The 72,089-nt window shown below is 34.3% G+C and overlaps 3 protein-coding genes and 2 pseudogenes across 4 annotated transcripts; 1 reads left to right on the forward strand and 4 right to left on the reverse strand.

Moving 5' to 3' along the window:
• Positions 1–2,380: 2,380 nt before the first annotated feature.
• LOC120184610 lies at positions 2,381–4,434 on the reverse strand (annotated as a pseudogene).
• Positions 4,435–16,930: 12,496 nt separating this feature from the next.
• On the reverse strand, positions 16,931–22,435 carry LOC120184656 (BTB/POZ domain-containing protein At2g13690-like). The gene is made up of 2 exons (XM_039189071.1): positions 21,555–22,435; positions 16,931–18,012 (listed from the first exon to the last, which is right to left on the reverse strand). The coding sequence occupies exons 1-2, from the start codon at positions 22,269–22,271 to the stop codon at positions 17,077–17,079; spliced, it is 1,653 nt and encodes a 550-aa protein (XP_039045002.1). The 5' UTR covers positions 22,272–22,435; the 3' UTR covers positions 16,931–17,076.
• A 16,766-nt stretch (positions 22,436–39,201) lies between these two features.
• On the forward strand, positions 39,202–40,543 carry LOC120184630. Of its 2 annotated transcripts, none has more exons than XM_039189044.1 (3): positions 39,202–39,294; positions 39,369–39,431; positions 40,341–40,543. In XM_039189044.1, the coding sequence occupies exons 1-3, from the start codon at positions 39,214–39,216 to the stop codon at positions 40,530–40,532; spliced, it is 336 nt and encodes a 111-aa protein (XP_039044975.1). In that variant the 5' UTR covers positions 39,202–39,213; the 3' UTR covers positions 40,533–40,543. The 2 variants fall into 2 exon arrangements, with proteins under 2 accessions (XP_039044975.1, XP_039044976.1); XM_039189045.1 differs by having other exon boundaries at positions 40,407–40,543.
• Positions 40,544–40,881: 338 nt separating this feature from the next.
• On the reverse strand, positions 40,882–52,883 carry LOC120184647 (WD repeat-containing protein 55-like). The gene is made up of 14 exons (XM_039189060.1): positions 52,752–52,883; positions 52,628–52,663; positions 52,416–52,480; positions 52,097–52,335; positions 51,910–52,013; positions 51,451–51,493; positions 51,295–51,351; positions 49,705–49,781; positions 49,502–49,550; positions 49,371–49,417; positions 49,203–49,276; positions 41,680–41,735; positions 41,296–41,416; positions 40,882–41,042 (listed from the first exon to the last, which is right to left on the reverse strand). Exons 1-14 carry the CDS (start codon positions 52,844–52,846, stop codon positions 40,972–40,974), a joined length of 1,134 nt encoding a protein of 377 aa, XP_039044991.1. The 5' UTR covers positions 52,847–52,883; the 3' UTR covers positions 40,882–40,971.
• A 15,801-nt stretch (positions 52,884–68,684) lies between these two features.
• Positions 68,685–71,634, reverse strand: LOC120184633 (annotated as a pseudogene).
• Positions 71,635–72,089: the final 455 nt, after the last annotated feature.

Here is a 72,089-nt window from a genome sequence, read left to right on the forward strand (position 1 = left end):
GAAAGGTATTGTTCACGAAGTGGTCATCGGAATAGAAAGCAGTCATAAAATGGACAAGAGTTTTCATAACAAGGAAATAAAGAATGTAGAAGTGAGGTCATGGTCTAAAGAAATTCAGAGGAATAAGAAGGATAGTCTAACTGAAGACTACATATCGGTGCTACAAGAGATCACTCCAGTCAGTCTAAAGCAAAATGATCTTCAAGGGCTACGTGAAATCTGGAAGTGCTAGAAATCTGATACGAGGAAGGCATTTTGGCAAAAGTATGGTGACATAGCTCTTTTGTTGTATGTGAAAGTAAATGATCCCTTGATCAAAACTCTGATCCAGTTTTGGAATCCAACATATAGTTGTTTTATTTTCAACAAGGAGGACATGACTCCCACGTTGGAAGAGTACCTCTCTGTTTCATTTCGAAATGATACACTTGGATAGAATCTACTCAAACGCAACAAGAGTGCATCCTTTCAAAAGCAAGCTCGCAAAGATTACCGAAATGAGGGAGAAATGGGTAGCTGATCGAATCCAAAAGAAATGAGAGTCTGACAGTTTTCCTTAGCCGTGCATTAAGGAACTGATTTTCAAACACAGTGATATTGAGAAGAGTATGGAAATATTTTCTTTGGGAATTACGGATTAGTGATTTTCCCAAAAGTTCTTTTCCATATAGAATCTGTTGTGGTTGATTTATTTAAGCGTGTGGAAAGAAAAATGAATCATGTTACTGCAGTCTTAGCAGAAACATTCAGGTCGCTTAACAATTGTAAAAGAGCAGAGGGTAGCAGCTTCATTTGGTGCGTTCAGTTGCTTACTGTGTGGATCCGTAGCCACTTTTGGAAGAATGATCGGGAATACAGTCGTCGATTCTCAAGTGCCTATTCACCCTTGAAGTATTTCCTCACCAAAAGTTAAAATTTGTAATCGAAGAGAGGTTGGTATTTCTTAATGCTGAAGAAAACATCATTGCTTCTGTCTCCACCACTGCTCCATATGTTGAAGTGAACGAGAAAACTATTGAATGCTCTTTTAGATCATTGGAGTTTGTTAATGCCACATTTGTGGTCGAAGGTGAAAAAATACCCAAGCTCAGACTTTCAAATTGCACTAAAATGGAGCTCAAACTAACCCTGGGGAGAGGAGCAAATGTCGAAAGAGAGTTAGGAAGTCACTTACAAGGACCGGTTAATCCAATTTTCCCCATCACTAAGAGAGATCGCTTTGGTTTGGGATATTAGCCGACTATAAGGGAGAAACTTAGAGGCATTGGGAAGAACCAAGAAAAGAGGAAAACAAGGTTAACTGGAGAAGACCTCAGCTGGGAGCCAATGACTTTCCCGCTGTTACATAACACTTTCATATATTATTTTATACGAGGAATTTAAAGAAATGCCCCTCAACTAACAAGGAGTGTGTTTCTAAAAATTGTTCGAATAAAATAATATTTTTTATATTTTAAATGAATTTATTTTTATCTATATTTATATATTTATTGTATCTAAAATTTAGGGTAATACTATTTTATACGAGGAATCCATAAAAATACACCCTTAATTGACTATGAAAGTATTTTTGAGGATTGTTAGTACAAAATAATATATTTTTACTTTTCTAAAAGGGGTAATAATTTAAATGTTATTTGAATTTGTCAATTTTAATATTTTGATGACGTATGATTGCTTAGATACCGATTTCGGGCAATGTGGGATATTAATCATTCCCCACACGTAGAGATGCACATAGCCGGATTTAAATTCGATCCGGATCGGATAAAAACCGATCCGGTTTTTTCACTAAGCCAAAAAACTGGTTTATAAAAAAACAAGCTCGGATCATAACCGGTTTGGAGAGCCGGATGATGTAACCGGTGTAACCGATTTCGGTTTGAAAAAAACCGATTTTTTTTAAAAAAAACCGGTTTTTAATCCGGTAAAAAATCCGATCATCCAATTTTTTAAACCCCAGACCGGATTTTTTTCGGGATAAAAAACCAGTTTTTTATCCGATTTTTTTCAAACCGGTTTTTAATCCGGTAAAAAATCCGATCGTCCAATTTTTTCCCAAACCAATTATACTATCCAGTTTTAAAATATCCGATCCGGTTTAAAAAAACCGATTTTTCCCAAATCCGGTTTCGAATATTTTTTGCGCAAAATCGAATATTCGGATTTTTTGTGCACCTCTACCCACACGTAATCGACTCTCGAACCCTTTTCAAAACAAATTTCTGGTTAAACGCATATCAATTTTTTATCTTTTAAAATTATTTTTCTCAAAATTATTTTAAAAGATATTTTCAAGTATTCGACCTAAGGTCGATGACGACTCCAAATTTTTTTATCCCAACCTTTTCCCAAAATTAAGTTGGAATCGATTCCCGCCAAAGCCCTAAAAAGCTTAAGGACTGTTCCGACATCACATCCACGTTATAACTACCAACTCTCCAAGACACAACAAAAACTTTCACCTTATAAGCTATGTTTTAGTTTTGCTCGGCTGTTGGTTGTAGTTCCCAAATTTTCCCGATACGGCGATCTCAGATAATGTATCCCAAACCTGCATGATGGTATTGTAATATTCATCACCCCTGCATTTAATGATTACAAAATTTCAATAATAGTAAAGCATGATATTGTACTATTCTCCACTCACTCCTAATTTTCCCTTTGAGCCTCCAATAGCCAGCAAAAAAGGATTATCTTGTGAAAAGGAAATGGAGAAGACGGCTCCCTAATAACATTCACAACAAACTTTGACAATGAGTACATATTGTAGTTAAAACACACGTAGATTCTCAAATGCTTGGATGTAACACACGAAGGTTGATTGTTTGACAAATCCCAAAGTTTTACCTATGCAAATGAAGATCAACCGATGAAACCAACTAAACTATATTCATTATAGTATATGAAACCGCTAAAAGAAAACCTTCATCTACCGTTTTATCCATGGATCCAGTCGCAAGAAGCTGTTAGAAAAATGAAAAAATGTCGTGCACTTTAAAAATATAACCTGACCATGGAATTGAGAGAAACATAGGTTTGTACATTTGGTGCCACAAGATTATATGAAATGGTGCAAGCAGCTTTGTCATGAGCATGGAGAGTAAAACTTGGTTTTGACTCGGAAGATTGATCAGACTTCGCTGTTCGAATGTCATAACCTCTTATTGTACCATCTTCAAGACTCACCTGATCAAAACTTAAATATTTTAATATGCACCCGAGTAACAAACAAAACCTTCTCTGCTTCTAAATAGAACAAAGAAATAAATGCAGCATCACTGAGAAATTAGCAACAAGGCTGAAGCACGAACCACAAATGAGTACTCAGTGTGGGGATCCCATGCCAAACATTCAACCTCAGCAGAGAGACCATTTAAAACCAGAATGAGTCAGTACTCTTCCATCTTTCTGCAATGTATAACAATAGTAACAGTGCAAGTCTGAACACCTTCAAAGTTGAAGCAATTAAAGGAGAAAAAAACCAAATACAATTTGCTTCAGACAGAACACCAGAAATTAAATACAAGTTGCTTCGGTAGAAGCTGAAAATATGAACAAATTCTAGGCAACAGTTTAATTACCATGACAACTGAACGATCAAATGATCCACTAAGAAGAACTTGTAGCGCATGATGATTCCAAGCAACAGTTTGAAACTACATGGTACACAAATGAGAATATTTAATTTAAAGCAACAGTTAATAACAAAATTCATTATCAATTAAGCAGTTGAAGGTTACAACTGAGATTGCTAAAGAAGTCAAAATTACAGTAGTGTTTTTCATATTTATTTGTCATCAAATATAACATTCTAAACTACAAAGAACAAATAATGAACACAAAAACAGAGAAATAAGCAAACTTTACCAATATCCACTCGATAAGTTCCAAGCATCTTTTGTTTAATATCTCTATTAATGCTTTAGAATGAAGATGAAATCAGCAAGTGCCACATATGAGAATTGCTTCATATCAGTGTTTCTCCAACAAATGAGAAGTTGGTGATAAGGAAAGACAGACAACTCGATTAAACGGAACCCAGAATTAGCTTGACCCAACTTTGTTTGAAGATAATATTCATTCAATTGTTTTATATCCTTAAATTTTCATCTAACAGCTGGCATCCGCAATACCTATGCAGCATGCCACTAAAATGAGTTATGGAGATGAAACCAATATTGAAACAATGTGTGGCATTGGCATAAATGCATTCTTTCTATCCATAATCAGAATATTTGGAAGACAATTTCTATGGTTTTAGAAAAGCCCAGTTCTTACCTCGCCTTCATGATGTTCCATTGTTATGTTGCATTTTCCAGCAGCAACGTCCCAAATCTTAACTTGTTTGTCAGCACTTGCACTAGCAAGGATGTTTCTGAAAAAGGAAAAACATGAAGTGTAAAAATAAGTAATTCCATAATAAATTCTCATTAAAGCAAGAACAGGCAAAACATGGAAGATCAAAATTACATGTATTCCTTGTTCCAGGCAAAACATATGTATGCAACAATATCAATCCCAAAACTCAATTGAGTCCTCAGTATTTCAAGGTTCTCTAAAATAAATCCTAATGGGCAATTTTGAAAACTATGTTTGAAAACAATGTTTGAAAAACAATATGTAGTTTTCAAAAACAACATAATTAATCAAAAACAACAATTTTAAAATCAAAACATTTTTTTAATTTCAAATTTTTGAAAAATTTGATAAAATCTTGTTTTTTTTACAAAATTGTTTGTAAAATCTAGTTTAGAAACATAATGTAAGTAATGCCCGATATATAATTCAACCTGGAACTAATCAGAACTAGTCCTAAGTTCAAAAATAATAAAATAGGGGTTTTAAAAATTTTACCTTGAAAATTCGGATTTGAGAGAGATTAGAAGTTGTTTGCACGATTTAATGATAGTAACAGGATTGGGAGTTGAGAAGCAAGCAATTTTCGACTTGAATCGATGATTTTGATCGAAAATGAGAGTTGGGTTTGAGAGAGGGACGAACGATGGCTCTTTTAGAGTGTTTAGGGGTTTGGCAAAAATATAAATTTTAGGGATTATAAGCCTAAAACCTGACAAGTGTATCGATGCACTGTACAGTGTATCGATGCACATTCAAGGAATGTATCGGTGCACCTTCATAGTGTATCGATGCACATTTACGGGATGCATCGGTACACTTTCATAGTGTATCGATGCATAGTGCACAAAAATGTTAAAATCCGTTTTAAACACTTAAAAATACTAAATTAATTAGCTCTAGTGGTATTGGCAACTCAAAGATTAAAAATTAACAATGTTCAATCAAATAAAATCTATCCTTAAATTTTATTCAAACATATAATTAATCTTCACTAAGAATCATAAACTCCCCCTAACTATTAGCAAAGAATGCAATCAAAAAAATTATTTTTATAAGCATTTTTCAAAACTAATTAAAAGTGCTAAGTATCATTTTAAACACCAGTTAAACCTAATTCTCTCCTAAGTGTCCAAAATCTTTCTTTATCTAAAGGTTTTGTAAAAATATCTGCTAATTGATGCAAAGTATCAACATATTCTAGAACTATATCTTCTTTAGTGACATGATCTCTAATGAAATTATATTTAATTTCAATATGCTTAGTTCTAGAGTGTTGGATGGGATTTTTAGTGAGACAAATAACACTAGTATTGTCACACTTGATAGGTATGGTACTAACTTCAATTCCATAATCTAAAAGTTGTTGTTTCATCCATAAAACTTATGCACAACAACTACTGGCTGAAATGTATTCCGCTTCAGTGGTAGATAATGCAACACAATTTTGTTTCTTTGAAAACCATGAAATCAACATATTTCCTAGGAATTGACAAGTATTGGAGGTGCTTTTCCTATCTATTTTGCATCCTCCATAATCCGCATCAGAGAATGCATGCAAACTAAAACTAGAGTCTCTAGGATACCAAAGTACTAAACTAGGAGTGTTTTAAGGTATCTAAAGATTCTCTTAACGGCTAGTATATGTGATTCTTTAGGGCATGATTGAAACCTAGCACATAAGCAAACACTAAACATAATGTCCAGTCTACTTGCGGTTAGATAAAGCAAAGAGTCAATTATTGACCTATACAATTTAACATCCACACATTTACCTCCTTCATCTTTGTAAAGCTTTGTTGATGAGCTCATTGGAGTGACATGAGGTTTCCCATTTTTTAATCCAAATTTCTTGAGTATATCCTTGACGTATTTTGCTTGGTTGATGAATATGTCATCTTTTCTTTGCTTGATTTGGAGTCCCAAGAAAAATGAGAGCTCCCCCATTATGCTCATCTCAAATTCACTCTGCATTAGCTTAGAAAATTCTTGGCAAAGAGCATCATTAGTAGAACCAAATATTATATCATCAACATAAATTTGAACTACTAATAAATATTTACCTTTATGCTTTAAAAACAATGTAGTGTCAACCTTCCCTTTTGAAAAACCTTTTTCAATTAAAAAATTTGACAATCTTTCATACCAAACTCTAGGAGCTTGTTTTAAACCATAAAGCGCTTTTGTTAATTTAAAAACATGATTTGGAAATTTTGAATCTTCAAAACCATGAGGTTGTTCCACATACACTTCTTCTTTTATAAAGCCATTTAAAAATGCACTTTTAACATCCATTTGATATAATTTAAATTCATTGAAACATGCAAATGCTAATAAAATTCTTATTGCTTCTATCCTAGCTACGGGAGTGTATGTTTTATCATAGTTTATGCCCTCTTCTTGAGTAAAGCCTTGAACAACAAGTCTAGCCTTTTTACTCTCTATGTTACCACTTTCATCAAGCTTATTCCTAAATACCTATCTAGTACCTACAGTAGATTTATTACTAGGCTTTTCAACTAATGTCCATACTTTACTTCTCTCAAATTGATTTAACTCTTCTTGTATAGCCATAATCCAATGTTCATCATTTAATACTTTTTTAATATTCTTAGGCTCTATGCATGAGATAAATGCAATATAATTACATATATTTCTAAGAGAAGATCGAGTTGTTACCCCTTTGGATGGATCACCTATTATCTCACTATCCTTGACATAGTTGTATTCTCTTGGGTAAGAGACTTCCCTTTCTTCAATAGTTGGATTCTCGAGAACATAATGAGTTTCCTCATCTTTTGTTTCTTCCTTTGATGATAGTTCTCCAACGTCATGTCTAACGTCATTTGCTTTTACAATACCTACGTCGTCATCAACACAAGAATCCTTCCTTGGAAGGGGATTATCATCGAAAACAACATGTATAGACTCTTCTACTACAAAAGTTATTTTATTAAATACTCGATAAGTTTTAGAATTTAAGGAATAACCCAGAAAAAATCCTTCATCACTTTTAGCATCAAATTTGCCAATATTTTCTTTACCGTTGTTTAAAACAAAACATTTACATCCAAAAGGAATAAAATAACTAATGTTATGATTTTATTTTTGAAAAGTCCATATGGAGTTTTCTTTAAAATTTGCCTAATCATTACTCAATTTATAACATAACAAGCGGTATTTGTGGCTTCCGCCCAAAAATATTTTGGCAAATTGTTTTCACAAAGCATGGTTCTAATCATTTCTTCTAAAGTTCTATTTTTCCTCTAAAAAACTCCATTTTGTTGAGGGGTTCTTGGTGTCAAAAAATTATGACTAATACCATTAAAATTACAAAAATCAGTAAATTCAAGATTTTTAAATTTAGTACCATGATCACTCCTAACGCTAGTTATGGAGTAACCTTTTTCATTTTGGATTACTTTTAAAAACGTGATGAATTTTTCTAATACTTCATCTTTAGTACTTAAGAATAAAACCCAAGTATATCTAGAATAGTCATCTACCAATACAAAGAATTATTGTTTTCCACCCAAGCTAATAGTTCTAATTGGCCCGAAAAGATCTATATGAATCAATTGTAATACTATACTAGTTGATGCATCATTAATGGACTTAAAGGAAGCTCTTTGATGTTTTCCTTTAGCACAAGCATCATAGATTTTATCTTTATCAAATTTTAGCTTTGGCAACCCTCTTACTAAATCTCCTTGAATTAGTCTTTGTAAAACACTCATACTAGTATGTCCTAGTCTCCTATGCCATAACCGACTATCATGTTCATCCTTAGAAACTAGACGTAAATTAGTCATATTAATAGAATCTAAATGCACCGTGTAAATGTTTCCTATTCTATGACCAACAAGCATAATCCTATTAGATGCAATGCCAATGAATTTACAACCATTTGTTTCAAATAAGACATTGTATCCTTTATCACAAAATTGACTAATACTCAATAGATTATGCTTTAACCCATTCACATATAAAACATCTTTAATTTGTATGGAAGAGGTATTACCTATAGTACCTATACCTTTAATGTGACCTTTTGAATTATCACTAAAAGTCACATCTCCTCCATTTTTATCGTTAAGCTCGATGAACCGGCTCTTGTCTCTGGTCATGTGTCTTGAGTATCCACTATCAAGGTACCATGAGTTTGAACTTGTTTCTCGTGCCTTGTAGTAATGCTCCTTTCCCTACAAACATAGATTAATTTTTTATTTTTGGTACTCAATTTCTTTTGGGTCCATATTCATTAGTTTCTAAAATTCTAGTCCCCTTGGGTATCCATTTGTGTAGGATATCCTTATCTTTAGTAGTAATAAGTTCTTTAGGAACCCATATACTTTTAACAATTTTCCATTAGAGGTTCTTCGGGAACCTCTATGATTGTAGTTTTTAAAACTTTTTCTAAGAAGATTGGATTTTGAACTTTCTCCATTTTCAAAACGTTTTGTTCCAATTTTGTCAAAAGAAGCTTTAAGATCATCATTTTTCTTTTGACGATCATCATTCACTCTTAAAAGTAGGTTATGCAAATTAGTATTTCTCTTTTCAAATTCATCTAATTTGATTTGCAATTCCTTGACCTTACTTTCAAGATCAATGTTAGTTTTGGATATGAGATTATTTTTCGTTTTTCAATTTTGAAATATCATTTTTGTATTTTAAAAATAATTTCTCATAATCCGAAGCCAACCCAGTATATTCCTCTAATAGCTCATCAAAAGAATAATCTTCGAAATTAAATGAGCTAGATGTTACCTGAGAATCCTCCCCGAAAGCCATCAAGCACAAGTTTTCTATTTCTTATTCTTCTTCATCAGAAGCTTCATCATCGCTCCATGTAGCCACGTGTGCCTTATGCTTCTTCTTGGATTGACCATTTTTCTTTAATTGTGGCCAATCGTATTTGGCATGCCACAGCTTTTTGCATTCGTAGAAAATGATCGGGTCTTTCTCTTTTGGTTCATTTTTGAAGCCTTCATTATGTTTGAATTTTCATCCTCTGTTGGGCTTCATCAGTTTTCTGAACCGTTTGGCAAATAATGTCATTTCCTTGTCATCGTCATCTTCATCCAAATAACTCTCATCTTTCGTGGATTTGAGAGCAATTCCAAAATTTTTCTTCTTCTCCATCTCTTTCTTTGGCTCATCTCTTTTCTCGAGGTCTACCTCATCTTGAAGCATCATTTCATATGTAAGGAGAGAACCGATAAGCTCATCGAGGGTCAAGGATTTTAAGTTTTTAGCCTCGATGATCACCGTCTTCTTTGATTGCCAAGATTTTGGAAGAGAGTAAACTAACTTTCTCGCAATCTTCTCATTTGGAATGATCTCTCCATATGATTTAAGACCATTGACAATCGTGGAAAATATATCCATCATAGCTTTGATATCTTCATCCGGTTTCATCCTGAAATTTTCATAGCTACGAGTTAGAAGACTAATTTTATATTCTTTTACCTCGTTTGTGCCTTCATGAGTGACTTGTAGTTTATCCCATATCTCCTTGATGGTTGTACAAGATGAAACTCTCTCGTATTCATCTGGTCCAAAAGAACAAAATATGATATGAATAACCTTTGAGTTGAGCTGGAACATTCTTGTCTCTCATTCACTCCACAATCTTGAATGAGTGAAAGATATAATGTAACTGTCTTATATGATATTTCATGTTCCCATGTCACTTGCTTGAATGAAGTACCTCATTCTATTCTTCTAATAAACATAATTAGCTCCATTGAAGAAATGATGCTTGTTGACGGGTATTAAATAAAGACCAGAGTTGAAGTTTGAAGTAGAGGCCATTGATAACTTGAATATAGATATAACTCTTCCCGAATCGACTCAAGAGGCGATTAAACCTTCAAATGAGTGAGGCTCTGATACCAATTGTTGAGTTAATCGATCGACGAAATAGCCAAGAGGGGGTGAATTGACAATAAAAATTTTGGTGGAAGCTTTTGCAGAAAATAAAAAATAATTGCACAGCGATTTAGAGTGGTTCGACTTTCTCAACCAAAGTCTACATCCACTACCTTAGCTATCCACACTAAGGATTTTCTACAAATTCACTAATTTGTCTTTCTTTTGAGGACAAAGAGTACCCTTACAAATCCCTCAAGAATTATACCCCAAATTCTTGAGAACACTCTCTCCCAAAGAGAATAATACAAATTTCACAAACTTACGGAAAAACCTCACAAGGCAAGATGTTTGCACAATTCTAGAATAAAGAAATAACACTAAAAAATAATACAATTGAGTACAAAGGGTGTTCTTGAAAGCAAAATGAATATTGAATAGAAAATAGGCTTGAATTGCTCAAACTTGATGTTTAAAGTTTTCTCTTTGTTTTTCTCATAATTGTTGTTGATCAATGGCTCCTAAGCTTGTTTAAATATGACTTGAATCAATTCTGAACGTTGGGGATCATTGGTGAAGTCAATAGAGCCGTTATTGTGTAATTATCATTTAAAAATCTGGTTGGGAGCGTGTGTGCATCGGTACACTATGTGTAAAATTCAAATATTTCGACCGTTATAAGACTTAGTGCATCGGTACACTTGGGGTGCATCGGTACACTAATTACATTCGATGTTTCAAAAGAGCCAATAGTGCATCTATGCATGGTTGTGCATCGGTACACAAAATGCATTTGAAATAGGGTGTGCATCGATACATCAATGAGTGCATCGATACATCCCTTTGAAAATTAAATTTTTTGGCTCGATTTTGATTCAAAATACTTTGTAGAAATTGTTTCAAAAATATTTTAAGTTAAAAACACAATTTTACACTTTAATAAGGATTGAAATTGACCTTAGAAAAAACGTGGAGTAATATTTTGATATTCGAATAACTTATTCGAATATACTTTAAAAATGATTATAAAATCTTAAAATTCAATAACACTTAAATTGTTATATCGAAACATCAAAATGTTTTCAACAATATGGCTCTAAAATGAGAGCTTGATAATGAAGACTCGATAATAATAACATAATGATAATGTTATTGTAACATCCAAAATCAGAGTTAGTGACTAAAAAGTAATTTTTGGAAACTTTGTGCTTAATTTTGAAACAAGTTAAAAGTTCAAGGACTTAAATAGAAAATTTTAGTGTTATACTAAATGGTAATTGTGAAAATTTTTAAGGGTATAATAGTAATTTCATAAGAAAGATTTTTATTTCTCCTTTATATAGGAGATGGCAGGTGGAAAGGGATGAAAGAAAATAGAAAAGTCTGGAGACTTTGGTTCAACCTTCTTCTTTTTCTCTTCCCGTAAGCTCCATAGCAAAGGTAAGTTTAATTTCAACAGGTTAATTCCTGAGTTTTAAGCTTAGTTTTGATTCTTGGGGTGATAAGAAAGATTATTTATAGATTAAAGCATGTTGAAACTTCAAAATGGATGAGTTGTGAAGGATTAAATATGAAGAGTTTTTAAGTGAATTATTGAAATAGAGGGAGTCAGTATATTTTGAAGTTGAATTTGACTTGTCAATGATTGAATTAGGAGATATGAGGTGTTAGAAATGGATTTAAAACATGTTGAAAAATTGAGTTTAATTTTTCAATCCCAGAGGTAGATAGGATTTTGAGGTTTAAGATGTGATAAATGGGTATTAGTTGGTTTAAGTAAGACCATGTAAGTTAAGGATATGAAATGGGTTGAATTATGGCACTATTAAGCTAAGTTGAGTGATATTCGTGCATAAATTGGAATTCTGGACCAGTGTGCATCGGTACACATTCAACATGTACCGATGCATCAAGGGTAAATTTCTAGAAATTGTTCAGTGTGTATCGATGCACAGGAAGTGCATCGATGCACCCCTTAAAATGGAAACATCAAATGCAATTAGTACATCGATGCATAAGGAGTGCATCGATACACTCCCTTAAGATTGAAACATCGAAGGTGATTTGTGTACCGATCCATAGGTAGTGCATCGATGCACATGTTAAGGGATGCATCGATACACTGTAGAATGTATCGATGCACTTCAAGGGAAAATAGAATTAGACCTTTCTTTTGGTCTAAGAAATGATAGATTAGAATATATCAATTGGATACTGATATGTATCAATGTATATTTATGTAGATATCGAGCACGAACAAGTTCCAGAACGATTATCAAGTTAAGATTTGATCAAAGAGAGGAAATCATAAAAGTGGATAGGAACTTGGTGAGACCAAGGTGAGTGCATATTAGTTAGTTTATGGTGCTAAATGGAAACAAGACTTGCGACAAGTCTATTTCCTATGTTAGAATGCATGAATATATAATTATATGTATATGGATGACATGAATTGTATGTATACATGATTATGTGTGTTAACATGCTTTTGTATGTAATGATATAAGAAGTATGTGCTATGTGATGTATATATATATGAACATATGTGATATGTGAACATGAGAAAACAAAGTATAAGATATGAGCTATGTGATCCTATGAGAATATGAAAAGAAGCTATATGACTACATGTATATGTGAAAGAAGCTATGAGCTTATATGACATGTGATATGAAAGTGTATATGTGAAATGATATAAGTGAAAATGCCCATGTTATATGATACGAGAGCTATAGGTATAGTTGGCATGCCAAGAGTCGAGGGTCTATGCGGTCATTCGGGACATATATGTATTCTTTGGATCATATATGAGGTCTTTTGAGACACATATTTGGTCCTTGGCATATGTATATGATTCTTAAGGAATTTTTCTACGTGGTCCTTCCGACATCTTATATAGCACTACGGTGCAATTCTACGCGGCACTTCGGTGTAATTCTATGTGGCACTTCGGTGCATTTATACGAGTTGTGGTGACAGCATAATGCACAACCTCAATAGACTCACATGTCTTTAGTTCTCCAAAGTGTACATGGGCCAGTAAAGATATAATATAAATAAAAAGTAATATGATTGTTATATAATTATGTAATTGGAAGTGAGTGTATTGGTTGAATGTATTGCATATGTTACATGTTTAATGCTATAATTTATGATTGTTTGATATGTTGGATTATAAGCAAATAAAATAAGCTTATATGATAAGTTATGAGTAATTACTTGAGAAATGTTGTGAACTCCATAAGTATAAGTATATGTAATGGGGGAGTGAATTATAGGAGTATATGAATAGAATAATTAAGATTGTAGTGTGAAATATACTTTGTGAGTGGAATAGTATAATGGAAGTTATATTAGAATAGAGATGAAGTAAATAATATATCCAATAGAAAATATATATATGTAGGAATAAGAATAAGAATATATGAGAAAAGTTGTATAGGAAGACTATATATTTTAATGAAAATATTATAGGAGCTAATTTACGATAAGTTACTAAAATATATATGTTTATGTGATAACTTATACAAAAAATGAATTAATAGAATATAAGGAGTTGTTATACAAGAATATGATATAGAACATGTCACCAAAACCTATGGGTATATGATAGATAAAACTTATGGAATAAGGGATAAGATATGTGAATTTGGGATATGAATTTATAATTAAGAATTATATAGAAGAAATGATTAAGTGATAATAGAAAAAATGTGATAAGCTGAATGAGATAAATACACAGGACTTTATGGACATGAAACAATATATAAGCATAGATGATATGATGATGTATATGTATGTATATATTCATTATGTGGAAGTGTGTATGAGGTTTTTTGATATGATAGTAGAAAACCTGCATTCATTGTTAGGAGTCATGGTTATGTTATATTTTATATGCCTCACTAAGTCATCGACTTAGCGTGTGAGTGTTTCACACGTAGGTTCCGGAAAGCGAGAAGATACGTTAAGAGGAGCAAGATAGATCAGCATTTTCCTTACAATATTTCAGATCAGAAAAGAAATGTTTTATATGTATTTGATTCTTTTAGATATAGTTGGCGTGTAATATAAATTATTTGAATAGTATATGCTCTGATAAGTTTGTAAACTTTTATGATGAAATAATATGAAGTTTTCTTTAACAAGAAATTTTCATTATTTTGAGTAAGTAAAGGTTTTAAAAGTTGATGTGACACCTCGGACTCGGATCCGGGTCGGATACGGTTTGGGGGTGTTACAGTTATATTTTCGATAACTATAAAACCTTATGAGTTAGGATTTCATAAGACTTATGTCTTTGTTTGACACTCTAGAAACGACGATGAAAACTAAGTTACTTGTGTATGACGATCGTATATTGTGTTTGATAATTTTTTTGATGAGTTATTTGGATATCCTAAGATTCGTGACTAGGCAATAAAAGTATGTTAGTCGGATGTTGCTCTAATGGTCTTGTGAGCTAGACTCATCCTTTACTCTAAAGGAGTAGGTAGGGTTGTTCATTCGGTTAATTCGGTGGCCGAACCGACTAAACTACCATTAACTGAATTAATCGAATTTTTTTTCTTTAACGGTTAACGGAACGAACAATTTTCGGTTAATTTTCGAATTAACTGAAATTTTTTAAAATTTTCTAATTTATATAAAAATTAAATATTTATAATTAAAAAAATAGTTTATAATTAATTTAAATAATATATAATTATAAAATAAAAATTTTGTATACATTTTTTAATTAATTAATATTGATTTAGGTTTAAAAGTTATTGGATCTTAAATTATTAATTGGATTTTAAATAGTTTGGGCTTAGCCCATATGTTATATAAAATATATTTAATATTTTTTAATTCAGAAAACCAGTTTACAATTCATTTAAATAATATATAATTATAAAATAAAAATTTTATATAAAATTTTTAATTAATTAATATTGATTTAGGTTTAAAAGTTATTGGATCTTAAATTATTAATTGTGTTTTAAATGGTTTGGGTTGAACCCATAGGTTTAAAATTTTTAATTATAAATTATTATTGGATCTTAAAGTTATTGATTTCGAACCGAATTAACCGTTAATCGAATATCCAAAAAAACCTTAACCGTTCCCCGACCGAACTAATTCGGTGGCCGACCGAATTAGTTCGGTTCGGTCGGTTAATTCGGTTAAAACTAAATTTTGAACACCCTTAGGAGTAGGCTAGTTAAGTTTACATTCTTGATGCAAATGTGACCTAGGTCTCACCCAAGGTACTGACCATAAGGGGCCACTGGATGTACGTTTCTTATACGAATGCGATCTAGATTTCATCTAAAGTGTCTAGTTTGTAAGCTAGAGGGGTGTGAATCCTATGACAAGCGTGTGACCCTAGACTATACCATAATGTCTGCTTTAGTGTTGTAGATGAGTGTTTGAGCTCCGCGACTCGAGCCTCATCCTTGGTATTGTATTGTGTTTTATATGAGTGTTTGAGCTCGGGTCACCTTGATGTTGTATTGTGATTAGGATAGTGATCACGGACATACTTTGAATAGATGGCTTGATAGCATTGATGACACTGGTAGCATTGTTTCTTTAATTATACTTGTTGGTAAACTTATGTTATGAATGTGTGTAGTCTAGTAGTGTTATTGTGTGACACTGACCTTGTTAACTTAACGTTCTTAATGTGTTTCGATTCATAGGTTACAAGCTACTTGAAGCGTGATAGGATAAATATCCTTTAACCAGGCACTCACCGACCTGGTACCTAATTTCTTACATATTTTATATTAGATTTTTTATTCCTAATTCCCAAATTATTTCACCTTAGCATTCTAAATTCCTAATTTCTTAAATTGTTTCACCGTAATTCTAAATTTTTTAATTTTTAAAATTATTTTACCCTAATATTCTAAATTATTTCTTTTAGCTTCAAAATATTTTTAATTTAGTTATATTTCTTTAATTTTATTTTTAATAAGTTTTATTTTTCAATTATATAATTTAAATTTTTAAATTTTAGGGGTGGATTATGTATTATAAACCTTTAAATTTTAATTTTTTCTATGTATTTTTTTTAAAATAATATAATTTAATCAAAATATATATGAATCATGTATTGTGACCCGAAAATGTGAGTACCTGAATTTTATTGATACCCGACTTACGAGTACTCAGACTTAACATATTGAGATATAAGCCGACATTTTGATACTCGAAAATTCCAGATACCTAATATTTTGGGTACTCAAACATAACAGATCAAGATATGAGCCGATATTTTGGTACCTGAAAATTTCAGATACCTAATATTTTAGGTACTCAATTTTGTACACCCCTACCATTTAGTTTGGGTACTCAATTTTGTACACCCCTACCCTTTAGTTTGTATTCTAGCTCCGTCCCTAGTGATAACATCTTGGCGAGCATGTAGAGATTATGGTTTGAAAAATGGGTCAAGTTATAGTATTATAACATTTATTTATTTATGTATTGAATGTTTAAATTGAAATTCTTTCGTAAATTATCATGTTTTCATACTTGGTATAAATGTTATAAAATGAGTATGATTTCAACAAAAAAATGGTTAATATTCATGGATTAGTGTTTTAAGTAGCATGCTATTCTGCAGCGTTTGGATTAGTGTTTTCAGTAGCATGATACTGAATTTCCTACTATGGCATCCTTGTGAGCATAAAGACTGATAGGCAGAATATAGGATACAAGTTTCCTCTTACAACAATTTCACATAGATTCTACATTATTATCCATTCCCTTGCAGATGTTTATCAATCTTTCATGCTACACCATGCTAATATCACACACAAATGGGAAACAAAAGATTAAAAGAATATTACTCGGTTACCTAGATTCAACACCATGTGTTTCGGAGCCCCTAAGGAAAGATCGGCGCCACCATATCTGGAAGGCCTTGCTCAGATTAGGGCATTCAGTGCCATTCTTGGAGAAACATCTGAACCACTCCATAAACAGAACATACTGTTGCTTCAGAGGAAGTGTAAGAAGGGTTTGACCCATAGCTTCCTCTAGTGCCTTCATGTCAAGTCCCTTTCTGCATCTTTGCAGCCAACCAAAATCCAATAGCATTGGCCCAAACCATGCTTGGAGAAGCCCTGACCTCGCCTCCCAGCAGCAGTGCAGCTTTCTTGTACCCATTGCAATGAACAAAGTCGCTGAAACACGGCTTAGCTCATACCTTACCATGGGAGATGCTCGTTCATGCAATTTTAGCAAGTTTCCTTGATGGGCCCACTGATCCACAAACTCCTCGGCCATTTGTCGATCAAGCAAGATTTCCAGCAGCCAGTTAATATTATCCACCTGTCTGGTGATGCGTGCAATTAGAGGTTTACCCATCTCCTTTTTGCCCATTTTTTCATGGGGTATAGCATCAGAAGCCTCCTCAAACAGGTTGACTAGCACACGTAAACAGGATTGGCAAACATCATAGAAATCCTCCTTGTTGATGTCAGGTTGCTCCTCATAGACTGAGCTTTTGCTAAGGAGATCCTTCACCAGTGACTTCAGCTCGTTTCTTGCATTGGCATCAGAACAGGTGGTGATGGATGAAACAAGATGTCTGGCTAAATTTTGGGGGGTACCTGTTGATTGCTGAGAATATAATCTAGCCAAGATATCTCTACTTGTTGCATCATCAAACTTGAACCTTGTAAACAGGCTCCTTAATTTCTCTTCTTCTTCCTCAGTCCACGGAACAGCTTCTAGGTACTTTAAACAAGACAAAACACCTCTGTGAAACATAATGCCAGCTGCTACCTGATACCAGTTTCAAATGATGTCAGTATTTTGAGGAATTTTAGGGGAACATAGTAATACCTAAAAAGGAGGCTGAAAATTCACATTGCAGTGGTCAAGAAAAGAGCTTGAAATTATCTTACACAGTTACACCGGACCATCTATTTCTCTTGCAAGATTTAGAGGCAACTTTTTCTTCCACAATATTGTATAATGGAAGAAAAAGAACGCTAAAGCCAACATATTTCAAATTTTCATATGCAAATCATCACCCCATATATATGTGCAGTAAAGTTGTCTGCACAGAGCATTTATAATTGCCGAAAAGAAAACACACACATGAATGAGCAATCTAGTAATGGAAAAGAACCTTCTAGATCGATATAGTATCTTATAGGACACTAAATCAAATCTAGCAGCATGCCCAACTCTGGTACCACGCAAATGAACCAAGAATAGCTCTCAACAAACCTAAAAAACTATAAACCACAGTAGATTGCATTACATCTGAGAACAGAACAGTTTAGAAGGTTAGTAGAGAGACAGAGACAGAAAAGATAAACAAGGGGAAAGCTCTTCCTGCCATGGCGGAGAAGCTATCCTATTACAGGCTCTGGCATAACTTGATATCTCTTCAGCATATATCTTTTATGAAGTAATAGAAAGGTCTCTTGCAACATATTTCTCATAGATCTACATGGGAAATTGATACCTTTGTTAACACCAAGTAGTTGACAGCACCTTGCTGATTTATTTAAACTTAGGACCTACAGGCTATAGCTACCAACAGCCCAATTATTTACCACCAAATTAAGAAAACTAAAGGAGAAAAGGGATTGCTTGATGATAATTGTTGATAAGAACAATAGACCGGCAACCATTTCAAAACTAAGTTAAATGCAGGCCATGACCATTGCTTACTGATGAGGGAACTGGAAAGATTACATAGAAAACCACCAAATCATAACAGGATTAATCTATTTAGCATTATAAAGGGCATAAAGTGTAATCGAGTCACTACAACCCTTATATTGCTTGAAGCGCAATAAAGCACTTGATTGATTGATAAGGCAAGATGTGATAGTGTCTGTGCATATAATATATAAAATAAGCTTATGATATATAATTCAGCTAATAATTCTAAAGACCAATGTTGTTAAGGGTGCAAGGTACATTCTAAATGCAAGAACCCAATAAAGTTGCAAGAGGTGGCACAAAAAAGAAAAACACTTGCTTAAGTGAAGCAAGGTTCAATATGTATATGTGAGTAATTGTGTATGTGTCTGTAAAACTAAGCATAGTATATATAATTATGTTAATAACCCTAAAGACTGGTCTAGTATATGCTAAAAAACATGCAAAATTTTCTTTTCTTCTCTGACCAAAATGCATGATTTTTTTATGGTCTCATGTCTATTGTCAAATACTCAAATACTGAGAAGTAGAGAATTTTATTTCATCCCCCTTTTTTATTGGTAAAGGTTAAGTTATTTGAATTTTTAACAAAATTAAAGAGAACATCAATCAAGCAGGTGTTTTTGTGCCATTGCCTTACAGAAAAAGTGTCTAGCGCACCAGGCAAGTGCCCAATCAAATTTGTCTTGCCTAAAAAGGTACGAAGCCTATTGTTGTCCAACACTAATAATGTGTAGGTGCACACCTTAACAACAGTGCTGAAGACCGGATTAGTTTTATCCTTATTGTCCTAAATTTAGTTAGATATTGTCCCCCTCGTTTACTATTAAAGGTAAAATTAAAAATAGAACAAAAGAAAGAGAACTTTAATTAGATTACTATTTTGCACCTACTGTCTTGCCTATAAAAAGGGGCCTAGATGCATCAAGTGTGATCCGATCAAATGCACCTTGCTCAATATGGGCTGAGGTGTTTCTGTTTTCAGGAGCTATGCCTTAGCATGCACCTCAACAACACTGACCGTCTTTAGATAATAAATTCAATTAAGCTGCAAAATCTCCTATCATCATGCATTGAATTCACAAGTAGTGAACAAAATCTGTTGACTTCTCATGAAAGAGTAGTCATCAAACAAGACACATTGAAAATATTAATTTGTTCTTCAAAATTAATGTAACGTAGACATAAAATTATTAGGAACATGCAGTTTGGAAAAGAGTAAAATGCAACACAAATGTAACAGGGGACCCGGAAATCAGACAACAAATAAACTACCCACCCCACCACCACCACCAAAAAAATGTGTGGGAATTTTCTAGGTAAAATATACAAGAGGAAAACTCAAGGGTCAAAACATTTTAGTATGAACTTATCTATTTGCTGCTACATATGACAAAAAAAAAAGGAATAATAGGGTGGCTTAAATTGCCTAAGCGAGTACTCTAGAGGGGCTAAGGTTAAAAAAGAAAGGTTTTGGTCTAATAGTTATGCAACAAAAGGGATCAAGTTTTTTACATGACATAAAGCTTGAGTTGGGGGCAATGATAGTTATAGAGACAAATGGCTTCAAGAGCTAAGAAGCAACATTGTTGGACTCAATAACAGCAATAAATTCAACAGCTTTTAAGGATTGTGTAGAGAAACTGAATTTTCTAGAATGATAATCAGCTTTTAAGAATTTAATAGAAAACGATAAAACACAAAAAATATAGTAAAAATAGCGGAGAGGAAACTAGCGGATAATAAGGCAAGGAGTTGTAAATAAGAAACCCAACTGATAAAATAAAGCTCTTAATTCGCTTAAATAGAATTACATAACTAAGAGGTAGGAGGAAAAAGTTTCTTTTCCTCTTGCCCCCTAAAGGCAATAGCAAACCTTTGCTGGAGTCATTGCTGAAAACCTTCACAAGAAGACTCCATATTTTCCACAAGATTACATTTAATAAATAGGAATAATTCCTTGTTAGCATACATTTCAATTTTCGGGGTGCGTAATTACTAGCAATGCTATCAAAGTTTTACCATATTCAAAAACTTCTCCTATTTTCTGCAGTGTGTAATCCTATTGTCAGTTATAAGAAGAAGAAAAAAGTATAGCATATTGAGCATTAGAGTCCAATTTCTAACCAAAAAAAAAAAAGGAAAAGAATAAACTTGACAATAGTAACATGTTCTCCAAAATGACCTTCACAGTCTTAAAAATTTTAAGAAGGATCAGAGAACAACAGACAACAACTTTTTATTGGCTTTTTGTTTAAAACTCCTTGCTTTGTTAAATAAGAGTATAGAACAATGCTCGCTTCTAATAAAACTAAGAACTTCCTAATCATTAGGTTCCGGCAGAAAATATCATATACAATAATTTTCTACATGATGAAAGAATTGCATTTTCAAATAAATCCATCCCCTTAACTCGATCAATCTTTAAAGTTCAAATGAAAAGGAAAACTTTAGATTTAACAACTAATGGTTTTTGAAGGGAAGATTACTTGTATGTGTGTGTGGTCTATTTAAGGAAATGCCCCAAAGTTTCTTAGTTTATTAAAACAATTTATCTTCTTTTTTAACATATTTTTCTCTAAACGACATCAACACATACTATACATTCCAATACAAAAAGATAACAATCAAATAAAAAGAAGGCTCACCTCGAGAATGTCAATGGCTCTGTTAACCCCGATTTTGACAAGCCTCTTGGCTATATCTTCTTCGAACATAAGCTCGATGGTTTCTTTAAAAACCCCTAAATTTTCCACCTCAGGAACTTCTATTCTACACATTTTCCTCCCCGAAGAACCTGCAATCAGACCCGCAAAAACTTCAGAATTCGAAGCTAAAACCGCCGAATTCAGCTCCAGCACCATAACCCCGCCATTTTTCCTTTTCAAATTCAGCCTGACATCGTACGCTCCTCCTCCCCCTTCTTCGACCCCTCTAGGATCCAAACTCGAATTTGTATCCGGGCTCTCCATTTTGGCCCGAAAACTCTGCGATCGCGATCTGGGTATGGAATCAACCGCAGCGGCAGATGGGGCTGCGTGTGAAGAGTGGAGATCTCCTTCTAAGGAATCGGCGTGGTCTATAGGTGAAACCCGTCCGGGTGAAAGGATACGACGCGGGTCCATCCGACCCACGATACTCAACTCGGATTTGGAACTCTGGGGTGAGTTGGGAACAGAGATGGAAGTTGTGAGTTTCGAGAGCGAATCAGCCTTTTGTGGACCGAGTTTGGTTTTGCAGTTGCTATTATTGCTATGATAACGCTGAGACAAATGTGGGTTTTCAGGACTCGGCGGAGGTGCATTGAACGTACAACACCAGGATCGGTGGCGGGAGCCGTGTCTCCGACGAGCTTGACCATCCATGATGAAGAGACTCGAGTTACTAACAGAGTCGAAGAAAGCCGAGTCAGTAGGCGAGTTGCGATTGAAGAAAGCGGCAGAACGAAAACATTTTCTCTGTTTGATGGTGGACAAAGCAGAAACTGGTTTTGGTCTTATATAAAACTTTGATTCGTTTATTTTCTCGGGAATGATGTTTTCTTTTGTTTATTTTTTTAGCCATTTCGGTTATAAACTTTGTTTATCTAATACAAATTGATTTATCCACTTCCACAATGATCCAATTACCAACTAAAATTTATTTCAATTTTGTTTGAACCCAATGAGGTTTTGACTAAGCATCTTTTTTTTAATTATGAAATGGTTTTATTTTTTTTCATTTTTTCGTGAAAAAAGTGAAAAAAAAATTATAAAACAATGACATGAGAGATACAAGATTATTTTAATAGATGATAATAAGATATAAGGTAAAGTACACAAATGGTCCCCCAACAATAAGATGTTTTGTTGAGTCCTCCGACTATTGAAAGTTATAAAATGATTACCCGACTATTCATATGTTCCAAACTTGTCTTTTTCTTTAAAAAAATTGATGACAGTCCAAGTTAGACGTTAATATGTTAACTGAGATGTAATAGTCGTTTGAGATTTCGAGATCAAATTCTATAATCTCACAATCAGCACGTCAACGTCCAGATTAGATTATCATCAATTTTTTAACAGAAAAAAACGAGTATGGAATATATCAATTTTTTAACTTTTAATAGTCAGGTGGCTCAATAAAACAATGTCTTATACTCAAAGGATTATTTCATGTTTTTTAATAGTCAGGGGACTCAACAAAACATCCTCTATAGTCAAGGGAGCATTTTGTGTGTACTTTACCTTATAAAATAATATACGTATGTTTAATTTATTATAATATAATATTATTTTTTTAATTTTTAATATTAAAACTTATTAATTTCTTTTGAAGAAACTATTATTTAAGTTTTCAATTGTGGGGAAAATAAATAATTACCATTGTAATAAATTTGGTTTATCGGAGTGTTGGTTTTATACTTGATCTTCATCAATTACTCACGTTACGATGTGAAATTATTTAAAATGGAATAAAAAATAATAGTTTAGGTATTAAACGAGTAGTTTAATCTTAAATTAATTATGCATGAAATAAAAATATTAAAAATTTATTGTGGTTTTGGGGATGGTAGGGTCAGGTGGGCTGTTCCATTACTTTTGGTTTTACTTTGCTTTGAGGCAATGTAGTGGTGAGAGGAAGGTATCATCGATCATTTATAAAAACATGGAAAAGGGTTTCTTGCCACCTTAGTTTTGAATTTAACAGCCTTTTCGGAAGAATATTCAGAGAACTAAAGCATTTGAAAATAAAATTATGACAACCAACAACCCCAGTTTCATGCCTTACTCTGATACTTATTTTGCCCACTTGCCTTCATCCAATTTCTTTAGTTTTAGGCACCTAACAAGGCCAAAGGCCGGCCATTACATTTACAAATATCAACTAATCAAACTAAATATCATCTACAACTTTGATAAAATAATACTTACAGCTCCTATATCTATAAATAGTTGACCCTGTTTGTTAGATAATTTAACCTTTGTTAAGAGTGGGCTATGGGGCCATTGTAACCCCAAATATTACGTTTTTTATTTTCATTTTTTATAGATAAAATGTATGTATTAAATTAATACAACTAAGATAATAAAAGAATTCAGACTTGAACCCCCCCCACTCTAAAAACAACAGTGGGTGAAGGCTCGTCTTTAAAATATCATTGCTAAAAAACTCTCACCTGTACATTCTCCCTGATAGAACTAAGAATCTCATCATTACTCTTGGTTAAGCTCTTAAAAACTCTCCTTCGTTCTTCCCAAATAAGGTATATACAAACATTCCACACAACTCTCAAAAGCAAAGTAGAAGGTTTTTTACCTCTCCCATGACTCAAGGCCTTGCTCAACTCCCAATGCCAGTCTCGCACCACGCGCTGAATACCACACCAAGTCAAGATCGTCGTCCATATGTCTCGCGAAAAACAGATGGTCCCTTGACTCCACTTCAACTCCACACAACACACAATTAGCATCCATTGTTAGAATGTTATTAATTTATTATTAGTTTGTTATGGTTTGTTATTAGTTTGTTATGGTTTGTTGGTTACTTGAGCTATGTAAGTGATACTTGTATTAGGTTGTATGTAGAGTATTTCTTCAATGTTCAATAAAAGCTTCATCTCTTAGCCTCCATGACAGCATTTTCACATGGTATCATTCGTTAAAAGATCTGACGTCGTTTTCTCTTCCGCCGTTGCGCACGATTAAGTTCATTTACTGTTATTTCCGATCTCCCATCAAAATTCATTTTCAAAGTTCAAATAATTCCCTTCCGCTCAACATCTGAAATCATGAGCTCTGCCGCAGCAACTACCAAAGGAGGCCGAGGCAAGCCGAAGTCGACGGTCGTTTCTCGACCCAGTAAAGTCGGACTCCAGTTCCCGTCAGCCATGTGGCTCGTTTCCTTAAAAAAAATGATATGCCGAGTGTGTCAGATCTGGTTTTCCCATTTATCTCTCCATCGTACTCGAATATCTCGTCGCCGAGGTTCTGGAATTTGCTGGAAACGCGGCAAGAGACAACAAGAAGAACAGAATAATTCTGAGGCATGTTCAGTTGGCGGTGATGAACGATGAAGAATATTTCGTAGTCTCCTTTCTTTGTTTAGTTAGTTCTCGTGTTTCTGTAGTTTAGTATGCTTGACTTCTGCTGACTTGCTGCTCTTGAAAGTTGGTGTTCTGTTATGGTATGGTTCTATCTGCTTGGATTTCTTATTGAATTTTGAATACTATGCTGGTTGGTTCTTTGTGTGGTGAGGATATTGCAATTTTGTGTTATATGCGCCTCCAATGTGTTTGGCTAAATGCTTCAATGGTATTATTGTTCTGTTATGTGTTATACTGCTGGTTGGAAACAAATGTTGACTGGTTCAAAGTCGATAAAGCCACAGATAAAATTGCACTGCATCCAAAGTCTCAAGTTCAGTCTGAAGCAGGGAAACAAACTTCCATTTGTCCTTGTGATTAATCTTGAGATTCCTGCAAAACCGAATTATAGTTTGTTCCTCTACTATGCTGCTGACCGGCCTGTGAATAACGATTCTTTGCTGGAAAAGTTTTTAGATGGAACGGATGCATTTTGTGATTCAAGATTTAAACTGATACCAAGCATTGTTGAGGGGTATTGGATGGTCAAACATGCAGTTGGAACAAAAGCCTGCCTACTTGGGAAAGCTGTTTCGTGCAAATATTTCAGGCAAGACAATTTCCTGGAGATTGACGTGGACATTGGATCATCATCAGTACCAAGAAGTGTTATTGGCCTTGTCCTTGGATATGTCACAAGCTTAGTAGTAGATCTTGCAATACTAATAGAGGCAAATGAAGAGGCAGAACTTCCAGAGTACATTCTAGGCAGTGTTCAACTGAATCGTGTGAAGACAAATTCTTTGTAAGTTGATGTTGAATGATGGACATTGATACAACATTGCTTTGTTCAGCTATTGACATTTTGGTTTCTACATTCACTGGTATTTCTTCTCCAAAGTTTGACATGGAACTTTGAGGCTTAACAGCCAAGTTACCATAGAAGAAAATATCTGGGGAGGGTTAAGAGTTTAACAGCCTTGCCTTCCTTAACCAAACAAAATATGATGTTTTCTTACGCAAGAGAGGCTTCAGATTGCATCCGAGAGCTCGTAGCTTAACCGCCTTGCTTCCAACAAAAAGAAAGTCCCAATAAGTGAAGAGGAAGAACAATGAAGATGAAAAATAACTCTTGAAAAGAAGAAGAAGAAGAAAATTCGAGGTGTAACCCCCTAGACCCGGCTATGCGTTTCGACTAAGTCTAGTGGATCACATTATGATTCTTTAAGACATTTTTCCGAAACCGTTATTCAATCAATGTAAAATCACATTATAAATGACAAGAAATTATAATAAATCATACTATCAAAACCTAACTTGTAAATATAATACCAATAAGTAATAAATTAATTTAAAACATATCTTAAAAATCAAATCACGATAAACCGAATAGTAATAGCAAAAATGTCATCATATTAAAATCTCATACTTTAAAATAAGGTCCATGTTAACAAAATAAAGTCAACTTGCAAAGTAAAAACATTACAATCAGATATACTTCAAGAGATATGTTGATCCTCCAAGTGCTCAATCCAGGGTATCTAACCAACAGTATCTGAAAGGTGGAAAACATTTTCGAAAAGTGAGCTAGGCTCAGTGTGTCCCAACATTACCATAAAATTACAATAGGTACACTAAACAAATCATAGTCCATTAAGTCCCATAAAATTATACTGCAGTAAATCTCTTTAAAAAGCGTTACCTTAAGGGAACATCTTAGGGCCTGAGAGCCTACCCAAGATAGATTTCGGGGCCGTGGGGCCTACCTAAGAACACATCTTAGGGCTGTAGGGCCTACCCGAGAATGATCTCAGGGCCGCAGAGCCTACCTAAGAGTCACATTAGGTCCATAAAATTTTCCATCTTGATCAGAGCTGTACTTTATAAATTCGTATTCCAAAAATTCAATTGCACCGTGTTATAAATTCCATAAATCCATAAACATGGTAATCATATACCATTTCAAAACAAATATCAGATAACATTCATAATCCATAAATAATCACATTAAATCGGTGCATCAACAATACGGTAACCAAAGAATTCAGTGTACCACATATTAAAACAAATAAAACAGTTCAGTAATAAATAGGGAACACACCTCGATAATAGTTTCAAATAGTAGATCTACTAATTGCTGGTTTCACCACGCTCTGCTATAGTTTTCGAACCTATTTTGTAGTAACACTATATTACTTATGGGTAACATAAATAAATCTCTAAAATCATAAAATTTACGGGTCTTACGGGTGAATACTGGCATACATGGTTTAACTGATCTAGAAGAGCTGGGTCGAGCTGTTGAACGATCCGGAGAGTCTCGTGTACCTTCAAATAATAATAATTTATCAGCCCCAAATCTTACTTAATTGTTCAAAGCTAAAATTCTTAAGTATATAAGCATTTTCTGGGTTTGACTATCAATTTGGAGGATTTAGAGCCTGAATTTGGCCAAACGGATTGCGGAATCAGAATCAGGACGTCGAAAAACATAAAGTATGACTTTTCAAAAATTCAAATTATTGGTCAAAGTCAAAGTCAACCACTTTGACCATCAATTTAGAGACCTTCGGGTTCGAATTTGGTGAAACGGACTGCGGAAATGGATTAGGCACGTCGAAAACTATCAGGATAGGTATACTCGGAAAAGATTTACGGTCGTTTAAGGGTCGGTCAAAGCCATTTTAAGTTTTGGTCAAAGAAAGTCAACGGTCCAGTCAACGGTCGGGTCGGGTCAACAGTCGGGTCGGGTCAACAGTCGGGTCGGGTCAACCCGGTTCAGACCGGTCAAACCGGTTCAAAACTGGTCAAACCGGTTTTCCAATAGCTCACTCTCCCTACGGCGGCGCGTGCGGCGCGTGAACAGTGCTACGGTGTCGGAAAATTCCCGGAAAAATTCCTAAAAATTATTTTGAGCGATTTCGAGATACTTACAACAATCGGTTCAAATTTTTGAATGGCGGAGAGCTCGATTTCAACTCGGCCGAAACTTTGACTGCTCCACCTCCTCACGCGCCGCCGTCGACGGCGAACAAGGTTGACACCGGTGAACTCGAAACAGCACAAGGAACACGATGGTGTAGGAGGTGTCGTAAACAGAGCAACGATCGGCGGTGAATTTGAGATTTTCTCGGCGATGGAGCTAAAAATAACGTCGATACTTTGACTGGAAATTCCCAACGTTTGGCAGCGTTTCGCTTCAATTAAATTGAAGGGTTTGTTCCTCGCTTGAAGATGAACACAACGGTGATTTTAAAACGACGATCGGAATTCGGACGGCGCCGGAATCGAGGTCGAAAACCGACGTAGGGAAAGGGAATTTGGGCGTGGTTTTCTGTTTGAAACAGAAAACCACGATACCACATATATACCCAAACTTACCTAATTATTTTGGGTAAATTCAGGGTTTGATCCCTAAATTTTTTTTAACTCTAAAACAAGCTCCAAATTTTAAAATCTTTCAATTTAGTCCCCAATTTTTGCCAATTTTCACAATTAACCTCCAATTCCAATTAAATATTATTTTTGTAAATATTCGGGTTGTTACAATTCTCCCCCTCTACAAGAAATTTTGTCCTCGAAATTTACCTTATGAGAATAGTTGAGGAAACTGAGCCTCCATTGACTCCAATGTCTCCCAAGTAGCTTCTGAGGGGCCTCGATTACTCCATTGAACTTTGACCATTGGAATGCGCCTATTCCGAAGAACTCTCTCATCTCTTTCTAAGATATGAATGGGCTCTTCCTCATATGACAAATCAGGTCTCAGCTCTACTTCCTCAACCTGAATGATGTGACTTGGATCTGGACGGTATCGCCTTAACATAGACACATGAAAAACATCATGAATACGACTAAGATGGGAAGGCAACTCGAGCTGATTAGCAACAGGTCCTACCCTCTTCAAGATACGAAATGGTCCAATAAATCTTGGACTCAATTTACCCTTACGCCCGAATCTCAATACTTTCTTCCAGGGTGAAACCTTCAAAAAGACCTGATCTCCAACCTCAAACTGTATATCCTTCTCCTTTGATCTGCATAAGATTTCTGCCTATCAAATGCCTCTTTCATACGGTCACGGATTAATCTGACTGTGTCCTCCGTCTCACGCACTAAATCAGGTTCCAACGTTTTCCTATCACGCAACTCAGTCCAACAGATCGGAGTGCGACATTTACGCCCATAGAGTGCTTCATAGGGTGCCATACGAATGCTGGTCTGATAATTGTTATTGTAAGCAAATTCAGCCAAAGGCAAAAAGTTCTCCCAACTACCATGAAAATCGATTACACAACCCCGCAACATATCCTCCAGAATCTGAATTACTCTCTCAGATTGACCATCAGTTTGTGGATGAAAGGATGTACTATAATCCAATCTTGTTCCCAAAGTTGTATGTAACGCCTTCCAAAATCTCAAAGTAAATCTCGGATCTCGATCAGAAATAATAGACAATGGAACACCATGCAATCTGACAATCTCTGAAATATACAATCTTGCCAGCTTGTCCAAAGTATAATTTACTCGCACAGGAATAAAGTGAGCTGCCTTTGTAAGTCTGTCAACAATCACCCAAACTGAATCTTTTTTCGAAGGAGTCATAGGCAAGCCAGTAACAAAATCCATAGTAATACGCTCCCATTTCCATTCAGGAATCTTGATAGGCTGTAACAAACCTGATGGATGTTGATGTTCCGCCTTAACTTGTTGACAAGTCAAACACCTAGCCACAAAATCAGATATGTCTTTCTTCATCTCAATCCAATGATACCTCTCTCTCAAATTCCGGTACATCTTATCTCCTCCGGGGTGCATAGCATATGGACTACTATGAGCCTCAGTAAGGATAGTCTACCTCAACTCAGCATCATCAGGCACACAATATCTACCTTTAAAGCATAAAACTTCATCCTGATCAATTGCGTAATCTGAGTTTGTCCCCTGCTCTACTTGCTCAAAGATGGAAATCAAGAAGCTATCAAGGGGCTGCTTAGCCTTGATCTCTTCAACCAAGGTCGGCTTAACTTGCAGTTCAGCTAACAAAGTGCCATCGTCATATAAATTCATCCTGGCCATTAAAGATCTCAACTCTGATACCGCCTTTCGACTCAAAGCATCCGCTACAATGTTAGCTTTACCAGGGTGATAATCAATCACACAATCATAATCCTTTAGAAGTTCTAGCCAGCGACGCTGTCTCAAATTAAGCTCCTTCTGGGTCAAAAGATACTTTAAACTCTTATGATCCGTGAAAATGTAACACTTCTCTCCATAAAGATAGTGTCTCCAAATCTTCAAGGCAAAAATCACTGCTGCTAACTCCAAATCGTGAGTAGGATAATTACACTCATGCGGTCGTAGCTGACGGGATGCATAAGCCACCACCTTACTTTCCTGCATTAAAACACAACCAAGTCCTGAATGTGAAGCATCACTATAAACTGTAAAATCCTTCCCGGACTGTGGTTGAATCAACACCGATGCTTGAGTCAAAACCGCCTTTAATTTCTCAAAGCTCTCCTGTTGTGCCTCGCCCCAGTCAAACGACACATTCTTCCTTAACAACTTTGTCAAAGGAGAAGCAATGATCGAAAAGCACTCGACAAAACGTCGATAATAACCAGCCAAGCCCAAGAAACTGTGAATCTCAGAGATGTTCTTGGGTCGTTTCCAATTCACAATAGCCTCGATCTTGCCTGGATCAACCTGAACACCTCGCGCCGAAATAATATGCCCCAGAAACGACACTTCTTGAAGCCAAAACTCACACTTGCTTAGTTTGGCATATAGACGATGCTCTCTCAAAGTTCGCATAACGATCTTCAAATGCTCGTCATGCTCTGCCTCAGTACGAGAATAGATCAGAATATCGTCAATGAAGACCACCACAAATTGATCCAAATATGGTCGGAACACCCGATTCATCAAATCCATGAAAGCTGCAGGAGCGTTCGTCAAACCAAAAGGCATCACTAAAAATTCATAATGACCATATCTAGTGCGAATGGCCGATTTTGCAACATCAGATCCTTTAACTTTCAATTGATAATACCCCGAACGAAGATCAATCTTAGAGAATACAGTAGCTCCTCGCAATTGATCAAATAAGTCATCAATCTTGGGTAGTGGGTATTTATTCTTGACCGTCATCTTGTTCAATTTCCGATAGTCAATACATAATCTTAGCGACCCATCCTTCTTTTTCACGAACAGAACTGGAGCTCCCCATAGTGAAGTACTATGTCGGATAAATCATCGATCGAATAATTCTTGCAATTGGACTTTCAACTCCTTAAGTTCCTTTGGAGCCATACGATAAGGTGCCATAGAAATAGGTGAAGATCCCGGATAAGTCTCAATCTCGAACTCTACCTCTCTATCAGGAGGTAACCCAGGCAACTCCTCAGGAAAAACATCAGGAAACTCGCTAACTGTACGAATCTCCTCGATTGTGGACAATGCACCTTTAGTGTTCAAAATACAGGCAATGAAAGTCTCATATCCCTTTCGGATCATACGATCAATTTCCATCGCTGAAACTATATTGGAGAGATAGCCACGCCGTTCACCAATTAACACAACAGTCGACCATCTGAAGTCTTCAAGGTAGCCCGCTTGTACTCGCAATCCATATTTACCTTGTGTTTATTCAACCAATTCATCCCAAGAATTAGATCAAACTCCTCTAGAGGAAGCTTCATAAGATCAGCGAGAAAAATTTCTCCCTGCACCTCCAAAGGACAACGCCGAAATACTTTATTCACTAATACCGCTTGTCCTACTGGACTTGTAACTGTAACAGTATTTTCAGTGTTCTCGATCGAAATCTGAAGGTTTCGAGATACTGAGCTCGATACATAGGAGTGGGTGGAGCCATTGTCCAATAGTACAAAGTATGGAATGGAATAAATAGTAAATGTACCTGCAATAACCTCAGGCTCATCTCTGTCATCACGATGTCTAGTGGCATAAACCAAGGCTGGTTGTCTAGCCTCAGAAACTGTTGGCCCTCTATTTTGCTGGGGTCGGGCTCTACTGTCTGTCCTGGACGCTGAACCACGAGCCTTTACTTGGCTACGATCTCTATTTGGAGTCTGTACTGTAGTCTGAGAACGCACAGGAGTCTGGGTAGCGGTCCGCTCAGACGAAGCTAGCTGAGGACAATCCCTCCGAAAATGTCCACTAGATCCACAATGAAAACATGCTCCGGTCTTCCTATAACACTCTCATCTGTGTCGTTTCCCACAAAAGTCACACTGAGGCACTAGAACCGGAACCGAAGACCACCTCTACTAACAGCTGAAGGTGATGATGCTGTAGGCCTGAAGCGTGTATTGCTCCTCTGAGGGGCTGAAGTACGAGTCCTCTTACCGGACTGTGCGGACGATTCAGTAGGGCCAAAAGATTTCCTAGATCGCTCCTGATCAACACGCTCTCTACCAGAAGCTAACGCCTCCATCTCCTCAGCATTCTTGGCTCTCCTTACCAGCACATCAAAATTCTCATCTTGAAGGGCTACCACCTGTCTACGTAGCTCGTATCTGAGTCTGAGGGCAAATTTATAGCATCGATCTCTCTCGGTAGGCACCAGACTGATTCCATACTTTAACAATTTCAAGAACTCTATCTCATACTCTGAAACAGTCATGTCACCCTGAACCAAGTCCTGAAACTGCTGTCGTCTCTGGACTAAGTAGCGCTCACCCAAGAATCAGCTCCAAAAGCGCTCCTTGAAGAAATCCCATGTCAAACGATCGGTAGGAACACTACCGGTCACTGACTCCCACCATGTGTGGGCATTGCCATCTAACATCGCTACTGCCACCAAATATCTCTTAGTTGAGTCCAAACCCAACTGATCCATGCGTCTTTCTGTATCCTGTAGCCAATCTTCTACTTCAGTAGGAATTCCTCCAAGCTGTCCTCCAAAAGTCCTGACCCCATTAGCAATTAGAGTCTGCGAAATAGGAACCTCAGATACAACACCAGCAGCTCTGACTGCTCCCTGTATCAACTGCAGAAACTGTCTACTAAAAGTCTCATCCAAAGTAACTCCGGTAGATTCTGGCTCAATATCGGTCGCTCCTATGATCGGTGTAGTCATGCCAATACCATCGGTAGGAGGCAGATTCGTTGGGGTCGAAGGAGCAGGATCACCTATCGGAGGTGGAGGAACTACTTGTATCTCATCGATCGGATCTGCAAATCTAGCCACTCGACCTCGTCCACGGCTAGTTCGACGACCACGTCTAGCACTCATTTTTTGTGGATCTCAAGTTTACTATAGAAGATAAAACTTATGGTTAGACAAGCACTTGGAGTCTCTAAACATAATTAAAATCTTAATAACTTTGTGACATGGCCTTAGGAACTTGTTTTGTAAATATTTCAAAATCGTATTTTCAATGTGGACTCATACACAGTCCGAGGTTTAAAAACCAAAAGCTCTGATACCAATAAATGTAACCCCCTAGACCCGGCCTATGCGTTTCGACTAAGTCTAGTGGATCACATTATGATTCTTTAAGACATTTTTCCGAAACCGTTATTCAATCAATGTAAAATCACATTATAAATGACATGAAATTATAATAAATCATACTATCAAAACCTAACTTGTAAATATAATACCAATAAGTAATAAATTAATTTAAAACATATCTTAAAAATCAAATCACGATAAACCGAATAGTAATAGCAAAAATGTCATCATATTAAAATCCCATACTTTAAAATAAGGTCCCTGTTAACAAAATAAAGTCAACTTGCAAAGTAAAAACATTACAATCAATATACTTCAAGAGATATGTTGATCCTCCAAGTGCTCAATCCAGGGTATCTAACCAACAGTATCTGAAAGGGGGAAAACATTTTCGAAAAGTGAGCTAGGCTCAGTGTGTCCCAACATTACCATAAAATTACAATAGGTACACTAAACAAATCATAGTCCATTAAGTCCCATAAAATTATACTGCAATAAATCTCTTTAAAAAGCGTTACCCTAAGGGAACATCTTAGGGCCTGAGAGCCTACCCAAGATAGATTTCGGGGCCGTGGGGCCTACCTAAGAACACATCTTAGGGCCGCAGGGTCTACCCGAGAATGATCTCAGGGCCGCAGAGCCTACCTAAGAGTCACATTAGGTCCGTAAAATTTTCCAGCTTGATCAGAGCTGTACTTTATAAATTCGTATTCCAAAAATTCAATTGCACCGTGTTATAAATTCCATAAATCCATAAACATGGTAATCATATACCATTTCAAAACAAATATCAGATAACAGTCATAATCCATAAATAATCACATTAAATCGGTGCATCAACAATACGGTAACCAAAGAATTCAGTGTACCACATATTAAAACAAATAAAACAGTTCAGTAATAAATAGGGAACACACCTCGATAATAGTTTCAAATAGTAGATCTACTGATTGCTGGTTTCACCACGCTCTGCTATAGTTTTCGAACCTATTTTGTAGTAACACTATATTACTTATGGGTAACATAAATAAATCTCTAAAATCATAAAATTTACGGGTCTTACGGGTGAATACTGGCATACGTGATTTAACTGATCTAGAAGAGTTGGGTCGAGCTGTTGAACGATCCGGAGAGTCTCGTGTACCTTCAAATAATAATAATTTATCAACCCCAAATCTTACTTAATTGTTCAAAGCTAAAATTCTTAAGTATATAAGCATTTTCTGGGTTTGACTATCAATTTGGAGGATTTAGAGCCTGAATTTGGCCAAACGGATTGCGGAATCAGAATCAGGACATCGAAAAACATAAAGTATGACTTTTCGAAAATTCAAATTCTTGGTCAAAGTCAAAGTCAACCACTTTGACAGTCAATTTAGAGACCTTCGGGTTCGAATTTGGTGAAACGGACTGCAGAAATGGATTAGGCACGTCGAAAACTATCAGGATAGGTATACTCGGAAAAGATTTACGGTTATTTAAGGGTCGGTCAAAGCCACTTTAAGTTTTGGTCAAAGAAAGTCAACGGTCAACGGTCCAGTCAACGGTCGGGTCGGGTCAACAGTCGGGTCAGGTCAACAGTCGGGTCGGGTTAACAGTCGGGTCGAGTCAACCCGGTTCAGACCGGTCAAACCGGTTCAAAACTGGTCAAACCGGTTTTCCAGCAGCTCACTCTCCCTGCGGCGGCGCGTGCGGCGCGTGAACAGTACTACGGTGTCGGAAAATTCCCGAAAAAATTCCTAAAAATTATTTTGAGCGATTTCGAGATACTTACAACAATCGGTTCAAATTTTTGAACGGCGGAGAGCTCGATTTCAACTCGGCCGAAACTTTGACTGCTCCACCTCCTCACGCGCCGCCGTAGACGGCGAACAAGGTTGACACCGGTGAACTCGAAACAGCACAAGGAACACGATGGTGCAGGAGGTGTCGTAAACGGAGCAACGATCGGCGGTGAATTTGAGATTTTCTCGGCGATGGAGCTTAAAATAACGTCGATACTTTGACTAGAAATTCCCGACGTTTGGCAGCGTTTCGCTTCAATTAAATTGAAGGGTTTGTTCCTCGCTTGAAGATGAACACAACGGTGGTTTTAAAACGACGATCGGAATTCGGACGACGCCGGAATCGAGGTCGGAAACCGACGTAGGGAAAGGGAATTTGGGCGTGGTTTTCTGTTTGAAACAGAAAACCACGATACCACATATATACCCAAACTTACCTAATTATTTTGGGTAAATTCAGGGTTTGATCCATGAATTTTTTTTAACTCTAAAACAAGCTCCAAATTTTAAAATCTTTCAATTTAGTCCCCAATTTTTGCCAATTTTCACAATTAACCTCCAATTCCAATTAAATATTATTTTTGTAAATATTCGGGTTGTTACACGAGGAAAGTTGAAGAAAGAAGATGTTTTTAGGTGAAAGAGAATTGTCCGATAAATTGTTCATCAAGACGGCAAGACAGTTGAATTCCAACTTATTAAATTTGCATTCTTTGTTTGATCAACTCTCTAATAGCAAGTTCATTTTGAAGAAAATTAGAAGGTTGAAAAGTAGAGTGAATGTTAGAGTGTTATTAGTTTGTTATGGTTTGTTATTAGCTTGTTATTAGTTTGTTATGGTTTGTTGGTTACTTGAGCTATATAAGCCATACTTGTATTAGGTTGTATGCAGAGTATTTCTTCAATGCTCAATAAAAGCTTCATTCTGTCATGTCTGCATCTTTAAGTTTTCATCACTCTCAGCCTCCATGGCAGGATTCTCACATCCGCAACAATCTCTATCCTCATCAATCTATCCTTTGTAGCCAACCGTTCCATAATGGCCAACCTCGATACAATCCCATGTTGAGGATCATGGAGTGGAAAACCACAACAACTTGTGACAAGAAACCTTCTCCCTCCTAACTCTCGTCTCATACCAAATCTTGCTGGTACGGAATTGGCTCAAATTAGCAGGCGTGGTAAACAAACGCCTCACTTCCATCCTCATCGAGAAGATCTTTCTCAAACTCCAACTAATACCCCCTCTCATTTTCATTTTTACTATTAAAATTCGAATCCATTGTTTAGATCTCTAATTTTAAGTTATTTTTGGATTATTAAAATCTAAAATTTTATTTTTCAAATCAAAATCAGGACGGCCTCATTGGCATCCCTACATGTATGATCAAGTTTAGACCTCATGACGTAGCTTAGGCCAACTTTTGGCCCTTCCTGATGAAAGCACAGCCGGCTTTGATTTGTTCACTTTTGTAGGGATATACTATAAATGTATATTGATTTCAGTTGTGTTTGCATTTTTAAATAACACAAATTGACTAAGATGTTCCTAGTTTATTCGTGAATAAGATTAAGAACAAATTTAAACACAGAATTATAAATAAATAAAATTCATTACTCAGTTTTATCTTTGTGTGTGGCATCAAATGGTGGCAGTCAATTTAAGTTGATTTATAAACATAAATATCTTACTATGAGGCCAATAAATAATTGGCAAGTCTTTCATATTAGATTTAGATGATCTCTTTTTTTTCAATTATGTAGATGATTTGGTATGATTGGAATTTGAGTGTTAGTCATTGTTAGCTGATTTGGATGATGACTTTAGTCTTTAAGGGACAAAGACATGTCCTACGTCCTCAACCTAATTAAGGATAAAGTCTTCTCTCCATCTCTTTTTTCCTTAAGAAAAGCAAAAATATTTTTCTTTCTTTTTCCTTCGAATATGTCTAATTCAAGTTAGGGTCTATTTTAGTTTAATTATACTACAATGTTTAGTTGTAGTCATGTATACATTCATACTTTAATTTATCGGACTCTTCTGTGTTATATATAATTCTAGTATGTTTTGATTATATATATCTTTATAATTGTATGTGTCTTTGTATATTTTCAAAATCCATATTATAAAACATGTCAAAATGACAAGTATAAGTGAAAGAGAAGTATTGGGGAGATGATCCTATTTTTTAAAAATTTAAAATTTTAATTAATTTTTATATTTTTATTAACCATCTAATTTAATACCTTTTAAATTTTTAATATAACTTTATTAAAAATTCATATTCCCTATTTTGGTTGTTAACGTTAGCGAGTCAAAGTAAGGGTGGTAAACTAGGTTCGACGAAATGAGAACAAATAGTGCTCTAACGTACTAGGTAAAGGATTTGGTGACACACATCTAGGGATGGGCATGGTCGCGACCTAAAATTTTTATATTTTTCACCTGATCTGAATTTAACTCGACTTTTTGAGATAAAATCTGAATATGACCCGACCCGAAATAATAATAAAATATTATTTTTATTTAATAAAATTAGTAATTTAATTGAAAAATAATATATAGAGTTATATTATTATAATTATTCTTAAATATATAAGGTAAAATTATATTTTTTTTGGGGTTGGATCTGGTATTTTTCACCCTAAAACCGAATCCGACCCGATCTGAACATCACCTTTAAAAAATTTGACCTGACTCAAACCCCAATTTAAAAAACTCAACCCAATCGAGTCGGATTCGAGTATGATGCACATCCCCAAACACATCCAGAATTTCACCCACTTCACATTTCTCCCTATTTTATTTATAAAAAAAATAATAATTAAAATTTTAATAATTGATGATAAACATTATATTTTTATTTTAAAATGGCATTTATGTATTACTATTATAAAATATGAAAATAATAATTTTAGTTTAAAAATTTTAAGAAATGTTGGGTTTCTAATAACATCTTTCATAATTTTATATTAATTTAAGGTGATTAGATTGATTTTAAAATAAAAACTGTTGGTGTAACCCATCACATCAAATCAAACCTAACTAGAAAATAGTAAAAATAAAAACTGTTAGTTTAACCCATCACATCAAATCAAACCTAACTAAAAAATAGTAAAAATAAAAACAGTTCGTGAATGCAACAGTCTTAATATACAATTAATAAATGGCGTTATCAGTTTTGTTATTATTTTTTTATATTTTCAGTAAAAATTACCTAAAATATTATTATTTTTATCGGTTTTGTTATTATTGGGTGTTTTACCTATTTTGTTAACATATACGGTAAAGTGTTACCTAAAACATTATTTTTTACATATTTTATTATTATTGGGCGCTTTACCTGAAATGTTAATAAACATTAATATTTTACGTAGAAATAATAATGATTTAAGTAAATTTTTACTGAAAATATTAAAAAAAATCGATAATATCTTTCCTTAGTTATATATTAAGATTATAATACAATAGAATTTCGATACCCATCACATCAAATCAAACCTAACTGGAAAATAGTAAAAATAAAAAAAATGTGGTTCACGTGCATGAAATTCGACGCTCTATCTATAAAGTGGACCCGATGACGACAAAAATCCCCACCATGATTCACCCACGTATTCGTCGACATGGGGTCAAATCCAAGGCCACCACGCAAAATCATTCCCAACAAGGTCGTGGTCATCCCTGATTGGTTCATGTGCCATACGCCATTTACCCAACCGCCTAAAAAAACCTAAGCTCCGTCCTGTCTGACCAGGACCTTCTTCATCGGACACCACGTGGTACGTCGACCTACCGAAATGCGGCCACGTCGTCCGAGGTAAAACGGTGCCACGTTACACAATTACGTAGTGCGGTTTAACTAAAATCCCAACCCTTTCTGTGTGTATGTATATATATACACACGAAGGTTTTGGGTGGAAATCCAATTCACGATAGGTTTTTTCAACAAGGACAAAAGGATCAGTGACAAATGGAAGCACAGCTTCATAGAACATCTTCGATCGAGTGCGAGCCCAGAACGTTGAGTATTGATCAAATCCAAGGTGCTAGGGTATGTTTTTAACCTTCTTTCCCTTCATTTATTTATCTTTGAATATGTTTTGACTGGATTGAGTTTTGAAACAGGAGGCTGCCATGTATGTGGTGAGTACCAGAACCATCGAAGAAGCCATGTCTATTTTCACTCAGGTAACAATCTTTTCCCCTCCCCTCAACTTAGCTCAAGTAAACACCACTTTGTTGATTAGATTTTATCATTACAAAAGATTATTATTTTATTTATTAAGGTTTTATGAGTATATAATATTTTAAATACGATAATAACAACGGTCTACGTATAGGGCATGGTATATCGATTATCAGTTGGAACTGTAAACTTGAAAGCTCTACCAGAAAATCTGTATATATATATATATATATATGTAAGTAGAGCAACGTGATGGAAGTATATTTCGGGGACCTAAACATGATATATGAAACAGTAATACGAATAATATGCTTAAAATATAAATTAAAATTAATAAAATATAAGATATTATGATACACTGAAGTATATAAGCAAAATATAATCACATATAGTTAAAACAATAATCACATAAATTTAGTTTGTGTTGGATGAATGTATTTACTATTTAGTATAGTTTTTCTATTAATCTGGGGTAAATACAAAGATAATTTTTTTGAATGCTCGTACTCCTGACGTTCGTAGTACTCGAACTTGATACCTCAAAAAATAATAATAATATTTTTACCACCAAAGTCGCTTGGTTCGTGTAATATTTAGTATTTTTTAAATATAAATTTATGGAAGGTTGATTATCCTCCAACTTTAGAGTGAGGAGGTGGTTATTATAAATACTCAAATAATTCATGTATAATTTTCTTGGTGCATTCATTAAGGCCCTTCATATATAAACAATAATTGTAATAGTTTCATTAGAAACGAAGTTTCTATCTTCAGTGCATGAAGAGTTGTTAGTTGTACACTAATTTAACCTTTGTATTGTTTCTATTTTTCAATAAATTTTAGTCACTTTTTTAATCAGAAAACTAAAAAAAGTTGTTTTAAATTGTTGTTTCCTTTGGGATGATGAACAGGGATTAGAGCCGGTGGTTTGCCCTGCAGGAGATAACATAGATACCTTCCTTTGGGATGATGAACAGGGATTAGAGCCGGTGGTTTGCCCTGCGGGAGATAACATAGATACCACCATGGATCTCAATGAAATGGAGTACTTCCAAGACCTGGACTTGCAAGGAATGCGCGACGTCGTTTCTGCTCCTTTCTAGTTTACCTTTTTTGTTTTTAGATAAAATACACGTCACTCAGTTATTCGTAATATTACAAATGAGTCACTAATTTTCATTGATTCATTTGTAATGAATAATCGAGTTATCTTTGATATAAATTACCCGTTTTTTCTAATATAATAATACTTTTGTGCAGGGTGGAATTCTGGTTGACAATCGTTTTATTTCATTTGTTCTTTTATTTACAGTTGAAACAACTCTCCCCCCTTCTAAAAGAAAAAGAAATGCTAGACATGTATGTGTGTGTAGCACGAATTATTTGGACTATAATATAAAATATGATTGAGAGATCATACATACTTTTTATTGAAGAGTAATCATACATAATAATAACAAAATCATGTTTTATATAAACTCTTTGATGGCAACGGGGATGCACCCATCATGGGTAAAACCACCAACCAACCCTCCAAAATTTCTAAAGATCTGCCAAAAAGGTATTTGAACCGCTAAAACCAGCTCCTTTATTTGCATTTTTAGTCTTTGTCCCTGCAAACAACACAACTAATCACAATCATAGACATCCAACAAAGTTCTAATGTTCTTCCAACTATATATCAATTCTCCATGGCTACAGTTGAAACCTATGTCATGTTATACAAGAAACATGAAACCATTTAATGAACTGAATGCCAACTTTGGGAATTCTTGATGATACTTGGATGCTAATTTTTTTATATTAGCTTAAGAAAAGTCTTCAAGTGAAAATGTCTTGTCAAGGTTGAAACGAGAGCAAGCATACCTTTCTTAGAACGAGGAGGATTATCATCCACTTCCACCTCATCACTATCAGTGTCTGAGCTGGCATCTTGACCTTTTACAGTGCTTTCAGAACTTTGCAATATATCATTTAGATCCCACAACTGCATTACATAAATAAATTACATTGCACTTTAGTCAGATGTAATGAAGTCATCCACCAAAGCATCTGGATTATCCCAAGCTACTGGCTCCACTTGTTACAAGTGCTAACCGTCACACTGATTTTTGCAGCGAATAACTTCCATACAGTTTACGACTTTGCCAACGAAAATTCTCCATGCACGATGCAATCATTCATATGCCAAAGAATATACGAGGTAAATTTCTAGTTTTCAAGCAACCAAAGAGGGAGAGAAATACACACCTTCAACATCTGATCATGTGATATACTACCAAGAAATCTTCTATCATGATAAAAAGCTACAAATAGAAAACAGGCAAGCATTTTCAGCAATCAGGGAGAAAGAGAAAATAATTCCAGCAAGGAAAGCATAGAAAGAAAATGACCAACTCTAAGAGCAAAGAATACAAAGCTTAAAGCACAGATCCGATTTTGAATTAAGAGTGTAGTCGGTTGTTCATGAGAACACCAATTAACAACACCTCTTACACCGTTATATAAAAGTAAGCCCGGACGCTGAGAAAAGATGGCGTTTTTTGTCTGCTTGAACAGGGATATAGAGCATGCTAATATTAAGCGGCCACTAGGCAAAACCAGCATCTCACTTTTCACACCAGCTTTTAAATATTGGCCTCTTGCTTTCCTAGTTTACTAATAAAGCAAACACATGTAACATACGTTCATATAGACAAAAGCTCATAAAACATGCCAACATTAAACAGCTATAATTATAGCCTCATAGGCACTGCTTTATTGCAACTTCTGAGACCAGCATTTGTATGTTGCCATTTGCTTATCTTTTGTGATAAAGCAAACAGAACAATTTTACATTCAGTTAAAAGGAACAACAAACCCAAATATAAAGGTTTCAAAATATAAGTAAAATAATACTTTTTCTTTGTCAAATTTTATAATTTGAAATTCTAAAAAGAAATTGCTTTTGTATCAAAATGCTACTTTCTGCTATTAACTTTTGAAATCAAATGCAGATAGTTATAAGCATAGAAAAGAGACACCTTCGTAAAATTAGCCATGCCCAAAGGTCAGATTAATGTACCTAGAGGTCGAAAGAGAACATAGTTAACAAAACATTGATAAGAAAGGGGGAACGAAATGTACCAAGTCCCTCAACTGGATATTCTGAATGCTCTGCAATTGGTTGTATGATTCTGTTAGGTATATGCCTACTAGGCTGGGGAAAAATCCAAACAAATTTAAATCAATGTTAGAGAAGGCAGATCAATCAACATGTAAATAAATATCTCCTTCATGCTCATGCTCACCTGATGAGTCCACTCTCAGTGCCTTCTGCATGGCGGAATTAAAAGGTGTTCCTTGTTATGCTGGAATGAACCCTTCTTCGAGAAGTTGGCTGGTAGATGGGGCAGTGTGGTAGATATCCATGATAATACAAGGAAAAGAGAAGATCTCACAATGGCAAGAATCTTATTGAAGGTGGAAAGTCCTTTTGATGTTCCAGAGGTTATTACTCTTGGATCGTATGGAAGATCATACAAAGTAAGTATCAAGATTGGATCAGCTAGTGAATATTCTAGTTCGTTTTTCAATAATTTTCCGGTGGAGGATTCCGGTGAGATATTTTTTGAAGAGAGGATGTCTGAGAAGGATGAAGACAGATTGTTGTCAGTTCATGGGGAAGGTGAGACTTGCGCAGAAGGGGAAATCGTTTGTCAGTGGACAATTGGATTGACCAGGGAGTGTTTCGTGTTTCTGGAGGAGCTAGTGAGGACAGACAGCTAGCAAGACTTTCCTTAGATAGGAAAGATAGTAAATGTGGTCTGTCAGAAAGTAAATGTGGTCTGTCAGAAAGTCATACTGTTGGAAAGTTTAAAGTTGGTGAGTATGCAGGTTTGGGATTAGAAGTCAAAATTATTCGGCTGATGGATCTCAGGCCCATTCTGAAGATTCTGGGCAGTCTGGGTCAAAACTTTTCGGGTTTTATTCTGGGCCAGCATATACATTAATAAGTTTGGGGAATTGGTTGAAACTTCATTTATCAGAAAAAGCAGGGGAGTGTCCAAGGTATGGAATCGAGTCCAATTGTAGAGAAGCCATTTAGTGTAGAGATAGACCCCGAAGAAGAAAATTTAAGACCATTGGAACAGGTTCAAATAACAACTCAAGGGGAGGCATTACTTCGCTCTAGAAGGGAGTTACAACAGAGTAAATGTGCTGGAACTAGAAGTCTGAGCAATTGCAAAAGGGTTTACAACAGGTCAGAGGGAAAGAAGATACTGGTATGGATTTTTTGAACATCTCGTCTGAAACAGGGGTGCCGTAGTTAAGCAAGGGGCTAGATGTGATTCCAGTACTAATATTCAGTTCTGTTTATCACAAGAACTTGCTGAGGGGATCTTGATCCTTATCTTGACAATGGATATGGGGTGGGAGTTGTAGGAAGGGAGATTGAAGGTTACTTTTCAAAGGGATTGCTTAAAGTCCAAATCTGGTTTGCTGATTAGAAGGAAGAGAAGAACTAAAAGGATCCTGTATCGTGAAGCCCTAGACCAGTGAGCATTGATACAGCATCCTCCTCAGCTTTTTCGATTCTGTTGAAAGAAGCGGTGGAAACTTGGGAGGTTAGCAAGCTTTTGGTGTGTCTTTTAAGGAAGGGAAAGAAGCCTTTTTTGGATAAATCATAGCTTTAGAGAAAGCGTAAATGGGTTAATAATGGATTGGTTGATTGAGGAGTGTGTCTGCACCTATTTCCTTTTTGATGATGACAAGCTAGTAATATGTTCATGGAATGTTAGGGGTTTGGGGAAAAACGAGAAAAAGAGGGCTGTTCAGATTTAGTCTCCAACTTAATCCTACTTTTCTTTGGCTGCAAAACTAAGACTGAGAAATTTAGGAAGTCTTTTTTTAGGAGAAGTGGAATTAAAACTAAAAGGAATTTTGGAATCTCCTTCAGTTGATCAGCGGGGGGCCTGTTGTGGTGTTGGGATGACAATGTTTTTTGAGCTGGGAATCAGTTTGTTAGCAGGAGATTCATAGCTACTTTCGGTAAACTTCGGAGTATTGATCCGGGTGTGGTTTCATTAATGTCTACGGTCCACAGTGGAGGAGGAGAAATCTGGTTTTTTGAAGAATTGAGCAGTTTTCTTAGTGGACAGACTTATCCCATTTGTGTGGGAGGGGATTTCAATGTATATTTACAAGAATGAGAAGTTGGGAAGGGTCAAGTAGAGTTCATGGAGATCTTTAATGAGTTCATTCTTCATACGGGCTTGATTGATCTTCCTTTGAACGGGGGTAGGTTCACTTGGTGTAATAACCAAGATAATCCCACTTTTGTTAGATTGGACCGTTTTTTTTGGTTGATTGTCGTTTCCTAGAGCTGTTTCCGGCGTGTGCAGTCGCTTCTACCAAGATCTTTGTCAGATCATAATGCTATAGTCTGGAGAATAAAGGGGTGGACTGGGGTAGAAAACCCTTTAGATTATTCAATTATTTGATGGATGAGGAGGGTTTTGAGGATCTGTTGTTTCTTCTTTTCAGAGTGGTAAGGATAGTCAGAATGAGGCAGGCGTTTTTAGTCTGATGAGGAACACCAAACATGCAATTAAGAAGTGGTCTGGGAACAAGAGAAGTATCCAGGTGCTTTGATTTCTGAGTTAGAGAAGAAGATTTCGTTGATAGGATGACATTCAACAGAAGCAGGAACTGTTGACATGAGGTATTAATTGAATTGAAAATCTAAGAGCAAATTGTGGAAGCTTCACAAGATTCAGGAGCAGATCTGGTTTCAGTACTCGAGAACTAATTGGATTGTTGATGGGGACCGCAATACTAAATACTTCCACACTTGTGCTACGATTAGGAATAAAAGGAATGCTCTACTTGCTTTAAACTTCAAAGGGGAGTTGAAGACCCAACGGCAATTAAGGCCATAGTTAAAGATATTTTTTTAAGATCTATAATGAACGAACTACTTTAGAGATTGATGATTTGAATCTGGATTTTCCCAGAATTTTTTTGGAGCAAAGCAGTTCTTAGAACAGGAGTTTTCTGAGGAGGAAATTGTGGAAGTGTGAAATCTTGTGGCAGCAACAAAGCTCCGGGTCCTGATGGCTTTAATTTGGGATTTTTTAAGAGTTTTGGCAGTTCCTTAAGGTAGATATTATGAAATTCTTCATAATTTTTACTTGGGGAAGTATGGGAACATGGTGTAAATCACACTTTCATCACTCTTATTCCTAAGATTTCTAACATTGCTGGTCTGGACGATTTTAGACCTATAAGCCTTGTTGGTGGATTGTATAAGATACTCTCGAAATGTTTGTCAGAAGACTTAGAGCTGCATTTCAGATTTGATCAGTCCAAGTCAATTCGCTTTTATCCCCGGTCGGCAAATCCTGGACTGTTCTCTTATAGCAAATGAAGGGATTGACTTTTGGAGGAAGAATGGTTTAAAAGGGTGTGTTTTTAAGGCTGATTTCAAGAAGGCATATGATACTCTTGACTGGCCTATTTTGTTCAGAATAATGAAGGAAATGGGCTTTGGTTCTAGATGGATAGGTTGGATTTCGAAATGTGTCACTTCAGCGACTGTTTCAGTTTTGGTGAACGGTTCCTACTGAGGAAATTCCTATGGCGAGGGGTCTTCGGCAGGCTGTTCCTTGTCCTCCATTGTTGTTCAATTTAGTTTGGGGAACTATTGAATCTATTAATAGCGAAGGCTGTTTCACGAGGGCTTTTTTCGGGACTGTCATTAGAAAAGACGAGAGGGATTTTAATTTAACCCATTTGCAATTTGCTGACGACCTTATTATGTTTCTGTGGGGCGTCGGAAAAAACAGATCTTGAATGTAAAGAGGGTTCTTCGGGTGTTTGAGATTATTTCTGGTCTCCAGCTGAATTTAAAGAAGTGTAAATTATTTGGAGTGAACTTAAAGGAAGAGGAAATTAAGGGTTGGGCAGCTATGATTGGATGTTCAGTGGGCTCTTTTCCCTCAGAATATTTGGGTCTCCCTCTAGGTCCACATAGGAACTCCAACATTCTATGGGATCCAGTGGTTCAAAGCTTTAATAAGAGGTTAGCGGGCTGGAAAGGCTCCTCTCTGTCACTGGCAGGCAGGCTAGTTCAATTAAATCAGTTCTATGCTCACTCCCGATTTACTTTTTGTCAATGTTCAAGGTTCCAGCTTCAGTTTACAAGACTCTAAATTCTATCATGTCAATTTTTTGTGGGGTGGTGGTGATGGGAGAAGAAGATACATTGGGTAAGCTGGTCCGATGTTTGTAAACAAAAATTGAAGGAGGATTGGGGGTTCCTAATTTAAAGGTGGTGAATAGGCACTTTTGGAAAAGTGGCTTGGAGGTTTGCTATTGAGAGGGAGGCGGTTTGGAGGGAAATGCTATGCATCAAATATAATTGGATCCTTCCTTGATGCAGTTTTGACAGTAAAGTCTCTCCTAAACTATCCTGGATGTGGGAGTATGGTGAAATCATTATAATGCTGATCGTTGGGCTGTAGTATCAGAGGTAAATATAGCTTTAAAATTGGCAATGGGAGGAACATTCGGTTTTGGCAAGACAATGGACATGGATCATCCTTTGATGGTTTTGTTCCCTAGAATATTTTCTATTGCAGTAAATAAAGAGGAAGATTATCTCAGTTTGGGGAGTTCAGTTCAGGGGTTGGATTTGGAATGTTCAGTTGAGGAGAGAGTTGAATGACTGGGAATTTGAGCATGGGCAAATTTGATGGTTGTTATCTCTGATTTCTCTATTTCTGCTGATGCCACTGATGGACTGTTTTGGAAGGGGAAATGGGGAAGGGGTTTCACTGTGAAATCATGTGTCAACCTATCTTATTCGGGTTCTCCCGATTCAGAGGAAGCTAAATTTTGGAAGTATAATGTTTGGAGGGGTCGTTGCCTCCAAGAGTTGACTTTTCTTTGGCAAGTTATATTAAGAATTGGCGGTCAAGACAGCTTTGGTTAAGAGGTGTTCGGGGCATAAATGATACTTTGTGTTCTTTCTGTAATCTTGAAGACGAGTCTTCATCGCATTTATTTTTTCCTGTTCGTTTGTTTGGCCAATTTGGATGAAATCTTGGGATATTGGAATTTTCAGTCGTTTTTTCATGCAGATGCTAAAAAGATTCCTATTGGCTTGGAATGACTTGAAGACCAACTCTCTTATCTGGCCATTTATTCCTGGCTGTTCTATGGACAATTTGGAAGACCAGGAATTTTATTGTGTTTGAAGGAGGGAACTTGACCGAGCAGAGATTTTCTTTCTAGCTAGGTGCAGGCTTGCTTCATGGTTTCTAGCTAAGGAAACTCAAGTTACTATTTCCAAGGATGATATTATTGCTGACCCTTCCATAGTGGATTCCTACTCATCCCATTCTTATCGGGTTTCAACCGTGTTTCCTTGGTCCCCTCCTCCAAAAGGTTTTGTTAAACTAATGTGGATGCGGCTACCTCAAGTGATTGGAAGAGGAGTGGCTTAGGTGGTATTTTGAAAGACATGTCTAGTTCGATTCTTGGCTCCTTCAAGAGCCGGCTGGTCCGGGGCCCCACTTTAATGGAATTGAAGGCTATCCTAAAGGGTTTAGATTTTTTGAATCTATTCGTCATAGGGTTAAAGATAGATTGATTATTGAGAGTGATAGTCAGGTGGCAGTTGGCTGGATTAAGGATGTGGTCTCTTGTCCTGTTGTTTATGTTCAAATAGTTAAAGACATTATTCAAAAGCTTAGTGTTTTTGAAGGTTTTATTAGTTGGGTTAGTAGGACAGCCAATATAGAGGCGATGTCCTAGCTAAGGCGGGTATTGGTTGAATTATGCTCTGTAAGGGCTGTTTCTTTTTGTTTATATCTCTTGAGGAGATGGTTTGTATTACTTTGTTATATTTGAGTTTATTGAATCCTAGGGCACTCCTTTCCTCCTTGTGTGGATAAGGACTATTTTAAGTTCCGTTAACCACCAAGGGGGTTTATTGAGGCCTTTTATTCCTATCAAAAAAAAAAGCATAGAAAGAAAATGACCAACTCTAAGAGCAAAGAATACAAAGCTTAAAGCACAGATCCGATTTTGAATTAAGAGTGTAGTCGGTTGTTCATGAGAACACCAATTAACAACACCTCTTACACCGTTATATAAAAGTAAGCCCGGACGCTGAGAAAAGATGGCGTTTTTTGTCTGCTTGAACAGGGATATAGAGCATGCTAATATTAAGCGGCCACTAGGCAAAACCAGCATCTCACTTTTCACACCAGCTTTTAAATATTGGCCTCTTGCTTTCCTAGTTTACTAATAAAGCAAACACATGTAACATACGTTCATATAGACAAAAGCTCATAAAACATGCCAACATTAAACAGCTATAATTATAGCCCTCATAGGCACTGCTTTATTGCAACTTCTGAGACCAGCATTTGTATGTTTGCCATTTGCTTATCTTTTGTGATAAAGCAGAGACAAACAGAACAATTTTACATTCAGTTAAAAGGAACAACAAACCCAAATATAAAGGTTCAAAATATAAGTAAAATAATACTTTTCTTTGTCAAATTTTATAATTTGAAATTCTAAAAAAGAGAAATTGCTTTTGTATCAAAATGCTACTTTCTGCTATTAACTTTTGAAATCAAATGCAGATAGTTATAACAGCATAGAAAAGAGACACCTTCGTAAAATTAGCCATGCCCAAAGGTCAGATTAATTGTACCTAGAGGTCGAAAAGAGAACATAGTTAACAAAAACATTGATAAGAAAGGGGGAACGAAATGTACCAAGTCCCTCAACTGGATATTCTGAATGCTCTGCAATTGGTTGTATGATTCTGTTAGGTAATATGCCTACTAGGCTGGGGAAAAATCCAAACAAATTTAAATCAATGTTAGAGAAGGCAGATCAAATCAACATGTAAATAAATATCTCCTTCCATGCTCATGCCTCACCTGATGAGTCCACTCTCAGTGCCTGCAATGAGTCTATCTTCATCAAGCTGACACAACAAATATTAAAATGTAAAATGTTTATTGATTATCTCAAGCCAACTGATACTACAAGAATCTGGAAACCAGCTTACCTTCAACAAGGCCTCAACAGAATTTGGAGAAAGATCAATGAATCGATCACTAAACAACCAAATGTATTATTAGGGAACAACATATGGTGAAAACATCAGAGAGAGAGAGAGAGAGGAAGGTTGGGTGGGGGAAGGGAAGAAAGTAATTCAAAATCATGGAGGATTCAGAGAAATAGCAAGTGCTGTTTTGTAATGCACAATACCTGCAGTCCTTAAAAAATCCCCATGAATATAACAGCATAGTTCCACTTTGTGATCCACAAATAACTTTCCGACCATTCTGACATTATAAAAGGCATACTAAGATAAAGTTGGGACAAGAAAGGGAAAGCTAGATTATGAGAACTATATTCAAACTCTCACAATAATGAGTTATTATAAGCAATGCATTTATTTGTTTTTTAACAGAAAACACCATTACTCATGAATGGAAAGACAAATAATTTCTCTTAGAAAGGAAAGAGTTTCTCTCATATCTTCAGAGTAAGCAGAACCAAGATAATCCCAGAAATTAATTCCTCACAGCCTATTTTGTTTCCTTTCCTTTATCAAAATTTATTATCCAAAAACCCTCAGAAGAAAAAGGTCCATGGTATTTTTGCAATTAAATTGCCATATAATCTATGCTGATGTACAACAAAAATAAGGATTCCATATAAAGTACAATTTGTACTTTTATGATGATTGGTGTTGGGAAATGTGCAGAGAGCCAAAACCTTTAACATTTGCAAGCAAGGATTCCATATATATATATATATATATATATATATGTGTGTGTGTGCACACACATAACTACAAATCCATATACATATTGTGCCTTACTTTACTCAAGTGGGCGCTTCTTTTGCACCTGAGGCAACATAAAGGTTCTAGCGCCCAGGAGTGCACCTTGCACCCTTGGCAACACCGTCTAAAATGGTAAAATCAAAAGAAGAAAAACTGGATCCCACTGAATCCAACTTGAAAATTTTCGAAGATGAACAAATGCCTCACATGCCCTAGGAATCTGATTCTCAATCTTCACAAGTCTGGATTAAAAAATCTTACTGATAGGAAGTCTCTGTTAATTGTTGCTACTTTATTTTCCAGGTGATGGATAATTTGGGCTTGCATTTGGAGAGGGTGGCCAAAACATCCATTGCCTCTGACTATCACACGAGGGATGATAACAGAATAGTTCAACACTATCTCATTGGTCCAGCATGGGCCCAACCCCCCACTCAACTACCCACTTCTTTTATCCTTTTCCAACCTTTTTCTTTGTCTTCTTAAATGAAACTAAATTCAATCCAGGTCTCCTTTAATCTAAATTAAACTACAATAGATTCAGTTATTATGACATTCAGTAAAGTTTAACTATGGTTAAATGAAAAAATAAATTTATATATGATTAAATGAATTACTTCAAAATAAAAATGAATCAATGAAAAACAATAATTAAGTCTCATATAAAATCTCTGTTATTTAAAACATGGTAGCTTGAATGCAATAACTTCTTTCCTATTTCACCACATCACCAGCGAAATGGGGTTCCCCCCCCCCCTTCCCATGTCACTAGTTTGGAATTTTTTTATCTACATCACCATTTTTTATGAAGGCTTTACATATTCAGTTATCCGAGAGGTTTAACCGACCTGATAATGTAAGTGCGATAGAAGAAATGATAAAGTAAAGTAACATGGTTAAAATGCAAATTTAGTAAAGATAGAGTGGCTTTTAGAGAGGTTTGGCCAAAAGTACATTAGATGCAGCCATAAAATCCGATCATTGAACAATTAAATGAATGCACATAACTTCATAACGACGACAGAAGTAAGCTCATCTTCAGAAAATTCAGAGCGTGTTTGAACCTATGATCAATAGAAAAATGAATCAATAAATCAAATGTCCAAATCCATACTGCAATCAGATACATGTACATTTTAGAAAGGTTCCAAGCAAGAGCTTACTTTATACGTTCGAAGATTGCAAACAGATAGAGTCCCATCTCCACTTAACAATAAGAAATAAAGAAATGTTAAGCATAGACAAAACCATTAGGAAGGACATTCGTAGAGAGGAATGACAGAGTAATCAAGAACAAAGTAAAGAAGGAAAATGGAGTAAATCAGATCTACTGCAAAAGGAGAATAATGAAAGAAAAGAAAGAATTATAGTTATTCTTATCCCTTCTTTTTTATTAAAATCTTCCCAATAAAAACACTCATTTTTCTCTTGAACAAGCATCTTCTTGAGCTACAAATAATTTCAATTGGCATTTATCTCGCATATATCAATTCTAATTGGAAAGAAGAAGGAAACAAAAATCTCTTGCAATCGTCAGTTGACCTAAATCAGAATAGTTTTTGAAAGATCTCGCAGAAGTTCAGAAATGGGAAATATTTTAAGATGATTGCAAAGGCAGATACCTTGTTAGCAATTTCATGGAATCAGGTACAAAATTCATATCTGAAATGTAGTCTTCATGAGCATTAAAGGAGCCAGAGCATGACCGTTGTCGGGTATCCCATATCTGCAAAGAAGGAAAGCAGATAGACACATGTTTAACATACCATTTGGACCACATAAAATCCTTAGAACCAAGTAATAGGGAACCTTAATACAGCCTTCATCATCTCCAGAGGCAACAGTTGACTCTGTGAGATTAATCAAACTATTGATAGCATTCATGCACATCCAAATAAAATTGTATTTCAATAACCAATTTAAATAAAAAATCAAACGACAATGTACACCAAAAGAAAGTGAGAACACACTCATGAGACGAGCAATTATTGATCCGGTTTCAACATCCGTGGCTAGAATAGAGCAATCTTTAGAACCAGTCGCCACAGCTGAATCCACAAACACAATCAATCAGCATCAGAAAAAAATCCACTGAAAGAAATAATGACAACAAAAGAAAATGCTTTACCTTGTCCGCCATTGATAAACCGAACCGTTCTACAGGACTCAGCATGAGCTCGAATATCCAAGCATCTTAACAGCAAATATATTAAAGAAAACTTTTAAAATTCACCAAGATACTTCTCCCAAGTCTTAACAGCAAATAAATTCAAGAAAGCCTTTGGAAATTCACCACGTGATAAATGGAAATTGCTTCAACAACAAAGATAGAATGTGTACCTTTGTAGCGATGAATTATCTGCGTTATATTTGAATCTGTAAAAGAGAATCGAACTCAATTGATAATTTATACTTGAAATATCATCTAAAAGAGGGGGAATAAACTGGAAAGAGAGAGGAATACAGATGAAGGACGCCGGTGATGAGAGAAACGGCGACGAGTTCTTTTGAAGGATGAAAATCGATGCCAAATGGGATTTCCCCTAAGCCAGCCTCCATTACACCTCTCAAACCCTTCCTTTACTTACACCTCTCAAGCCCTTCCTTTACTTGCACCTCCAACGCAGCGCCAGGGTTTAAGGTATTGGTCTTACAATTCTTAGCTATGTTGGTTCAAATTAACATGTTACATTAGGGTTATTAATGAGTTGAGTAATTTGAATTAAATTTGGTTAAAATTTGATAAAATTTTGATTTGAGATGATTTAACTCAAATTTGAGCTCGATTCGAGACTTTAATAGTTAATTCGAGTAAAGTCCGACTCAATTTGATAAGTTGACGAACAACTTGTTAATTTTTTATATTTTTTTTTTCAGAAGTTATCTTAAAAAAATATTTCATTAAAAAATACTAATTTACTAATAGATAATATAAAATATGATAAATTATTAATCTATTAATTTTCTAATAAATAAATTAGTATTTTATTATACTAAAAAATCAAATCATATTTGGACAACAACAATTCATTTATCACATAAACCATTTGATTTGTGCATACAGATTTAAAGTTAAATTAATAAAAGACTTATAGTAAAAATAAATGTTTAAATTATATCTAATCTAACTTAAAAATATATTTTTATTGATATTTAATATATTTGTCTATGTATTTGGTGGGTTGCCCAATTCGAGCTAAATTTGGACAAAGACTTTGAGCCCAAAGGCTAGTCCAATCCTAATATGAATTAAAATGTTTATTTTTAATTATAAAATATTTAAATATTAAATATTATGATAAACTACACATTTAGTATCTAAACTATCAGTTTTGATATATTTTAGTACCTAAACTTTTGGTTTTTTTCAAATTTATACCTAATATTTAATTTTTGTTTCATTTTAGTACATCGACATTAAAAACATAATAGACAAACTTGTTGGTCGTCGAGTCTATAGTTGTTGGTTATTGTATCTATCGGCCGAATAAGCCCAAACTTTTCAACCTACACCTTTTGACCCCTGAATGGGATTTCGGCCTCCGTTTCACCGGGAAATGCTCCAATCTCCCCAAATCAATGATGTACTCATCAATTTGTTCATCCTCCAATCTCCGTCGCCAATCGTTTGATGGGCATGAAATTATACTATGTTGGTCGACTCATCATTCTCTCGTAATCCACTGTTCGGATTGGTTGTCTATCCACTAGAGCTATGTCCCGTCAGTCAGTCCATTAAGTTTTTAACGACAATGTACTAAAATGAAATAAAAATTAAACGTTAAGTATGATTTTGAAATTTTCTTTTTGAAAATTTAGGTACTATAATGGATTAAAACTAATAATTTAAGTACTAAATGCATAGTTTATCCTAAATATTAATATAAAGAGTAATCTACATTGTTAGTCACCAAGCTATTGTCCCTTTTCTATTTTGGTTAATGACTTTGTTTTTATAAAAACGTCAATAAGATTTCATTTCTTTATCACATGCAGATAAAAATATTTTGGTCACTGAGAACCTAAGATCTATTAATTAGTCGAGTGGTCAAATATACTATTATTGTCTCACTTTATGTGAGTTTAATTCTTGACATTTACCATGAAAATTTAATATCTCTCTACTTAATAGAAAAATTTGATCACAGAACTATTGTTTGTGCGTCTCCACACATTTTAACTTAGATATTTATTGTTATAAAAATTAACTAATTTCACAATTAAAAATATTATTCAATTTTTAGAAGTTATTTTTTCAATTTTCTTTTTGCTGAAACAAAATTATTCATAGACCAACAATCAATTGATCTGGTGGAATAAGACAATGTATTTTTGAAGTAAAGTCATGAGTTTGAATCTTAGTGATTGCGATTGGAGTAAAATTAGTTGGGAGGATCATCTCATAATGGGTCTCAGCAAAACTCAATCTGAATTAATCAATCAATAGATTAAATATAAGTAGTTAATTGGAAAAAAAACTCATAGATTTTGATGAGAATCATTTAAGTTATATCATGTGAATTTAGCTTTGGATATCACTTAAAAGAGAGGGAAACGAAACTCTACGAGAAAGAAGAAGAGTTCTCCTAATTAGTCTAGAGCCCATAACCTAAATAAATACGAAGAAATAAAAATAAACAACTTGACCAACTAACTAAATGTGATTACTCACAATTTTTTGAACTTTTAATCCTCATATAAAAAATTATGTCCATTCAAGAGGCCATGTCATCTATGGCATTTTTTAGTATCATTTCTAGTAGGACCTTAGGATTGGATGGTTTTGTACCATCAAAGAAGTCATTTGCTTCATTTCATTTGCACTATTTTTTTCTTCTAACTGACTTTTTCAGTCACTGTAAACTGGGTTTCCTTAATGCCCCTATCTTTATGTTCATACTTATTTCTTAGGATAAATGTTATAATTAGGATTTCTTTTCAGAGTTACTCATATAAATATTAAACTTTACAAAAAAATTATTAAACAAGGGTTAATTTTTTCCAAATATGTTTGAATAAAGGTTTTTTACACACTTTTCCTTAATCTGAAGTATAAAATTAAATAAATACTGACATATTTATATGAATCAGTTATTACTTAAAAAATATATAATTTAAAATTTAATATACATTATATAAAAAAGACTTGATCTTTACTTGAATAAATTTAACAAGACTTAATTGTTGTGTGATAATTTTAAAATGTTTGACTTTTAATGAAGAAAAAAATTTGTAATAACCAACAATCAGTTGGTCTAGTAGGATGAGATACTAGATTCCTTAAGCAATGTCAAGGTTCAAACCTGGCGTTTGTGAATAGAGCAAACTAGATTGGGAAGGTCGCGAGCAAACTAGATTGGGAAGGTCGCCCTTGCCTCTACCAGTACCCTATCTAGATTAATTGATCAATACATCGGATACCAATAATTAATTTAAAAAAAACATTTGTAGTAATCTATTGATATTTATTTCAAAAATACAAGAAAAATGGGTGTGATGTAGTGTTAACGTATGGCTTACACTAGAAGTGTAGAATAGGAGCAGTTGATGCGAACTTTATAACTGCTTCTATCATGAATGGTCCTAAAAATTTATATAACAAATAAGTTCATAAAATTTTAGAAAAAATATAATAAGATCAATACAGTAAATTTATATAAAATTTCAACCAACCGGTGTGAAGGCTATGAAGGGGACAGCACCATGTAACCAATGCGAGCGATAAGGTACTGATTTTAGTTGCCACTCATTTTGTTTTTATTTAGAGAAGAAAAATAAAAAAAATTTACTCTTAACAAATATTTAACTCACGATTTAATAAAATAGGATTTATTAAAAATTTTAATTACTTGTACTAGAGATTATTAACAGTTAGTACTTATCTTTTAAATGCTAATCTCAGGATTAACTTCATTTTCTCTAAATATATTATATTATATTATATTATATTATATTATATTATATTATATTATATTATATATTATATTATATTATATTATTATATTATATTATATATATTATTATATTATATTATATTATATATTATATTATATTATATATATATTATTATATATTATATTATATTATATTATATTAGAAGATGAAAAGATAGAAAACCAAATATTATTAATTTCTCAGAATGTGAAGGATAAAGGTTATTAATGAACCTAGTGGCTATTTAGTTTTAGATATAAGGAGAAGGTTGGGTCTACCTGAACAACCTGACATTTGCATTTATTTCTCACCAATATGCAAATTCGGATATTAGATCTCATCTGAAAATTTCTACATCTAAAAATTTTAGATATCTAAAATAATAATTTATATTCGATTCAAAATAATTGAATATTCAAATATTTGGATCCGAATATAAGATTTAATTTGACAAAAAATAATTTTATATGTTGTGACTTAATGTAACTTATTCGATAATCTACCATATATATATATATATATATATATATATATATATATATATGTATGTATGTATGTATGTATGTATGTATGTATGTATGTATGTATGTATGTATGTATGTATGTATGTATGTATGTATGTATGTATGTATGTATGTATGTATGTATGTATGTATGTATGTATGTATGTATGTATGTATGTATGTATAATTACTTACACACAATAAATAATTAAATATCCTAACTTTTATGTTTTTGTTTTTAAAAAATCATATTTTTTATCGAGTTTTAATGGGTTAATGAGTTAGAGGGTTACACATTTATTGGGCTAAAAACTATCTAAAATGTAAAAGCTCATTTTTTCTTCAGATTTTCAGTTAATTTGAAATTGGAATTTATCCAACCCGTATTCAATCTGATTATTCAGATTAGATATTCAATTTTTTTAATGGAATTAACGAATTAATAGATTAAATCGATCGGATCAAATCAGTTTACACACTCCTACACGCAGTCCTGCTCGTAAGGTTGCCATGCTATTTCTTGGGTAAACTACTCTAACTTCACTAAACTATTGATTCTGATATACCTTAATTGTTGAATTAAAAAAATTGTTAATTAATTTATTCGGGTGTCAATTAAATGATCTATTGTTAAGTTTCCGCTAGTAGCTAATAGAAACACTAACGTGATAGTTTTAAAATTTGTTTGATAATACATTCAATCATAGTTACTCGCACATTCTTTTAGTTTGGTGTCATTATTATAAAAAAATCATTTCGGTCACTAGGTTGTTAAACCATTAACGACAACCGTTGCGGTATGCTAAGAAACCTTAAAAAAACCTTGATAGTCACCACAACTCTTTTCATCGTCTTTTATGTCACCGTTCGATGGCTTGTTCGATTGAAAAGATCATTGAACTTATCTTCTTATTACATTTCATTCCTTCAGTTCATACTCATAGGAAAACCTTCCAATCACCTCAAATCTAAACTCAAACTAAAAGTTAAAACTTTTTAACCTATCACTTTTAGTTGTTCGTTCATCTTTAAGTTGAACTACTTTTATCTTCGGGTCAAATAGAGCCTTCCCTAGGATTGACCGACAACCACTCCATTCATCAAAAACTTGACATTTGCGATGACTACGAATTTGAAACCTTAGATTTTATTTTGGGTAAGAATACATTAACATGTTACATCAATTTTTCATAACGATAATAATCATAATGAAAATGAATTAAAGGTTTAGTGACTGTAATGTAAGTTTTATTAGTTTGGTGACTAAAATAAAAGTGCCTAATAATTCATTGTCCATCACTGTAATCTACCCAAAATAAAAACACAATTAAAAATTCCAAAAAATAATATTAAAAAATATCATACGAATATATTATAAATGATTAAAAATTACAATATTTATAAAGTATTAAAAAAATTGAACACTTACGTAGAAAATGTTTTGACTGACTCTCGTCAATATAAGTTTACTACTATATACTGAATATATTTTTAATGGAATCAACATTGCATTAGAATAACAATGACTTTTAAGGTTTGTTCCTATAGTTTAGAAATGATTGATAGAGTTGGTATTTATATTAATATAACATTAGTGATGATTAAACCGTCAGCATAGGTTCCAGTATGTACTCCAACTATTATCTTTCTTTTTTATAAGAATGTTTAGAATATATACTATTTATAATCATTTTATATTAATAAAGAAAAATTAAATAATTTTAGGTTTGATTAAGAAACGTATAAAAAAATTGATACATTGATATAATTTTAATATGCATAAATTTTGATATGACATATATATATTAATCTTATTCATGTTTGATTATTGATATTTAGGTCCCAAGTTCAAGAACCAAATACGTAGGGATATGTGTGTTCATTTTCAAACAGTTGAAAATCTTTTAACATATATTACTTTATATTCACACCATATATATATATATATATTCAAATTGTTGAAATGGTACCTGCTGGCTTTTTAGGGCTTTTTCAAGAATCGATCCGACTTAATATTGGAACATGTTGAGTTTTAAATAAATAGACAAATTTAGAGTCGTCATCGACTTTTGGGTTAGGTAAGCCGAATACCTAAAAATATCTTTTAAAATAATTTTAAGTGAAACAATTTTAAAAGATAAAAATATTTGATCTGCATTTGACCAAAAATTAAATTTGAAAACAGGTTTGAGAGTCAGTTGAGTGTGAGGAAGGATTAACACCCTACAACGCCCAAAATTAATACTTACATGATTATATGTCATCTAATTATGAAAATTGGCAAATTAGAATAATATTTTAAATTATGATACATGTTTTAGAAAAATAAAAGGGATATTATTTTATACGAATAATCCTCGAAAATATCTTCCTAGCCAGTTAATGAGATATTTTTTATTGATTACTTGTAAAAAATAAAATTTCCCTGAATTTATATACAATAAAATAAATATATAAATATATAAATAAAGGATCAAAATAATAAATATAATAATTTTAGAGATTAAATTATCAAACTATAAAATATCAAGGCAATAATAGTAAATGCTTAATATATTATGTATTATAATTGTAAATAAACCTGTAATATTATTTAAAATTAAAAATATTAATATCCGGGGATTAAATTGTAAAGTAATAAAACTTATGGCCCTAAAGAGAAATATCATGAAATCTAGGTACTGGAATGGTAATTTAGCCTTAATCATTATTCGGGATTAAAATATAAATTATTAAAATTAAAGGACTAAATCTCATATTTACCCAAAACATATATAAATACAATTAGTGACTAAAAAATAATTAAAATAAAATTCGAAAACCAAATTAAAATACATAGAAATCAATTTCTAGTGACTAAATTATAAAGTTACAAAATCTGAGGGACTGCAGAAATGATTTACCTAAGCGATAAATACACATATACCCCTCCCCAAAATGACATTGTATGGGAAGGGTATTTATACCCTGAATCGACCCTAAAATGGCCTTCAACCCTTATTTCTTAATTTCTACTTTTCTCTAAGAGAGAAACTCTGCATTCTCACTAGAATTCCCTCGTCGGAGGGAAGCCAGTATGCCGACCACCGTATACCGGCATTCTCCGCCGCCAGGCGAATGGAAAGAATAACATGCGCTTAAGTTAAGGAAAAACCTTACTCTAACAAGCAAGAAAGACGGTGGTCAGAATTCAGAAAATTACCTCAAATCAATCATTTTTTAAACCTAAAGTCGAATCCAACCTTTCTTTCTAAAAACCTCTAGATCGACATAGATCTAAAAGAAACCGAAGGTTTTACCTTCGGTTAAACGTGGATCTCTGGTGACGTTCAACTTCCTATAACAGACGAGGCTTCAAGGGTAAGTTTCACTCGATTTCCCTTTATGTTTTTCTTTTCGAATACTCGTTGGTTGCTGTGTTGCTTGGTTTCTCCCCTTCTGTTGCTTTTGAATGGATCTCTCCGTTCTTTTTTTCTTTGCAGGTTTTACCCTTTTTATAGGGCTCAAGGTGCACTGTTAGGACCGGTTAAATGAGAGATGTCTGGTGAGTCATCAGCTGTGGTAGTGGTCGTCTTAGGGGCGGCTAGGTGATTAGGGAGGGTCGGCTAAGTGCATTTAATGCATCCAAATTTTTCTGGATTTGGTCGGTGCGACGACAATGACAGCGGCAGTGGTGAGGTGGCATTGGAGGAGGCTGCTGCTAGGGTTATAAACCCTATCTGTTGAGTGATCTGGACCGTTGGATGGGTCCAGATCCTACGGTTGAGAGTTGTGACGGCTGGAGAAGATGAGCAGAAACCCTAGATGCATTCGGGCATTCTGGTTGGGCTTCTGGGTCAGTTGGGTCTCAGATTTTATTGTAATTGGGCCTTCGGGTCATCTTTGTAATATGGGTTCTTGGGTTGTTTTGTAATTGGGCCTCAAGTTTTTGTTTGGGCCTATAATATTAATAATAATAATAATAATAATAATAATAATAATAATAATAATAATAATAATAATAATAATAATAATAATAACTGGACAAAGTAAAGTGTGTCTAAAAAAGTTGCAAGTTGAACCTAATTCTTTGCATTCTCTTATTTCCGTTTCCGCCATTGACATGTAAATTTCCTTTGAAACACGAAAAAAAAGAGGCATGTTCCCTGCAAAGTATACTGGATAAGTATAACATATTAATTCAATCAACATCATACCCTTTATTTTAATATAGTTCATCAATCCTATGGTTGGATCATCATCAGATTCAGCCCCCTGAAATTCCTGTGAGATCTGATTCATTACGTTTCTGAAAAAGAGAAATGCTAGCTGTCAATCGATGAACCCTAACAGTGAAGAGATGGAAATCGATTGATGTTGTATACACTATTACGTTTTTTTAAGTTAATACGAATATAGGCTTCAATCCAAATAGTACCCTAAAAATAGGGTAAATTATACGTTTAATACTTAAACTATTATTTCTATCCTGTTTTGACACCTAAACTTTATTTATTTTCTAAAACCATGTCTAACGTTTAGTTTAGGTTTTATTTTGGTATTCTGCCACTAAAAACTTAACAAAACTACTAATGTGATATTTTTTTCCCAATGATAATGTGATATTATCTTATAGTGGCACGTCAACATCACCGTTTAGTTTTTAACGACAGGTACCAAAATGTGACCTAAACTATAAACTAAACGTTATGTATGATTTTGAAGAAAAAAAAATTTGGGTACTAAAATGGAACAAAAGTGATAATTTATGTAATAAACATATAATTTACTCTAACTTTCTTTTAGTTTACTTTTAAAAGTATCAATCTTAGTAGTTTAGGACAGAAACACTCCATATCAGACATATCTTTGCCCTATATAATGTTATCATTGTGAAAAGATTGAGTTAAAATGAAAAAAAAGAAAAAAAATTATAGTTTTATTTTGTGTTCATGGATTTGAATGATCATACCTGTATAACTATTTGTTTATTTACTGTGTTATTGTACAATGACAGAGCTATGACGCCCCCTTGAATTATGGAAAATGAGTATGTTAGACAATTATACTCATATTTTATATTCCTGGATAAATTACGCATTTAATACATAAACTATCAATTTTGATTTATTTTAGTACTTAAACTTCCATTTTTTTCAAAAACATATATAACGTTTAGTTTTTGTTTTATTTTAATACCCATCATTAAAAATTTAATGGGCGGGCTCATCAGCCTCCGTGTCTATAGTCTCCGACAATCACATCTGTCGGCCAATGAAGCCCAAATTTTCTAGTCTGCACCTTTTTGACCCCCTGAACATGATTTTAGTCTCTGTTTTACCAGGAAACGCCTCAATCTCTCCAAATCGATGATATACTCTCGTAGTCCATCGTCCTTTGATCTCCATGGTCCATTGTCTGATGGCCTGAAATTGGACTATGTTAGTTGACTTGTCATTCTCTCGTGATCCACCGTTCAAATTGGTCCTCCGACCACTGGAGTTACGTCACATCAGCTTGTCCGTTATGTTTATAACGACTAGATGTTAAAATGAAACAAAAACTAAGCGTTAAGTATGTTTTTGAAGAAAAAAAAGTTGAAGTACTAAAACGGATAAAAACTAATAATTTAAATATTAAACACGTATTTTACACTATATTCTTTTATGTTAACATTATTGGAAGTATAGTATCTTTTTTTTATTTATTTAAAACATGGATTTTATGGTACGTAAACCTCAAAACAAAACCATACATACCCAACATACACGGGTTATCCACAGCTATGGGGGTCTAAAATAACAGTTACAATTCCCTTGTAGTCGGCCATTAAATTCCAGTGGGACCAAACACTCACCTAACCATAGAAAAATAACATGACATAGCATAACCCTTTCACTTTCTAGATTTCATAATCTTGGATATTATAAAAAATATATTATATTATATAAAAATAAAATGACAACAACCATTTGATCTGGTAGAATGATATACTAGATCTCTTAAGTAATGTTAGAAATTCGAATCTTTATGGTTGTGAATGAAATAAATTGAATTGAAATGATCGTCGTTGTTTCCGCAGCATCTAATCTGGTTTAATGGATTAATAAATTAGAAATTAGTTTTTATACAATTAAATTGAAACCAAAATATAACATTAGATATTATTTTGAAGAAAAAAAGTTTGGTGACTAAAAAAGCACGCAAATAGTTAGAATACTAAATACACAGTTTACCCTAAAATATTAGTCCTATTTTAGCCCAAGGCTATTAAACTTTTTGCTTCTTCCTACTCCCACTTGTAGAAGCATTTGATTTTCTTTTGTAAGTCACTTCTTTCTTTTCATTTATTTCCTCTTCCTCTCTCTTTCATCGTCTTCACCTCATTACACAAAGAAAACCCCAAAAATCTCAAGACGCACGATCTAATTGTTCTTGCGTTGTGTTTGTCCATATGTTCATTGCTTACCACCTTTTTCTCCACAACATACAAGCCTTACCAATTTCACTGCCTTTACTCTCTTCTTTGCCCTTGTGCAATCAGACCAGGTGCATGATGTTTCAATGTAGAAGGCAACTGGTTCTACTCACGTGGGTGTTCCTAGCGTTGAGTCTCATCGCATGCCTGCAGTGCCACGGTTCAAGAACCACCGCCACCACCACCGTTTTCAAGGCCAAGCCGAAACCTCAGTACACAGGGCACTTCTTCGGATTCCTGCCCAGACATTTCCCTATTCCAGCTTCGGGTCCTTCAAGGAAACACAATGACCTCGGCTTACAAGCCTGGAAATCTCCATGAACAAAAAGTAAAGATATCAAACTTCTCGTTAATATTTTCTCTTATTTATTTTTAGTGTGAATCGGATGTAGAAAAAGAAAAAAAAAGAGAAAAACTAATAGCATGACAGAGGATCTAATATCTGGTTTTTTTTGTTTATATATCCTCTGTTTGTACGAGGAGAAATCTTGTGTATAAAGACGATATAATTGTTGAACGTGAAATTTTTAAGTTTTATTTTGATTTTCGTTGTATTTATTAATTAAATACGGATTAAACTAATTATGCATGGTAAAGAAAAGAATGGGTTATTCTCAAGGTGGATATATTCTCAGTTAGAATTTAATTCATAGGGCTGTTCATTTATTACCTTTGGCTTGTTGGTTATGTTATTCTGTGAATCTTTTCCAATATTCATAAAATATTAAAGAGCTAATTAATGTGCCAAATATTGAACTCCATTAATAAATTATTCAAGTACCTTGTGTGTTTTTTTATTTAAAAAAACAATGTCATATCTTAAATTCATAATCATAATCATATGTAAGGCAACCTCAAGCTCACGCCATGCATAGTAAGTTTGCAGTTCCCCTTTGATTTTTCTCTAAGCTTACAAGACAGGTTCATCTCGCCACTATTTATTACAAGAATTTACTTTAATTTGTACTTTCGTAAATAGTCAAATAATATTTTAAAAAAACAGTGATTATATATTAATTTATTTATTTTTTCATATTTTCTTAAGGCACAACGATGAAAAAAATTAAAGACTTGAGGTTGATATAGCTATAATACAAGGGAAAAACAACAAAATGGGTCAATTATGTAGCACAAGGGTTTTCTTTTACATGTTTTCGCATCAAAAACATAATTTCTATTCATTATCTAATTTTACATCCTTAAAATTTTATAACTTCATATCCATTAAAATTTTTAAAATAATATTTTAAGTTGGCATTTCTTGACATGAACTTCATGATGATTACTAATGCGAAGAATTGGATGATAGCCTCTGTCAATTTCAAGTTGCCCATTCATGCCCTCCAAGGTGGGGCCGTTGATGGATGCAAAGTTTTTGGTCATTATTCAAGGGTTCATTGCATTATTTTTGTCTAAAGATTTTAATTTTTTTTACAATAATGAGTCGTTTATGTCTTTAAGATGAATCATTACCTATCATAATCTTTACGTTGGTTCCATATCAATAACGTCATTTTCATTAACTTGGTATTATTTTAAAATCAAATCAGTTTTAACAGGTTAGTAAAGATTCTAAACAACAATAAAATTATAAGTTTGAAATTTTAAAAAGGCATAATTTCAAAAATAGCTCAAAATGTATATTAAATGGTCATTTTGGCCTCCAACGTTTCACTTTGGAGCAAAAAACATATTATTTAGATGAAAATTATTAGTTAACACACTATTGACACTTCAAAATAAGAGCATTTTTGACCTAAAATAGGGCTAAAACGCCTTAAGAAAAAAGGAACAAAGTGATTATTCTATCACATGTTATAATTTTTTAGCCTAAAATGAAATGTTAGGGGTTAAAATGTTTCAAAAAATAGAATAGGGGACAAAATAATCATTTTTGATAAACATTAAGGGGGCTAATTTTAACATTTTACCTTTGAAAAAGTACTCAAGGCTTATGCTCATATCAAGTATTACAGATGTCTATAGTGAGACACCTATTTCTACATTATGCTATTCATTCAAATGAAAGACACATAAAATGTAGTAAATTTGTTTTGTAATTAATAGGTAGGCTCATAATCAAATGCTTGTTGTGAAATCAATGTGAGTTTTTTGGTCAAATGGACAACCAAGTCTATTTGCATATAAAATTTGATTCCATGACTAATACCATCTCTCCTTTGAAAAGTTTAGGGACGGCTAGATTTTAAAGGGGCTGTTTGGTGGTCGGTGGGTAGAAAATTGGATTCGAGTCTTGGGTTTTGCCAGCAATCTTTCTATATTTAATACCCCCATGTGACCTTGCTGACTTTTCTCTCCTAATTAAAAAGGAAAATTGCTTAGGGCACGTTTGGGAGTTTCTTTTAAGTTGGTTTTTCAGGGGCCTTTTGCTCAAATTCTCTCTTCTCCTTTGACTGAGCATAAAATAGAATTGTAATGAATGTGTTCCCTGTTTCGTGGCGAAAGGAGGAATTAAGGAATGAAAAAGAAGCCTCGAATAATAATGGAATTAAATAAAGGGTTAGCAATTATAATGATGGCATGTGGGTCCAAATTCTTCAAATGAAATGTTTTAGTAGATACTTCAAATAAGGAATTGGGATACATGTAAATATAATAAAAGTTGAAATGTAATAAATATGGGCATGGCCCTTGATGTTGTAGCAATTGCATTGGCGTACATTATAACAACTAATAATTTCGTTTCGTTTTTCAGTCATGTCATGTCCTCCACTTCTTCATGTTGCTCGTGTGTAGAGCATGTCATAATAATAATAAGGGTAAATGGTCCCCGAGTATTAGTTTGTTGATTACTTTGACTATTAAAAGTTATAAAATGATCATTCGATTATAGAATGCTATTTTGTTGAGTCCCCCAACTATTAAAAGTTATAAAATAGATACATGACTATTCATATGTTCCAAACTCATTATTTTTCATTAAAAAGTTGACGGTCGTCTGAGTTGGACGTTAACCTGTTGACCAAGATATTATAAAATTATATTTTAATGATGTCTGCCAACACTGCCGCTACTTTCAAGCACTGACTCAACGACATAATGTAAATAGAGACCCGATCCACAAAATACAACTTAAAAAATTCTAGGATCAAGTTTTATTAAATCCCAATGAGCAAATTAACGTCTTACTCAAAGTCAATTTTTAACGAAAAATAATGAGTTTGGAACATATGAATAATCGAATGACTATTTTGTAATTTTTAATAGTCGATGACTCAACAAAACATCATCTTATAATCAAGGGATCATTTTATGACTTTTAATAGTCAGAGAACTCAAGAAAGCAACACCATATAATCAAAGAACTATTTATGTACTTTATAATAATAATAATAATAATGATGATGATGATGATGATGATGATGATGATGATGATGATGATGATGATGATGATGATGATGATGATGATGATGATGATGATGATGATGATGATGATGATGATGATGATGATGATGATGATGATGATGATGATGACGATGATGATCGATTAATCCAGATCAAATACTGTAGAGGTCAATCATAGAGACGACTCTCCTATTCTAATTGTTCCACTCATAACATCAAGATTCAAACTCCTGATATTGTTTAAGAGATTTAATGTTTTATCCCATTAGACTAACTGATTCTTGATAGACATTATTTTTTTAAGAAATAAAGTTAGTATTTAAAATTTTGAATTCGAATTTGATTTTTTTCAAAATAATTAAATTTGAAATTAAAAGTAACATTAAGTTATATTTTTCGTTAAAGTAATTGAACTCAATGAAAACTAATAATATGAAAGTGTATATTGTTTTTTTAATGAAGCTCAAGTCGAGAAAAATATAATTCAGTTAATTCTAATTAAACATTAAACTTGAATTAAATGAATTATATTTTTCTAAACTTGAACTTAATTAAAAAAATATATAATATGCACGAACTTTTGTGACTTCGGTGGTAAAGAAAGTGTTGTTATTATTTGAGATCACGGGTTCGAGTACCTGTAATACTAAAGGTACGAATGTCCAATGTCAGGTGGGTTGAGAGTTATCTTTGAACATATATTTACTACCTTGTGCCCCATATTACTCAAATATATATATAATATACACTTTCGTATGATTGAATTGTCAGGCCAGCTCAGTTGGTAGAACGCAAGGCTCTTAGCCTTGTGGTCATAAGATCAAGTCCCACGGTGGGCAATTCATAATTGCTGGAGGTCTTCTAAGGAAGTTGCTCACAACTTAGCGTTGGGAGCCAGCCTATTACCCTACCTCTCCCTTACCCCATTACATATGGGAATAGGGTCATTAAATATTTTTTTTCGTATGATTTTGACAAAGGGAATATAAGGTCGAGGTGTAAAATCATATGGTAACCAGACATCGATCCACATAAATATGGATTTTGCCATCGCCAAAATAAAAAGATGAGCCAATGCACAACATAGGTTACGTCTATAGAATACTTCACCAAAAAAAGGGACAAAAGCTATTCCCCGTATGAAGTCAGTCCGATTCAAGGAAGTGTTTAAAGTGCCCAGATGAGTTACAAACAATTAATTACTGTAGTGGGATGATGTACTAGATTTTTTAAGTAAGGTTATAGGTTTGAATCCTAATGTTTATTGGATGTCCCTTGTTCCCATATGTAATGGGGTAAGGGGAGGTAAGATAGTAGGCTACCCCCAATACTAATTTTTATGAATGAAGTAAATTGGGTTAGAAAGATCGTCCCTATAATAGTCCTTTACAAAACTCGATTTGAATTAGTCAATAAATAAATTAAATACCAATAGTTAATTAAAAAAAAGTGCGAAGACGAGTTATTAGATGCCAACCTTGTTCAAAAAGATGGGTTAGGTTGAATGAACACATCTCTAAAGCTTAAGCCATTAGAATATTTTTTTTTATCATGTATCGATATCTTCCCTATAATATCGATACTATAACCTATGTATTATTATTAAACTAAACATTTTAAACTTGTATATGTGGTAAGGTATCTATATCGTACAATATGAATGCCATATTTAGGTAATTTTGTGTAACCAAAAAAAGAAGGTAATTTTGCCAACTTTGAAGGCTTCTAAATATGCTCAAATGACCACTGAGCTTAATCTAATCAGTTGGTGAACTCATAAACATCATAATCTATGTGAGAAAATTATGGTGTCTTGTAATTCAACAGAGAATCAAAATTTAGACTCCGAAGTTCCTTTATGCATCCTTTATACAAATTATTAACTAGGCTTTAAGTAGTTTAACCACTATGCTTCATAAGGGTACCAAACCCCTTCCGAACCACCTTGAGTAGGTTTCAAACACAAAAAAGGGATCTGAATGACCATCTCTTAGTTTTTAAATTTTATAAATAGATTACATAAGTAATCAAAAATTATAAATAGATACCGTAAGTGACAAAAACTTAACTTCTTTTTTAAATTTGATGACCGAGAGTGAACACTTTTGAAATAAAAGCTAATTTGAGTAGCTTACTCTAAATTCAAATAGAAAATTTATTGTAGCTATACAAAACTTGGAAATGCCCTAATTATTCCAAAAATATTAATAAATCCAAGGTATCTATAAAACCAAAATGAAGAACAAACTTCAAGCTCTCAATTTCCGAAAGCAAATAAAAAAAAAAGGAAAAAGAGAAACCTATGTACCCATATTTGAATATGTACATTTGCAGGGCCATTTACCATTTCTCTCTTGTGGTGGGGGTGAAGATGAACTAATTATGATCTGACTGCATCTTCTTCTAAGACAACCTCTTTCTCGTGTCCATTATAGCATCATGTCTTCTCTTATATATTTCTTTCATTGCCTCTTGATACTGTAGCTCAATCATTTCCAGCTCCATTCTTAACTCCTCATCTTCAGAATCATCACAAGGAGATGAAGATACTGGATTCATCAACTTACTCTGAGCATCAACGGATAATTCTGCTCCATCATTGCCCATAGGCCCTGATTCAGCAGACATTACCGATTGAATGGAGCTAGGTTTATCATTCAAATCGTTGTTTGCAGAACAAAATGACATCTCAGAACCAGAATTTTCTGCCATCAAATTGGCACGAGACATTTTTCCATTATATTTCAAATAACAAGGACCTTGCTTTGTTGATTCATCAAATGGTCCTGAAGTGATTGCATCATGTTCTTGCGGAAAACACTGTTTATCTCTTGAAGATCTTCTTCTAGTTGGAGGAACCAGATGCTCAATGGGAACGCAAGGTTTACAGGTGGGAATGAGCTTCAGTAACAACAAATCAATCAATTCTGCTATGAACACAACATTTTGATCTGCTAGTTCCAGTTGCTCAACCATTTCACTTGAAACTGAGAGGGCAGTATCACTATCGAGGAAGAAGAGAATGAATATTTCTCACACGACCTGCATATATGAAACAAAGTAAAAAAAAAAAAGTGATTAACGTACAATTACATCTAAAGTGAGAACGGATATGATTCCTGTTGAGACCATTTTTTACCATTCTTATCAGCTATTCGAAGTATTAATGATACAGAGTTTTCATCATTTGTCTCTCCTTTTAACAAGAAAACGTTGCCTTTGTTTGTCCTTCTAACTTCAATGCCCAAGGAATTATCAAGAAATTTGATAACAGGCAGCTCATTATCACTATTAAGATCCTTTGTTGAAGGTCTATTCTTTGTGGAAGCAGGTGCTTCTGACATGAGGCAGCGGTCTCCAAAGCCTCCCATTTTGGGCATAACAATATCAGGGAGTGATAAGGGATGATTCTTTGCTGATGCATTTCGCTGAAGAAAGGGGTCCATTAAAAGCTCCTTTGCGGGTAATCTTTGAGGCGCTGGAACCAAACACTTCCCAATAAATAGTTTCATCTCTTGATCAATAACCTTAGAGAGGGCAGCAGGCTTTATTCCCTACAAAGTTTGAAGAAGAAAAGATATAGAGAAATGTAGTGTTAACCAGTATTCTCAAGCTAAAGTAAACAAAGAACTTACAGATGAAACTTTTTTATATATCTGGGCTGAATTTCTACACTCACTATAAGGATATTCAAAAGTCACCATCTCCAGCATGCACATACCAAAAGAATAAATATCCACCTACTCATCATAGTTCTCATCATACAGCACAGGTGCCAAAAACCCAGGGGTTCCTATCCCATAAAAAGATTCAGAGATTCTTTTACGAATGGCAGTCGAAAACAGGATAGATCAACATAAATGCAAAATCAAGAAAATGCGCATACCAGTGAACATACAGAAATAAATAAACTGATGCAAATTGAAAATATACCTATCACGCTTTTTGCATTAGATTGCTCCAAAACAGTAGCCAATCCAAGATCACCAATTTTAACTTCACCTTGGTTGCCATTGATGAATATGTTATCACACTTCAGATCCCTATGTATAATTGGTGGGTCATGACTATGCAGATATACTAAACCAGCTAAAATCTGTCTTGCCCAACTCTTCACTGCTTTCATATCGACCTTCTTGTGTTTCATATGGTACCTAAATCACCATATCACACACACTCAAGACAAGGATAATTTAATCATAAAACAAAGGGTGGAACATCAGCAGGGATATGAATATGATATGATAAGAGTAAACTTACTGCCTGAGGCTTCCTGAGGTGAACAACTCGGTTATAAAATTGACAGTCCTCTTTTTATCATCAATCCAAGAATTGTAAAACCGCACAACATTACTATGTTTCAACGATTTCAAGAGTCGCACTTCAGAATACAGTCTCTCCAAGTCTTCTGGCTTCTGTAGGACCTCATCAATCCGAACTTGGCTCCAAGCAACTTCAATGCCATTAGCTTCATCAAATGTTTTGTAACTGGTTGGTTATAAAATTAAGGAAAGGGATACAAAGAAAAGATCAATTCATTTGTAAAATGATTTGTCGTTTCTGCTTATACCATTTCTTTACCACAAAATTTATTAAACATTACAAACAGGCATGTTTGCAAAAACAGAGTAACAATACCCACAATCCCACAGATTCAGATAAAGGATACACTGTCTTGAAGGCACCTTTTCCAAGCACTTCATTATACTGTTAGAAATTATATCAGTCAACAAGGTGAAACAATAGTAGCCAACAGCATAACATTTGGTTCAGTTATAGAAAGAATGCAGGGTAATAATATAATTAAAATATACTGAAATTCAAAGCAAAAGAAAACCAAATGAACGAAATGCAAATAACCTAAGATTTCTAGTTGAAATATCAAATAAGCTACAAACCAATATTGAAAACTTCAGGATCATTTCCACATGCTCCCATAACAACCAGATTGATGTTAAAAAAAATTCAATCCAACTGATCAGAAATTTAATATTACCTTATGTATCGGGAAGTTGGATCGATCTCAAGAATGTCAGGATCAGGAGGCTCTGCATGTGCCTATCTTCTGAACATCCTGTTCCTACCATTTTCTATAAAATTGCAAATCCTGTACTGAAAAATACCAAAACAATCCAAAAAAAAATCAAATTCAAAATCAATAACTAAGATCACTTCAACATTACAAAAATCGTTCAATCAAATTAAATCCTAATCGTATTTAGCTACCATTGTATTCTGCAAAATTACAAAACAATTAATAAGCACATGCATACATGAAACTTACTACACCAAAATTAACCAAAAAAGATAACCTTGAATTCTACCCTGATACCAGATTAGTTTAAACACATTGTGCAATTGCAATCTTTAAACAGAAATATTGAATGAAAGAAAGAAATAAAATCTAAGAATAAGCTCCTGAAGCCCTTTTGGCTTGTAAATTTTGCTATAGACGTTCTATTTCTGTTGCCCCTCGAAAACTGCAAAAAGGTAAAAGCACAGGGAGAATCCAAAACATACATAAATCATAAAACAATGCCCA

This window comes from Hibiscus syriacus, unplaced genomic scaffold (genome assembly GCF_006381635.1).
Source record: "Hibiscus syriacus cultivar Baekdansim isolate YM2019G1 unplaced genomic scaffold, ASM638163v2 tig00112925_pilon, whole genome shotgun sequence".
In the NCBI taxonomy this organism is placed as follows: Eukaryota; Viridiplantae; Streptophyta; class Magnoliopsida; order Malvales; family Malvaceae; genus Hibiscus; species Hibiscus syriacus.

Excerpts from the sequence above, each read along its gene's own strand:
- LOC120184656 (XM_039189071.1), bottom strand. The coding sequence starts at position 22,271 with ATGGATGGTCAAGCTCGTCGGAGACACGGCTCCCGCCACCGATCCTGG. Across the intron at positions 18,013-21,554 it reads GAGCCATTGACATTCTCGAG|GTAGCAGCTGGCATTATGTT; the intron begins GTGAGCCTTCTT and ends AACTGGTATCAG.
- LOC120184630 (XM_039189044.1), top strand. The coding sequence starts at position 39,214 with ATGGAAGCACAGCTTCATAGAACATCTTCGATCGAGTGCGAGCCCAGA. Across the intron at positions 39,295-39,368 it reads ATCAAATCCAAGGTGCTAGG|GAGGCTGCCATGTATGTGGT; the intron begins GTATGTTTTTAA and ends GTTTTGAAACAG. Across the intron at positions 39,432-40,340 it reads CCATGTCTATTTTCACTCAG|GGATTAGAGCCGGTGGTTTG; the intron begins GTAACAATCTTT and ends GATGATGAACAG.
- LOC120184647 (XM_039189060.1), bottom strand. The coding sequence starts at position 52,846 with ATGGAGGCTGGCTTAGGGGAAATCCCATTTGGCATCGATTTTCATCCT. Across the intron at positions 52,014-52,096 it reads ATGATGAAGGCTGTATTAAG|ATATGGGATACCCGACAACG; the intron begins GTTCCCTATTAC and ends CCTTCTTTGCAG. Across the intron at positions 49,551-49,704 it reads GGATTTTTTAAGGACTGCAG|TGATCGATTCATTGATCTTT; the intron begins GTATTGTGCATT and ends TTGGTTGTTTAG.